This window comes from Spermophilus citellus (assembly GCF_964194105.1).
Source record: "Spermophilus citellus genome assembly, chromosome: 3".
Lineage (NCBI taxonomy): Eukaryota > Metazoa > Chordata > Mammalia > Rodentia > Sciuridae > Spermophilus > Spermophilus citellus.
This window is the reverse complement of record NC_138184.1, coordinates 144,877,729-144,941,719: the sequence shown is the minus strand read 5'-3', so window position 1 is coordinate 144,941,719 and position 63,991 is coordinate 144,877,729. Positions and strand designations below refer to the sequence as shown.

Below are 63,991 nucleotides of genomic sequence, written 5' to 3'. Positions count from 1 at the left end.
GGAGTGTTTCCCATTTCTTGTTAACAATAGTCCTGGATATTTAAATCCAGTTAAATATATAAACCCAGCTCTCCCAAGGGAAAAGCCCTGAGAGTCAGGAAGCGATTTCCTTCTCTAAATGTTTCTACCCACGCCTCTCGCCTCCATTCCCCATCCAGTGAGAGGTCCCTGGCCAGGGCACAGGGAAAGACCCATTCCTGATGCGGGCAAATGAGCTCCGACTGGTGCAGAATCTGGTCTGGGCGAAGAGCGGTTTCGGGATGCAGCTCTTAAGCAGCCGAAAGAGCAAACAGCCTCCCAGCCGCCAGCCGGCCAAGGGCAAGGAGGCTCTGCCCGAGCTGGCCTCAGAGATTCTGGGAGGCCTGCACTTACCTGGTTCCTTTGTGATCAGTTCCTTTGTGAGTGGTGCAACCTATTTGTGACTTCATTTATTTGTAGTTACAGAAATCAAGCTTTCTATCTGCAGTTTTGAATACACAATATACGGCCACGGGTATAAAAACCTTATAAAACCCTTCTTACAATCGGATGTTGTGAAATAGTATGCATTTTATACAGAAATATAATGAAGATGTAACCTCTAATACTAACATGTATATATATACAGGAAAAAAGGAGAAAGAGAAAAAGCGAGTGAGGCAAACCCCCAGGAGAGATGTCAGCCAAAACCTAGTCCCCAGTTTTACAGCATGTTCAGCGAGGAGATGCAGGTCATAAACATTTTGTGGGCTTGGCAGAGACTATTACAATCCCAAATAAATGCACCGCGCGGCATGTTCACAGGGCTCCGGGGTGCTTCGAAGGATTCTGTTTGCTTTTGTGTTTTCCCTCCGAAACCATTCTACACCCGTGGCTGATCCTCCTGTAAGGGCTATGGGTGGCCTTTGCAGAGGCTTCGAAGCATATTCCCCACCTAGCATAGGGATAGACTGAGCATGGATTGGGGTCCCTTCCTTTTGGCCTGCTCAGCAGGGTCGCCAGAGTAATCTCTGCACCTAAAGTCAAGGAAATACCTCAGCCAAAGTAAAGGATGTTTCCACGACGTGCGCGCGCGCCAATTCTGGAGCTTGGATAATATTATAATTGTTATTTTAAACATCACATTTATTTTAGAACAACCAAATAGTTCCTGGTCAGTTCCAAAAGGTTCCTCTTCCCAAGCAACTCCCGGCTAATTCTAGGCATTCACCAATGATGGCTTCACGCCCAATTTTCACCCGCCTAATTTTATTGTCACGTATTCAAACCGGCCGAGTCCGGGGGTCTTGGTTCTCTTCGGCGCTGGCTTTCTGGGTCCTGAACCCGGCCCTGAACCACCGCGCAGGTTTCCGTTGCCTCCGAGGCCGCCAGGGAACCCGTGGTCACGGTGTGCGCCCTCTGCTTTCCCTCTGTGGGTTCATCAGGTCCGAGGGCTGTAGACGTTGGTCCTTGTGTCCATCTGCCGATGAGCCAGGTTCCCCGCGCGTCTCGCTACCCCGAAGCCTGTGCTGGGTTGAGGGCGGTGACCCCTGGAGTCTACCCGCGCCTGGAGCTGCAGCCCCAAAGCGCTGCGCCCTTGGGATGGGGCCTAGGAGGCGCGGGCGGTGAGGGTCAGGCAAGCACCCACCGCATGCATGCTTCCCAGGAAGGCTTCCAGCCTGGCATGAGTAGCACCAATAATATATGACTGTTGTCCACTTAAATCTGGGGCTCCCATTCTAGAAAGGCTCGCGTCAAGTCGACATCTTAGGAGCTTCCCAGGGTCGCGGCAGCCGGAGATGGCGGCTCAAGCATCTCTTTGGTGGAGCCACACTGCCATCTCCTGGCCTTACCTTGGCACTGCAGCCCCCGAAGCCCTGGCCAGCCTGAACTTCGGCAACCGCGGCTGCGGTCCACAAAACGCCTCACTCCCAAGGGCGGGGCGAGGATCCAGTCCCGGGCGGGGGGAGGGGTGGCGCGTGGGGCCTGGAATCTACGCCGCGGAGCGGGTAATGCCCATAAAAGAGAGCTGTTTCCGCAACCGCTTTATCGGCGGCAGACAGAGCAAACAAATGAAAGGGCTTTGGTGGAATATCCTAATTGGGGCTGGACAGTTGTAAACTCATTAAGGACCGAATTCCAGACAGTTCGCAGACCCGGTCTTTATGGCACACCCTCACTGCCCATTCTTTGAAGTTCCTTCTGTCTACAACAACAGAGTGCGTCCCAACTTGGCGGCGGGATGGGGGTGGGGGTGGGGGTGAGGGGACACTCCATCCACTCGCGCCTGGTTCCTCTTTCACGCTTCCGAACACGATCAACTTTGCAGGAGTCACGGGGGGGGGGGGCAGGGCGAGAGAAGAAAAGAGGGGAGCGAGGATGAACCCTCCGGCCACATCTGGAAAGCGCTCGGGCCTCCGAAGTTGTGGCCATTCCCTCCGCAGCCCTTTACACCCCATAAACGGTAACAGCCCTCATTTTATTTTATGGCACTTCGGGGCTCCTCGGTTGCCTGGGCCCTGCCTCTGCCAGGACTTGTGCTCTCGGGAGGGGGTTGTGGGGCAGGATGCAGGTTCTCCCGGGCCCGGCTTCCAGGACGCAGTGGGGAGAGAGCGCAGGCCTTGAATCCCGTGCAAGTCTCCAGCTGCGTGAGCGGGCAGCCACGATGGCGGGTGAGGTTTGCGATTCCCTCCTCAGAGCCTCCTCAGGAGGCGGGTCCTGTGGGTCCTGCGCTTCTCACTCCTCCCACCTTGCTAGGAAAGGCCGCAGGCGGCCGGGGACCCGAGTTTGGGAAATTTGTCGGGGCACCAGGATGAACAAGTGGTCTTTCCACCGGTACTGACCAGTACTGGTCAGAGATACCCAGGCCCCAGCCCATCTTGTCCGAGGTTCCCTGCGGTCCAGTGAATAGACCCAAGGTCGTGAGCCCAGGCCTCGTGTTTTTCCAGTCTTCCTCCGCTGCTTGTGCCGCCTGGCAGTTGGCTACGTTGGGAAAGCTTAGGCCCCGCCGTGACTGGCAGGTCTCAGCTTCCAACGCCGGCTAGACGCAAAATTAGGGATCTCCCTCCCCGACACCCCTAGTCTGGCCTCCAATCAGAGACTCTGCCCAGGCTTCCCGACGGCGGAGAAGGTGCAAAGAGCAGACCCGCAAAAAAAAAAAAAAAAAAAAAAGAATCAATATATTTTATTTGGCAAAAAGTTAAATATCTCAACACAATAATTTGGTCAGTAGGCCTTGAGGTAACTATTGCAAAATATACAGTGTATGTTCAGCCCGATGGAAAACCCAGATTATTCAAGGATACAAATGTTCAGTAGCCCAATGGCGGTTTTGTGGTGTATAATTTATTATCAATAAAATTAATTCCATTACAATAAGCATTTCCCCCAATTAAAATTAAGCATAAACCATAGGTAGTAACCTTCTGCACATATGTATAGCTCCGAATTTCCTCACTGTTCCTCTGGTGCAAAAACAATATTCAAGCTTGTCTGATTATGAACTTTTTCTTTAATATATAGATTATATGTACATGAACAAGATAAGACTATAAAGCATATGTAGAGACTAAAATGCCTGCATTTCTTAAGTAGAGAAACCATCAATCTATGCATCCTGAAGAACCTCCCCCCATTTTAAAATTTTTATTTCACTGGGAAATCCTTACAGCTAGTTTACAATCATAGGTTAACAGCCTAGTTATACAGAAGACGTATTCCACTACAGAGCTATACTCTATGCAATTGTTTTTTCCCCCTCATAAACAACCTGAGTTCAAATTGAATTCTAGCTTCCACAATCACAACGGGTGCATCACCCAGCACAGAAGTTTGAGTCACAAAACATAATTACCACAATAAAACACAGTGTTCAAGTATCTAGGCAGAGCGATCTGCCGCACAAAGAGCAAATTAAATTAACTACACAGACTAAAAACTATACAGCCCGCCGTCAACAGTTGTGCATTATAAAAAGGTAGTTTTTCCTTTTGTTTTAAGTCAGGAACAGGTAGATTTTTTAAATATATACAAGCTAGCACACACAGCCATCAGCGCTAATGCACACCCCCCCCCCCCTTTGTCTTATAGAAAATGGAAAGCTTACAATACCTCCTCCATCAAAGCTGCAGGCCTAGGAGCCAGCCTGAGCAGGGCTTGCCAGGGGGGAGATGAGGCCTGGGGTTTTAGAGCCGCTTTGTGCAGGGTGGTGGAGGCTGGGGTTGGGGGAGAACAGGGACAAGGGGACAAGCAGTCCTGTCTCTTTTTCTCTAGCTCATCTCTTTTCTAAATAACCCAAATGGCATCATTCGTCTTTTGCTCTATCCTTGTTGATTTTCTTCATTTTCATTCTGCGGTTCTGGAACCAGATCTTGACCTGCCTTTCGGTGAGGTTCAGCAGTCGGGCCACCTCGTACCTGCGGTCCCTGGTGAGGTACATGTTGAACAGAAACTCTTTCTCCAGTTCCAGCGTCTGATGTTTGGTATAAGGGCAGCGCTTCTTCCGCGTGGAGCGTGCGTGAAGCCAGTTGGCAGCCGGGTTATCTGCGGAGGAGAGAGACACTGGGTTTAGAAGAAGAAGCACCCTCCCCGGGTGCGAGGGAGCTTCCTGGGTGTCTGGTCGATATGCAGGACGCTGCTGAATTGGTTAGGGAAGGCAGCCCAGCTTCGGACACAATGGAACCCTGGCAGACAGACGCACGGACGGTCACTTACAATTGCCCGCAGTAAAACCTAGGCTCCCCCTCCCCTCCGCCGCCCTCCTTTCTCCTCTATCCTTCTGTCCCTACCTCTTTTTCCCATTCTTTGCACATTCTAAGAGAGTGAAATTTAGAAACAGATCTCCTTTTGGGCCACGCAGAGGGAAACGAGACGCTGTGTTTGTGTAGCAAATTTTAAGAATGCTTCTCTCTCTCTCTCTCTCTCTCTCTCTCTCTCTCTCTCTCTCTCTCTCTCTGACTCTCCGACTCTGTCTTTCCTTCCCCAGATTTCCCTCCACTCTTCCCACTTCTTATTTGACCTTCCTGGAAGGCCGTGAAAACTAGGCTGGCCGGCAGGGCGCCCCAACGCCTTTAATCATGTCTCTGGCTTATTTGAATAATCTGGAAAGGGGACCCTTTCGGCCCGATCTCCCGCAGCCTCATCCTAGGCAGAATTTACGCCGCCACCGGCTGAAGGCAAGAAGTGGATGGAATCGACCGTGTCCCCCTGAGTCCCGGGGTCACGTTGCCCGGCTGCTGCTGCTGCCGCCGCTCGCGAACAATCTAGCTGCACAAAAGACTCTCTCCGCTGCGCTGCTGCTTTCGAAGAACGGCCCAAAGTAGCTCAGTCCTGGGCCTGGGCAGCCTAGTAGAGGGGCGGCGGGTCTTGGCTCGGCTTGTAGCGCCCGCCCCGCCCCCTCTCGCTGCAGCAGCCTCCTCCCCTTTCCCCAGCCCTGCAGGCCTGCTCGTCACAGTTCTGTGGACTTGGGGCCCCGTCTGAGGTGTCCCAAACACCAACTTCTGGTTCGTGGTCCCAGCTCGGGAGGTTCCCAGCAAGGACGAAGGCAGGCTCAAAGAAAGCTGACGGGCCAGCAGATCCGGGTGGCCGGCGTGGAGGCGGCGGCTGATTTGGAGGAGAAGACACTTACTGGGATCGATGGGGGGCTTGTCTCCGCCGCTCTCATTCTCAGCATTGTTTTCCGAGAAGGCGCCTTCGCTGGATTGTTTTTCTCTATCAACTGGAGGAGAACCACAAGTATAGTCAGTCAGGGACAAAGTGTGAGTGTCAAGCGTGGGACAGTCACCCCTTCTGGCCGACAGCGGTTCAGGTTTAATGCCATAAGGCCGACTGGAGGGCAAGCCCGCGAAGGAGAGCGCACCGGGCGTGGGCTCCAGCCAGGAGCGCATGTACCTGCCGTCCGGCGCCGCCGCTGCCACGGGCGCCTGGGTGTGCACGTAGGGGTGGTGGTGATGGTGGTGGTGATACACTGCAGCAGGCACGGCGTTGGCGCCCGCCGCGTGCACCGGGTTCCACGAGGCGCCGAAAACCGCCGCCTTGGACTGGAAGCTGCACGGGCTGAAGTCTGGGTGCTCGGCCAGTGCCGCCGCCTGCCGTGGGGGCTGGCCCAGGGCCCCTGGCGCGTAGCGGCCAGCACTCAGCTCGTCGGCCGCGTCAGTGCCCAACAGGAACGAGTCCACATAGTAGTTGCCCAGAGCCCCGGTGGTGGCCATTGCCATGTCCCGCGCCTGGTCGGCCCGGCCCGACCCGCGGAAATTATGAAACTGCAGATTTCATGTAACAACTTGGTGGCACCAGGGGGGAAGTACAGTCACCTAATAAGTTGCCGGCGCCCGCGCCCCCATTGGCCGCGCGCGTCACGTGTCCACCCGGCAGAACAATAACGCGTAAATCACTCCGCACGCTATTAATGGCTCGGTGTTTTGCAGTCATAATTTTTATAGCAAAAGCCATATGTTTTTATGCAAAGGGATCACGCCGCTCCACGATCGGGTTTGTTTTAATTGTGGCCAACGAAGATTAAAAGATCAAATCTGGCCTTGCCTCTGTTCTCTCCCCTGCCCCCTCCCAACACACACACTTCTTAAGCGGACTATTTTATATCACAATTAATCACGCCATCAGGAAGGCGCGGGTCCCGCATGCGACTGCGGCCAGAGGAACCCCTCACATAAAATTAGACAATAATTGAAGCCATAAAAAAGCAGCTAAATCGCATTCTCGCTCTACTGTATTTAAATCTATATTTATGATATTTCATAAGGAGTTATTGTTTCAGAAGCCACACAGACTGGTTGGGAAGTCGGGAACGACCAACAGATTCGTTTGCCTCGCCGTGGCTCCCAGCTGTAAAAATTTACGAGGACTTGGAAAGGTTAAATTAGACTGTTGTGTTTGGTTGGCGAGCTCCCTGTAAATAATCCCTGCGGTCCTCGGGAGTCTTCCCCTGGCCGGACGCGAAAAGTCAAATCCAACGCAGTATGGGTCCCAAGTAGAGTAGTCACTGGCCCCTGCCAGAGCGCGCCCAGCAGGGACTGACTATCTAAGGGGGAACCATCTGGTCTGCCACCCAAACCCCAGCCTGCGGTAAAAGAAAGCCTAGCACCCGGACAGCCCCCAAGTTCGTACTTGTTTCATCCAGGAGCTGGCAGTGAGGGAGCGGCCAACTGCCACAAGGTGAAGCTTTTGAGAGTCTGGTTGTGCAGCGCTAGGCCCCTGGCCCAGGACCCTGCTGCACACTCCTTCGCCCAGCGCATTCTGCACCTCTTCATCTGGCTGGAGGCGGCTAGCGACCTATGCTCTATTCGCCAAGGCCCTAAGCTGAGGTCTGAAAGATGGTTAAAAACCGCCAGACAGTATCAATAGAAGGGGAGTTCGGCTTGCTAAAAGGCAGTCCCGCCTAAGAGATTCCAAGGCTCCAGTGACTGGGAAGCCCGCACTGGAATAAAAGGTCCTGTACCCAGTATGAATGCCCTTCAAGGATCCTTTCTTCACTCCTTTCTGGCCATCACCCGGTGCCCAACCTCGGTTATCGACCGAACCGAGTAACTTTACAGAGTTACAAGGCCCAAAGCAAGGCGGCCGCAGCTCAAGTCCAGGACTAGAAATTAAAACGGGGCATCGGGCACAGGGCATTGACTTTAATCTCATCCTTTGACCTGATCAAATTGGGGAGATTATTTCTCACCCCTTGGAGTCTTTGGGGGTGAAAGCAAATGAAAAGGCCGCAGCCTCTATTGTTTTTTTGGAAGAAAAGGTAAAAGGAAAACCCGTCACAATTCCAAACAGAAAGTAGCGACTCCTAAAATGGGGTAATTAAATTCACGTGTGAACACTATGCTTGGAAGTGTGTTTCTCATTAGTCCACTTCGCTGGCAGCAAGGCTGGCGACCTCAGGCATTTATTTCTAACTTTTGGCTTTCATTCTCCCCCCCCCAAAAAAAAAAACACATCATGAAAACATATCCCTATCCTTAAAGGCTGAGACCCTCAATTGTTAGTCTGTACTGGGGAGGGAGGCTGGGAAGCCACGCAGATCCCAAACGTGTGCCCTTTCCTCTGCTCCGCGCCGCGCTGAGAAAGGTGGCCTACACAATGAACTCGCGACATGGCCTGTCCCAGCCGCTACAACCCCCTCCCCCCTAATATTTTCCTTTCCGTGTAAATTCCTCTGCGTCATCCCCACCCCTATCACAGCCCAAGGTGTCCTAAATGTCCCACAGTCCACAGGGACTCAGATTTTCCATTTAAAATTTTAACTCTGGAGGAAAACTTCCCTCCTTTTTTGTAATTGTTTGTAAATGGAAGAGCATGCTTGGTTGTCCTTTCCATTGGTACCCAGAGAAGACAGGGATATATTGTTAGTATTTTTTAAATAAATACAAAGCTGTTGCTTTAAATAGCCTTATCCCACAATAGGCGAATTACTAAATAATCACCAAGCATTGAGTGTTAAGCAGCTGATACTGGTGCCTAAAAGGGGGGGGGGGGGTTCACAAAACCAAATATTGGCCCTCTTGAGCCCAGAGGTTTGGAAACAGAATATTCATACTTTTGCTTCTGCTTTTATTAAAGGGATTGCATGTCCATAAAGAAATAATAAATGGGTGTAATTACAAACTGTCCCTTCCTGGCTGAGAATTTTCCAAAAACCTTGAAATAAACCTCTGAAATAAATCCAATACACTGGTCCGGAAAATAGCAGAGAGAAGTTGAAGGGAACCGGGTGTGCCGGTCTTTCAGATAACAGGTTGGCCGGCCGGCGGAGCAATGAAAACAATCCCTGGGCCTCAGCTGAGCTGGGAAGGGAAGTACAGCTCTGTGAGCATTGAGTCTGGAGGCTATGTGAGTGTTTTGGAGGAAAGGGGGATGGATTATTTTCAGTTTTCGGTGGGGAGAATGGTCAAAGCTGGTTTTCATCCATAGCCTCTAGCTTAAGACAAGGATTTAAGTTTGTATCTCGATGACTCTAGAATTTAGGATTCCTTTCACCTATTTGAACCTACTGGCGCTGCAAAGAGCCCTCTTCGCCAGCACCCAGTTGTACAAAGCGGCCAGATCGAACATATTCTTAACCTGGTGCCTGCCCCTGGCAAGCAAACAGTCAAGCTCTGCCCTAAGGAGGCTCCCCCATCACAGTCAAAGCCTGAGTGAGATGGGACCTGCAGGCCCGGCAGAGCCAGCAAGGAACTTCCCGATGGAGCTGATGGAGCCGAGTGGTCTGGCTCCACTACCTCTGGCTGGGCCTCAGCCGGTGTTCCGGGTGAGGGTGGTGAAGGCCTCCTTGCGCTGGATGTGGGCACACAAAGACACCGCGGGTGCCCCCTAATCCGGACTCCCAGACAGCCAGTTAGCGACAGGGAGAAGGAACGCAAGGCCGCCGCCAGCCGGTCGTGATCGTAACCGAGGCCTTGTCTGCACAGAGGCACATCAGGCCAAACCCACGTCCTCGACAGCGGTCCCACGCAAACCCTTCCTCTTCAGACTCCGACCTTTACTTAAGCGCCCAGAGAAAAATAAGACCTCTGGCTTTCTCTCAAACCAGCCCTTTTCTTCTCCAGGATTTTAAAAGGAGAGTAGGCAGCAAGACTGAGAAGCAGATAAGGAAACAGAAGATGAAAGAAAAAATAAAGAGAAGGGAAGAGGGGGAAAAGAGCAAAGAAAATAAAAGGATAAAAGAAGAAGGAGCAAAGGAAGAAGGAAGAAAAAAGACAGAGGTGGCTCCTGGGAGCAGAGGGAGCATTTTCAGAGGGAAGGGTTAAGTGACAAGGCTAGGATACCAGCCCTTGTCCACCCTTATCCCTCCTATCTCGGCCTGGCTCTCTGGCTCTCCCACTGGCAAAGGGATCTTTCCGGAGCTCACATCCCAGATTGGAGTGTGTGTGTATTCAAGCCTTGCAAGGGAATGGCGGGGGTCCCAGGCCAGGCGCGGGCCTGTAGTAGGAGCAGCTCAGGATTGAAGCTAGCGCCCCTGACCTTGAATGGCCCGGGGCCCAGAATTCTTACCACGCCCCCGGCATCCGCGAAGGAGCAACTAACCTGATGGTACCTGCTCTAGGCCAGGTGTTGTTAGGGGAGTGGTGAGGCCTGCTGGCTGCCACAGCGCTAAGGAAGAAGAGAGGCTCCTGCGCTGAGAATGCCGAGGTTGCCACCGCAGGCCTGGCACTACCGGGGCCTTGATGCCCCGCCCGACCCGGCCCCCGCGCGTACAGGTACCTGGAGACGATTTCAACTGAAGTAATGAAGGCAGTGTCGTGCTGTCGAGAGAAAGGTGGATCCCAACAACAGGAAACTACCTAAATCACCGACCAGTTCTGGTGCTGCCCGCGCGGGGCTCCCTCGCCCGCCGCCGCCGCCGCCACCGCCGCCGCCGCCACCGCCGCCGCCAAGGAGAGAACCCTGAGATCATGCCTGGACCAGCCCCTTGGCAACCTGCGCCCACCGCTGCCACCGAATGCCTCGGGCTGCCACAAACCCGTCATGGAGGGAGAAGCCACCGGTCCCCCAAAAAGGTAAGCTTGGGGGAGGGAGGGACAGCGGGAGGGAGCGAGGGAAAGCAAAGGAGAAAGGAAAAAGGAAGGAGGGAAGAAGGCGAGAAGAGAGCTGGGAAAGAGCAGAGCGCGTGCTGGTTTCCCAAATCTTGCAGCTTCGAGAACCGCCGCTGAGCGGCGGCAGCCGTGGGCGACTCAAAGCGCCAGAGGACAGCACAGAGCCGGGTTCTTTGGCGGAGGCCTCCACTCTCGCTCCCCTCGGCCGCTCGCTCTCCCCCTCTCTCTCTCCCCTAGCCGCCCGCCCGCCGAGACGCGCGCTCCCGCGCCCCCTCCCCCTTAACGTCGCCCCCCCCCACCTCCGGCGAGCAGGAAACGCGTGGCCCAGCGGAGGGCATCCAGGTGGGGGAGGCTGTGCTGGGGGAGGGGGCGGCCAGACCTGGGTCCATCTAACCGCGGTCGCATCACTAAGATGCGCAGCGGACCAGGCCTGCTCCCCGGATTTAGGCAAAGGGTCATCTGGAACCTGGGCACCCGCAAAATAACTGGCCTCCGCGAGCCTCTCTGGGGCTCCCGAAAGAAATCCTGTTTAGCTTCCTCTGCCTATGCAGCTCCCCTCTCAACTGAAACCACTGGTCCAAGACAGCCACAATCCAGATATACTAGCAAGTCATAAAACTGAACAAAAGCCGACAAACCTTAAGGCACCAGGGCTATAGGGCCCAGACAAATTACGACCGTCTAGGTAATATTTAAATAGATGCCTAAAGTAATTGCAGGGGGCTCAGGCTAGTACTCCTGTTGTAAAAGTGGTGGATGGAATAAAGTGGAAGGTGAAGATAAGAAGTAAAAAAAAAAAAAAAAGAGGTAAAATTAAAAAGCTTCATTCCACAGCTTTTATTCTATAAGAACATAAACATCGTCTTTTTTCCACGCACAGCAGCAATACAATATTAATTTATTCTGATTTAAGATTAGAAGTAAATAGAGCTAGAACTAACATTTATAATAATGATAGAATGCATTTGCTTAAAACATGATTGGCAATTTTTCATAATAATAGACATTTATACAGATTTGTATTTATAGTTTTTTTTTCTTTTTTCTGCACCTACAGGTTTGACCCTTTTATGCATGTAACTTCACAGTATAAAGGAAATCCAAACAATGTCTCCCTTCTCTAGTTTATTCTGCTTGCCTCAGCCCTCCTAGGCTTCCGTGAATTTCAGAAAGCCATGCACACACAAAAAGATGTAAAAAAAATGTAAAATAATAATAATAATAATAAACCTCCACGAGACAGGGAGAATTGTGGTGTGCTTTTCGGGTGTTACCAGTGGTAACGATTTTAATGACAAAAAATCCACTAATTCCACATGTATAAACAAAACTACATTATTCTCAACAGCCAGAAGAAAATGGAAATTCAGAGGTAAATGAAACATTTTAGTCAGGCAATGCAAGACCTTACACAATCTAGAAGAGAAGTTTCCTTCTCTTGGTCACTTTTTTTTTTCTTTTAAAGCTGGGATATCTTACAGAGGAAGGAAAAAATAATCATTCTCTTTCTGCTTTTTCAATCAGCCAAAGCCAAGCTCTATTGCCAACCTGCATGTCTATGCCTGTATGCCCTTCTCTTGGCCAAGGAAGAAAGGAAGAAGAAAAAAGAAACCCAGGGGCCTGAATCCCCTGATTAAACACAGCCCAGCCCTCCAGGCAAGCGGACCCAGTGGCGGCTCCTTGCACCATTGACCTCAGGCCAGGCACCTTAGGACAGTGGGACCTCGGTCTTCTGGCTAGGTTGTTTGAGGTGGGCAGGAAAATAGCTCTAAGGATGGAAGAAGGAGGATAGGGGTTATTTCAAGCATTGAGACCCCTAGACAGCAAACCAAGCCCAGTAAGGATTTGACACTTAGGACAATATCTATTTCAATAGAATTTAGCGCGATATGGCTTTTTCCCCCTGAAAACAAGTAAACCAGCACCAAGCAAACAAAGAAACAAAAAGTCAGAACAAACCAGCCCTGCACAGATGTAACGGCCCGGGAGATGGCGAGTGTGGAAGGGTAGAATGGGGCTCCGACACAGGTGCGAGTTCTGGGGAAGAGGCTGAAGACAGAGGGAGGGGACGGGCGCTCTGGCAGCGGGAGGGGGGGGGGGAACCCCGGCATCTCCTGGAGCTTCATCAGGAAAAATTAAAGTTGGCTGTGAGCTCCCGGATCCGATTTTCTCGGTTCATTTTCTTCAGTTTCATCCTGCGGTTCTGAAACCAGATTTTCACTTGTCTGTCCGTGAGGTGGACGCTGCGGCTGATCTCTAGGCGCCGCTCTCGAGTAAGGTACATGTTGAACAGAAACTCTTTCTCCAGCTCCAGCGTCTGGTGCTTGGTGTACGGGCAGCGCTTCTTCCGGCCGCTCTTTGCAGTGAGCCAGTTGGCTGCGTTTTCGCCTTTGGAATTGCCTGGCGTTTAAGAGAATACAGAGGGGAAGGTTAAGTCGAGGCCACGCGGGCTGCACGCGGGGGTGAATTCCAGACGTCTTTCCCATAAGAGGGATGCCCCAAGTCACAGAGAGAAGGGTTATGCCCCTGTTTGGCTTGCGGAGAACAAGCAGTTCCTCCAAAAGTCATGGCAAATTGAATGGGCCTTCAATCTACACCCACCCCTCAAATTTACATTTTCTTCCATTTTTCCCCCAAACACCTGTTTCAGCACAAAGCTGCCAGGGTACTTGTAGAATGAAAGGCCTGGGAGGGCAGGCTGCACATCTTGAACTTAACGCCATTCTTTTCATCTCCTCTATGGCAGACAAGTATTTCCTGAAGCCTCCAGGTTGGGGAAAAGGACTGCTTTCTTTGATGGGGGACCGGCAGCGGATTGTTTTACTACAGCCCCCCCCCCCCTGATTGCTCATGATGAAGAGGAGAAGGGCATAGTTGGGCCAATGGGGAAGGCAAGAAAAACTGATTCTGGGGTCAAGGGCCCTCCCTTGCATCTCTGCAAGAGCCAGGGGTATGCAGCTGGGCGATTCCGAGTTCCAGGGGAAATGAAATAGCCCCTCTCTAGTTTTCTGCTCTGGGCCCCGGCGTCCAGGCCGGATTTGTCTTTTCTTCTCTGGCAACAGGGATTCCCGCCCCTCCTTCAACTTTGAAAAAGGCATGGGGGATCGTAAACTCGAACTTCGCCGGTTAATGGGCTTATTTATTGGCGCTGGCGGCTGCTTATTTTGGATGCCTTACAAACATCCGCACTATCTGCGGGCGAGCCACTTTCCCTCCCTCCTCCTCCCCCCGCGTGGGCCGCGCCGTGCAGGCTGGGCCCGGACCAGGGGTTGGGGTGCTCCGGGCCACAGGGAAGATCATGCACAGGAGGGGGGCTGCTCGCTGGTGTCGTCGCCTCCAGTCAGGGTGAGCCGGGGCCAGCACTGAGAATGTCTTGGTGTGGGCCTCTAAGCTGGACATGAATTTTTACTGCATCCCCACGCCCAAATATTAAAAAGCGAGTTCACAAGGTCAGCCTGCTTGCAGCTTGGGCCAAGGCTGGCCGGCTGCTGCGCGGACTCCTGGTTCTCTGCTCCTTCCTTTTCTTGGGTCTGCCTGTCTACCCTCCTGACTGCAGCCCTCTGGCGCGCCCTGCTTACCCAGGGAGTCCTTCTCGGGCGAGGCTTTGCTGCTCTCGGAAGGGGCCGGGGAGAGCTCCTCCGCGGCGGAGGATGACGCGTGCGCCTCCTCGTCGCCCTGAGAGCCCCCACCGCCGCCGCCGCAAACCAGCGTTGGGGGCGGCGGAGAATCGAGGGCTCGCTCCTTCCGGGCGGCATCGGCCGAGCCAGAGGCGAGTGCCGGTGGCGGGTCGAAACCGCGCCCCGGGGGCTGCGCCGGGAATGGACTGGCGCCGAGCTGCTGCACGCCACCGCCGCTGCCGCCGCTGCCGTAGCCCTTGGCCGTGCCGTAGGCCTGAGAGAGGCGGAAGTAGCCGGGCACTGGCACTCCACTGGAGGCTCCTAGGGCGCAGCCGTCGGGCGGCGGGCCCCGCGGGAAGGGGGCCAGATCGGTGGTGGCCGCTGAGCTTTTGGGGCATTTGTCCGCCGAGTCGTAGAGGCAGTAGGAGCTCTCTTCTTTGATGTTCTGGGCGAAAGAGCACGAGGTGGCCTGTGGTGGAGCCTGGGGTGGTTGTGGCGGGGGCGGCGGCTGCTGCTGAGGTGGCTGCTGCTGCTGTTGCGACGGCGGCCCCTCAGGCGGCTCCATCCGGCAGGACCGGGGTGCATCTAGCCACAGGTCTATGGGCGCCGGCGCATAGCCCAGGGCCCCGCTACTGCCACCACCGCCTGGCGAAGCCGGCTCATTGCGCTTGCCGCCCAGTGCGGGGAAGAGCCCGCAGCTCTGCAGCCCGTAGGGCAGGTCGGTGGCAGGCGGCAGGTAGACCCCGCCGTGGGCGTAGTAACCACTGCCGCCGCCGCCCCCAGCGCCACCTCCACCACCTCCCGCTTCGCCTCTGCCCGAGCTGATGAGCGAGTCCACCAAAAAAGAGTTCGCGGCGGGGCTCTCCGAGCATGACATTGTTGTGGGATAATTTGGCGAAGGGAGCAGATAGCCCTTTCTGGCTGACATTTCTTGTGCAAAACATGCTGAATACGATTAGCAATCCCCCCGCACCGCGGCGGGCGTCCGCAGCCAATCCCGAGCCAGAGTTTCCGCGCGACCACTCCCAGTTTGATTTCGTAGGCGCAGGGCCGCTCTCCGAGGGCGCCCTCAGAGCCCGCGATTGATATAAATATGTAATCTGTATTGATGGGCCAGGAGATGCACGCCTGACACCTTGGCCCGAAGGCTGTGAGCTGTGGGGGTTGCCCTAAAGTGGCTGGTGGGGGGCCTGGCCCTAGGATCGCCCCGCCCCTATTCTGATGTGAGCCCTAAGCCGGGGTCTGTTGGAAGTGTTCTTGGGCCCTGCGCAGTTAACAAGTGGGGTGTTTACGGTGCGCACCCCCAGCCTGCCTTGGGTGCTCCCATCCCTGTTGCAGAAGTGGCCACTAGGCCCAGGTGCCCTGTGACTACATATAGGAACCCTGTCGGGGACTCACGTTCTTCCTATTCAGCTCTGGACCTGGAGGTGGCCCCATCTCTGGAATCTGGTTTCCAAAAGTAGCAAACCTGGTCCCAAAGCCACTGGGATCCTCACAGTGTCTGGAGTAAACTGGAAGTTAGCTATTGCCATACTTCTGACATCTCACACCAAATACGCCCCCAAATGCAATAGCTGATCCCTGATCCTTTAGCCTCCAACACTGTCCTACCCTGTGGATTCATCCACAGGATTTACTCCTCTTCAGTGCTCACCTGGCTTGCCTTTTATACATCTCCTGTTGGGGAACCTTGGAGGTCTGGTGTAAGTGAGCATGGGAAGTGACTGGCATCCTTGGCCGGAAGACTTGGCCACCAGACAGGAGGCCAGAGCCAGGTCCAGACACCCTCACCAACACCCTGAGGAAATCCCATACTCAGGTCCTTTAAGAGAATTGGAAGCTTGGCCCTAGGGTTTTTGTTCTTCTAGGATGGGGAGACCTGGAAGGGGAAACTTGGAGGAATGTGCCCAGCAGACACCTCTGCCACTGTTCCCTCTCCTTTGGGCCATGGCATTCCTATGTTCCTGGAGGCTATAACAAAAACTGATATCACTAAGCTTCTGCCTCTCCCCACCTCTCTTACTCCATCCTCTCCAAACCTATGGCTGGGGCAGTTCTTCCTCCTAAGGTGTGCACATTTTAACAAGGCCCAGGGTGAAGAAATCTATTACCTCAGCGACTGAGCTGGGCTTGTGACCCTTTTATAGGAGAGTTCCAAGCCAGACCTTTTGCTCAACAAACATTGACTGGGATCCTACTCAGGGGTGCTTTCTTAGCCAATTGGAAATGGCCAGCCTGGGGCACTAGCCCCCAAGTGTGGGCCTCCATACCAGGCTCAGGAAATGTGACCTTTTCCGGCCGGATCCAGTGGAACTGGGGAGGTCTCTGCCTTGCCCCTGACCTGTGGGCTACAGGTCTCCAGAATGACCCAGGCTGGCTACTCATCCAGCTTCAATTAAAGCTGGAGTTACTGACCCTGGGGATCCCAGGAAGTAGAGCAATCAGACCTCTCTGCCAGTGGCAGGGAAAGACTCTTGCATTCGGGTGGTCTGTTATGCTTCCTTCCAGGATGAACTCAACCGGAGGAGATAAGCATCCTGAGAGAATCCCGAGAGTGCAGGAGAGAGCTAGCTAGGTACAGCCCAGGCTCTGGTTTCTAAGAATCCAACAGCTGCCATTGTGGCTGGTTTATAATTGGTGCCCAAGAGGCCATGCCACTGCTATGGTCATACAGTGTTCCAGCCACTTCTACCTCCATCCCTGTGATGACCGGCTCTACACAGACTAGGTATCAGAATACAAAACAAGGCGATAGTGGAGAGAAAAATAAAGAGGAATGGAGGAGAGACGGACAAAGAGAAAGGAGAGAGGAGGAGAGCTTGAGGGAGCCAATTTTTTTCCAGCTTCAGTCCTCAAACTATAGCAGCTGCTTAGCACAATCAGAATCAAGACTCGGGTCTGTGCTGACACATGGATAACTCTCCACTCTTCTGAGTTGTTCCTGCACCCCAGGCCAAGACAAATTTTCATCCCCCTATTCCTAAGTAGCCAGCAAATCTGAGCACTGAAGAGCTCACAGCGCTGCAGCCTAGGGCCCTACGTTGGGCTTTCGGGATCTGCCTGGTCTCTGCTCTGCTCAATAAGAGGGTAAAACTCACTGGAATTGTGTTTAGCAGTGCCACCTGGGTATGCTACAAAACTGGGGACTACCTAAAAAAGATACTTTGCTCCTCAGCACTGCCTGTGCCTCTCTGGAAAGGTCATGTGGCAAGTATAGGTGGCAAGAGTGAGAAAGGCTCTTTGAGGAGAATGAGCCCCAGCAGGCCAGCATACCGGGGATTAGGGCCCAGCGTCCTGCCTGTCCGGATCCAATGTAAAAAGCAACTTTCCAGGCTCAAATTTGGAAAGGGCTGTTGTCATTGGAGAGTATGTTTGAGATGGTGGAAGCTACAAAAATAAAGTGAAAGACATTGATGTAAACCTGTCTTTCTTAACCTTTTAGAGTGTCAGGGACCCCCCTGAAAAATAAAAGGCAAATCTGATTTACACTGAAAAATGCCTATCTATGCAGTCCCACAATCCAACCATCATTTTCAAGGAATTCACAGACCCCTCAAAGCCTTTTCCTGTAGCTCTCCAGAGCATCTAGGACTTTCCTGGGCCTCGAGAGACCCTGCCAATTTGGCTGGTAAGACACCCTGATGCCCTGCTGCAGGCAGCCCTCAGGCTAGTTTTGGCCAGGGCCCTGTAGGACCGCCAAATGGGTTTCTATGCTGGATGGGATCCAGGAGCCTGCAGTGCCAACAAAGGTTACAAAAGTTAGCTTAGCATACTGCATCTGCTACAAAAGGCCACCCCTGCTAAAGAGTGAAGGAGCGGGAAGGCCTGCCACCAGCATCACAGCCCCTGGGATTGACACTTGGGTCTTCATGGACCTTTGCGGTGGTTGGTATGAGTTCTTCCAGCGTGACTCCCCCAACCCCCTGCAATCGGATGTTGAGTTTGAACTTTATAGATTAAAGGGAGGGAAAAGTATGTAGGCTTGTATGGAAGATCCTCTCTAGCCTAGGACCTTGGGTCCCACCCGCACTGGGACTGTTGAGCTGGGAAAGAAGAGCCCGCGCTGCGCTCCCTTGGTTCCCTTCGCTCCCTTCGCGGACTGGCCTGCTGGGGCTGGTTCGTTCGAGCTAGAGAATCAATGCAGCAGAAACTCAAGTTAAATGCCACTTTGTGCCTCCTCAGCCATTTGAGTTGGTCTGGAGCCCCCAGTATTCCTGACAAGCCCCAAGCCTCCTGGGCCTCTCTAGGTGTTAGCCTCCTCAATAAAATATTCCTTTCCTTTATCGATCGCTTTGGTTTCCGGAGGTTTCCCATTCCGGAGAGATTAAGAAAAGCGATTCAACTACCGCATGGGTCGGCTTCTGTCCACTGTCTCTCCCTCTTGCCCGTCTGCCTTCTTACTTTTCACCCTTCCTTCCTAAATTTCTTTCTCTTCCTCAGGATGCCTTTGACCTAAAACCCCGGCTGCCTGCTTGCCTCCACCAGGTTTGTGCCGCTGCAGTTCCGCCGCCTCTGCAGCGGCAGCCAGAGCCTAAGTTTTATTCAGGAGTAAAAACTGCCCATTTCTACCTGGTGATAACCTTCGGTCCCTCCACGGAGCCTGAGATAAACATCAGGCCCGTGGAACATGCAAGCCTGTTAGCGAAGAATTACTTTGCAGTTCACTAGAAGCCGATTCCTCTTCTTGAGTAGGCCCTTCCAAACAAGGAGAAATAAATTACGAAAAACAAGTTGTGTTCTTTTACAGGAAAAATAATGAGGTCCTTAGCTTGAGATAGCTAGTAAACAATTTATATCTGGAGGCCATTCTCAATACTTTCTGGCTTCTGAATTATCCAGCAGGCTGTGGGATTGGGTTGATGCTCCGCAGAAGGAAAAAAAAAAAAAAAAAGAATGCTATTTTTTCATATTCAGCATTAACAAAAATCTTGTGTTTTCTCTAATTCACGAATTTGTGCATAACTAAAAAATTTCCCAAAACAATGATGTTCTTTTTCTGTTGGCTTTTTTTTTTTTTTTTAAGAATGTCAACAGTTCCAGGGATATTTAATGTGTCTTTTTTGAACCGGTCAGGTGCAATCTATTCTTAAACAAGCTTTAAAATTATTCTAAATCTAACCACCAAGCTAGTTCTTCCCCGAATTGTGGGGGGAGTGTTGAGGCCTCTTCACACACTCCTTAAATTGCAATATTCTTAGTTTTGCCCACAATGAATGACCCCTTGCCTTGAAACGAAAGGCCCATCTGAGGTTGTAGGAATAGCTCCTAGAGCAGAGAGCCACTCACCGTTTGGGTGTTTTTTTGTTTTTTTTTTCATGGCTGCCTTTTTCTAACATAGTTTTTTTTTTTTGGGGGGGGGGATCCCATTCTCAACAAAGACTAGTGATTCTAATAAGCAAAATTTACATACATGTAGAGAGGCAACATCTACTTTTTCTAGGATTCCTTGTAGAATCTCACATATATATTTGGGAAAAGAAAATAATGCTTTCAAAAAACTATTAAAATATTGAAATAAAAATTTAAATACAGGAGGAAAAGGGAATTTTAATTTGGACTCCAAATTGTAAGCATTTTGATAATTTAAAATTCCATTTATGACAGTCCTGAAGGAATGACCCCTTGTTTAGACTTTATCCTCTAGTCCGCTTTGAAAATGGATAGGTATTTACCAATGCGTTTTTGCATATTTGTAAAATCCTCAAAAGATCTCTCTCTCTCTCTCTCTCTCTCTCTCTCTCTCTCTCTCCCCCTCTCTCCTTCTCTCCCTCTCTCCCTTTCTCTCTCTCTCTCCCTCTCTCCTAATAAATTGCTGCAAAATCCCAGCTAGGTTTATAACAGCACATTCCAGATAAGCAATACAAAGATTTTTCCAGCAGTCTTAAGAATCAAACGCAACTTCACCGAATTGGCCTTTTTTGGAAACAAAGGTTTTCCCTTGTCTGCTAGGCAGACCTCAGACCTCACCTAGTAGGAAACCAACAGCCTCTGGCAGTCTGCCCCAGGGAATAAGCCCGCTCCAGCGAGCTGCCGATGAAGACCACCCCATTGTTTTGAGTAGAAACTTTCTGTTTGCCCAGTCCTCCAATTTCTCCCCTGCCCCATAGCTCCCTATCTCAGCGGGGCTGGAACCCTTTAGCTTGGATGCCTCCCACCCTCAGCTCATCCTATTTGGAGTATTTCCACCAAATCAAAAGACCTCCTTGGGTGAAATTCTGGCGCTAAAATCAACAACTTTTCTCACTTAGGCCTCCTTTTGCTTTCCAACCTTAGGGAGCGATGGGAGAAGTGGGGGTGGTGGGACGAACGTCTACTGCGTCACCCCACAAACCCAGTTAGGTTCCCGGCCCCTGCTTAGACAACGGCCACCTTCTCACTCCCACCCATACAATAGTGAAAGTGCTAAACTTGTGTCCTCTTACCTTGACACATTTCCGAAATCACTACCAAGTGGCTTCTTCCGCGCCGCGACGCCGGCGAGGCCTAGGGAAGGCACGTTGCTCTAGATTACACCAACTACTTCTTATGCGTGACCCCACACACACCTTTTAATACGAAGGGGAGCGGCACAAATGAAATAATGTACCGTGCTGCTCTTAGAATCAGAAGCAAACAAAGGCCAAGAATCACGCTGGGGTTCCCGGCTCCCCGGCGGCTTTGACATTGATCGGAAGCGCGCCATCTCGTGGCGGCTGCGGGACTAGTCTCAGACGGAGCTCCAGTCTCCAGCCTCCAGCCAGGAGAGGGAAGCCAGCTCCCGGCAGAGAGGAAGAGAGGACAGAAGGAGAGAATGTGCCCAGCCCGCTGCTATTGAGATCTCATTTTTACATCTAAGAAATTGCTGCAAAACCCCAGCCGGGTTTATAGCGGCGCATTCCAAATATGCAAATTGGCCAGCCCCGGACGGGTTTACGACCACATTGTCACAGCCATCGGAGGATGGGCTTTTATAGGGCTCAGAAATCAAACCCGCACCCGCCCGCCGCCCGCCCGAGAGCTGTTCTCCTGGCTAGACTCTCTCTAGCAACTTGAGAGACTCTGGTTAATCTTTAACCATCCCAAAGGAAGTCTTTCCCTAAATCCGGGCTTCCCTGCCAGCCCCCCTCCCAGCCCCCCAAGGAGGGCCCTTGTTCTTCTCTGTGTGTCTGTCAACCTAGACATTCATCTAGGGGTCTGTTCTGCTCGCCTTTCAGCTTGGCTTCCCCTGTCGCGCCAGTTAGGCAAACAAACAAACAAACAGAGCAGGGTCTGGGGCCTCTCTTCAAATGCGACCCTCTTTGCTGCTTTGGCCCTGTCTGGGTGGCTGGAGAGAGGGTGGGGTGGGCAACAAAAGGCTCTGTCCTTTCGTCCCTGCCCCTCAAGGTTATGGGTGATGTCCAAATTTAAGGCAGAAGTTCAAAGGCAGCAAACAAAGAGGAAACCGGCATCTTTTCTCCCAAAGAAAAGACTGCCTCATCTAGGAGCTGGGGAGAAAGCACACTTAGAGGTTCTTGAGAATTTGCTCTGCTCTGGTACCCAGACTGATTTCCTTCTTGTTGAAGGGGATCAAAAGGGCAACCCAGAGGGGTTCTACTCAGGCCTCCCAATCCTGAAGTAAGCAAGGGCAACTTAGGGTCAGGCCCATGGCCTCTTTAGGCCCCAAGGCTTTCTCTAGGGCTGAGGTTACTCTGAGAAGATGAAGTACCACATTCTAGAGCCTGAGATCCCACCCCTACGAGCCCACTTTCCACAAGGACATGGTTTATCAACCACCTTGGCTTCTTAAGATTGGTTTCTATTGTACCAAAATTCTGATCCAGTCACCTCCTCATTCCCTGAGGGGCTTGATAACCTTGTCCTATTACTAGTAAAAAGGGTGTTGGGGAGGGGAGACATTTGGCAGTAAAAAGCAAGCAGGGAGAGGAATGTCACACCAGGACCCAATACTCAGGTTTTCACTGTCTTTATTTTCCTGGTGCCCTGTTGCCTGTATATGCTGTGACATATTCAGTGGGTAAGAATCCAGGACAGGACAGCCCTTCCATGACACAGAGCCACCGGACACTTCTTAACATAGGGAGGCAGAAAAGATTCAGAGGGAGGCTTTCTCAGATGAGGTCCTCAGGTCCTGGCAGGCTGAACTGCCTCCAAACATCCCTTAACACTTTCCAAATGTTGCAAGAGATTAAAAAGACCATTCTCAATACCCTTCCCCACCCTCTAACACCCCAAAGGGAATCACCTAATGACAAAAAAAGTGTATTCAAACAAATTAGGTTATGGTTTCTTTATTTACAAGTCTTTTGAACACCATCCCTGTATGAAGCGTACATTCAAATATTCTTAGCAGTGAGCATGTTTAACCGTGGAACTCTGTAAACAGTTAGAGCCTTTAAATATTTTCATTTTACCCCTTCTACATTGCATCTTTTAAAATTCGCTTTGGTTCCTTCAGGGAAATATATATATAATATAATATAATATTTATCATTTAAAATAATTCCAAATCATTCTCCAGCTCTTGGAAGGCCGCCGGAAGCTTCCAAGCTCAGTTCTGAGCCAATGAAAGCAGACAGTGGCAAGAAAACCGGGGACTATGGGGGGACTCCAGCCCCTCATAGCCATATCCTAGGACCTGATGGCCAGGCCAGCTGCTCTGCTGCCCCACACTGAGCAAGTCCAAGCTTCATTAAATGTGGTGGAGACTTTGCCAAACTGCTGCACTCCACAGGCATTTCCTGTGGAGATTCAGGGGCCAGCGGCCTGGGTGCAGCCTCTCTGCTTTTTCATGTCTTCCACCTCAGGGAATAGTCCACTCTGCAACCAGGCCTTGGGCCTGAGCAGCAGGCTGGGAAGAAGAACCCTGTTTGGCAGGAAGAAAATCCAGGTGGGCTGCAGGAGGTGACTGCTAGGAGCTTAGGCTTGGAACAGCATGGTGAGTAGCTAGGAGGGATAGAAAGACACCAGCACCACCTGGACAGTAGATTTCTTTTCCCTCAAGGATTTTCAGCCTTCTTCCACCTCATAGCTACTTCTTAGTTCAACTGACTTTCACATTGGTTTTGGAAAGCAGCCTCATTCTGGGCATCTAGGAATCCTCCCCTTTCCTTGCCCTGTCCTCAAGCTGAACTGGGTTTGGAGGGCACACAGCTTCTTGACTTAGGAGTCCTAGGGTCGGGCAGGCTCTGTGTGGAGGGTCCTGGAAGGGGTTGGTCTCCAGGGGCCCTGTCAGGAGGCCTAGTCCCCCAGGGGAGACCACACCCATCCTCAGGCTCTACAGGCTCCAAGAATGAACCACCAGGGGTCCCAAACCATTCATTCTAGTGAATGCACAACTCCCAGAATCCAATTATTATTAGGAAACTTAACCATTGAGATCTTAACCAAGAGAGTCCCAGGCCCCCTCCTGTTGAGCTATCTTGGTGCAGCTTCTTCCCCTCTCTTGTACACCTCCTTTTTTTCAAAAGTCACTGTGTGGCTTGACCTTGTCAAGGGCAAAATCTGCATATGATCTCATATGTATGAAGCCCCCCCACCCATTTCCAGAAGGCTGGAGCCTTAGAGGAGTGGGTTAGCTGAGTAGTATTGTAAACGGTCTCTGTTAATTTTTTTTTCCTTCATTCTTCTGTTTTGAAACCAGATTTTGACTTGACGGTCAGTGAGGTTGAGCATTCGGGACAGTTGCAGGCGCTTCTCTTTGTTGATGTAGACGCTGAAGAAGAACTCTCGCTCCAGCTCTCTTATCTGGTACTTGGTATAGGGGCATCGCTTTTTGCGGGTTCGTTGGCCACCTATGGAGGGAGAAAGGCAGGGGGTGAGTCAGGCACAGTGCCTGCAATCCCCCCTCACTAGAGCCCCAAATTGAGGAAAGGGGCTCACCACAGGATCTGGAGTCTCAGCCTAAGTCCCCTTAAGGTCTCTCCAGGCCCTGGCCTCAAGTTCCTACTGCCGGCAGGGGACTAGCTGCAGTGCGAGGCTCAGCCGCAGATAAAAGCCAGCTCCCTAGATAGGCCCCCGGGGAAGGTGCTCCTGCTGCCCCCTGAGCAGAAAGGAGGGCTCCTCACAGCAACAGGCGAGTTTGCTCTGCTGAAGCCGCTTTGAAAGCAGCCGAGTGGGGGTTGCTGGCTGCTTCTTGCCCCGCCAGACTAAACAAACAGCCGCCTGCGGACATTTCACCTTCAGCACCTGGACCGCCTGTTCCCGAGGTAGTAAAGGCGCCGGGGCCCCAGTCTTTCCCTGTTGCGGCCACGATTCCTCTATCGTTAACATCTGGGGCGGCTGCCGGGTCTTTGTCAGCCTGAGTCCTGGCCACAACCTTCTGCCGCCTCCACCAGTTTCCCGTTCCTTCGAGGTGGGAGGTGGCAGCGGAAGGCCCCCTATCCTTGGTCTTCAGTTAAGCACCACCACCACACACCTAGGGGGCTTTCGGGGGCTGCAGGGATGCTATTTTAGGTAGGGTGGATGCAATAGAGGCTTTCCGAAGCTTCAGGCAGGCTCAATTTGCTCCCCCCCCTTAAAACAACAACAACAACAACAACAACAACAAAAAACCCATGAGACAAAAAAACCAAAATTTCACTTTTGACAGATTTAATAACGATTGTGAATAACATGCTGTTGGACAGAAGACGGCACGTAATTGCCACCGCTCCAGAGGAAAATGGCTTCCTTTGGACAAAAAGGCCAACTTTGGGTTAATTTGTTTCTTTTAATATATTGCTCGAGCTAAGCGGGCCACTTTATCTGTTAAACGCTCTCCTAGCGCCATCATTAAACAGCGATGCCTTTGAATCCCAGCCGGGACCAGAGTCCCGGCGCAACACATGGCTTTTATAAAAATCTCCGGATTACCTCGCTATCAAAGGCTCCTGAAGCCCTTGCAGGGGGAATTTACAGGCGCCCACCTCCGGCTCTCCAGCCTGGAGCTGGCCCCGAGCGGGATCGAGCTGCCGAGTTTGGGAACTGGGAAAGGAAAAAAAGGGAAAAGGGGAGTTGTTTTTCTTTTTCTTTTTTTTTTTTTTTTTTTTTTTGCAGGCATGCTTTGGCCGGTGGGTATTTCACGGCCAATTTCAGCACTCGCCACGTGATCCCGCCTTTTATAACAAAGTTTTGTTGGGGGAAACCTAAAGGCCCTTCATAAACCTTATATGCTTATAAAACAGCATATAAAAATTTAACAGCGGTGCTGCGCTAGATTTCCAACTCCCCTTTCATAAAGCGCGGGGCACACTGCCTTTATACGTACTGGAGCCGCCGGCCTTGTCCTCAGTGTGGCCGGAAGACGACTCGGGGCTGCTGCTGCTCTCGGGGCGCCGCCGCCGTTCCTTCTCCTCCGCCGCCACCGCCGTCTCCCGGCAGCCGCCGCCGCTGTCCGAACTTGAAGTTGCCGGCGCGCCGGTGGCCGCCGCCGCCGCCGCCGCGGAGGTCGCCGTTGCCGCTGGGGGCCCCTTTTCGGCGCTCTTGTCCCCAGGGTAGTCAGAAGCGGCGAGGTTTTCCGGGGTGCCGTAGGCCGTCTCAAAAAACTGGTCGAAAGCCTGTGGCAGGACGCCGTTCCTGCCCACGGTGCTATAGAAATTGGACGAGACGGCGGGGGTGGGGTGGTGGTAGACGTTGGCCGAGCTCTTGGCCAGCACGTCGCCAGGCACGCCGGCCGCGCTGGGCGCCTGCAGGCAGTCTCTGTGCACGAGCTCCTCTGCGGAGTAGCAGTGGGCCAGATTGCCGCGGGGGTGCCATTTAGTGGCGGGCTCAATGGCGTATTCTCTGAAGGTCACTTCGCGCACGGGTTGGACCTGGGGCAGGTTGGAGGAGTAGGAGTATGTCATTGGGCGCGAAGACGGGGTCTGGGGCAGAAAAGAAGGGAGGCTGGAGAAATCTGGACCCGAGACGTAGTAAGTACAACTTGGCAAATACATGTTAGAGGAGCAGGGACCACGCTCATCAAAATCCATCATTGGGCTACCTTGGGCTCTCCGCAGTAGCCGAGCTTAACATGATTCTCCACTGCAGCTGCCTCTTTGAAGCGGATCCGTGAAGTAGAAATTTGGAGACGTAAGCTGACGTGGAAATCTATCCCCATCCTTAGCAGGGAGGTGCTGGTCATGTGACCCGATGTTGAAATTGACAAGCTGCGAGCTAGTCCGGGCCTTTTTCCCCCCTTTCCTTTTTTTCCCCTCCCCTCCCTCCTCGGCTTCCTTTCTTTGTAGCCACCTCAGGGGAAGCAACAGATCGTCACTCGGTGTTCTCACCGAAAGCACGTAATCGCCGGTGTAACTCATGTTGGCTGGGGGGCCTCCCGGCGCGCGGTGAGGCTGGGGTGCGCCCCGGGTGCAGCTCGCTTTTGCTCAGCTGCATGATCCTGGCCCTCGAGTGCGCCCTGGGCGGTGAGAGATCTCAACTCCCGACATCCCCACCCCCACTCCCCGGGTGGGTGAGGGATGCTCTGGGTTGGGGGTGACCAGGTAGAAGCCCGAAGCTGTGTGGCCCGTGGTCTCAGAGTGTGTTCTTCTGGAGACTCACGTTCTCACCCCCCTTCTTCTCAGCCCCCCTCCCACAGGCTTGCTCTGGGAAGCACCTCAGCCTAAGAAGCTAGCCAGACCCCTTTTGGGGCCAGGGTTCGCAGCCGTGGATGTGCCCGCCTCGAGGCTTGTCCGATTTGCACGGTGACTTGATTACACGCTCGCATTCACGGTCACTTCCGAAGCGCTTTAGTGCCTTCCGTCCCTAAACCGCCAAGAACCAAGGCGGCTTCCCCCGCGGTTTGTCAATGATTCGCGGGGTCCGGAAGGTCCTTCGTCTCACCCGGGATCCACCTTTCCCTTAATCTTCCCCGCCTGTCTCTTCACCCCACCCGCTGTCCTTGGAGAAACCCCCTTCTCCTAGCTGCCTGCCTGGGTTCCAGTGACTCGGCAGAGCCAGACGCTCTGGGGCTGCGCTTCTGCTCTCCGGTCCGCATGCCTGCCTGGTCTTCTGGAGCTGAGGAATCGGGAAACCATGCAATTGAGGCAAGCCTTGGGCTGTTTTAGAGGCGCTGACATCCGAGGAGCCTTCCCCTGGGTATGCTGCACCTTTGGGAGATCCTGCCAGGATGCTTGCTGAGCTATGGGGCTGTGAGGGAAAAGGGGGGCCAGCAAGGACGGAGTGATAGTCAAGGAGTCCTGACCAAGAAAGGGGTGACCTGCCTCTTTTTTTCCCCCTTGCAAATCCTAAGAATGAAAGTGAGAGATGTGCAAGGCAGAAACTGAGAAAGCTCTGTGTCTTTCGGCTACTCATTCCAGAGAAGTAATACAATACCAGAGAGAGAGAGAGAGAGAGAGAGAGAGATGCTTTCCAACTCCCTGCACCTTGGGCAATAAGGATGCCTTAAAACGGTTAGGTTTGCTCTAAAGATAAAAGCAGAGGCCATAGTTGCTGGTTTGAACATACCTTTCTTGGGAGAAGGAAATTGGGAAATTAAATAGGCAAAATAATGTTTGTCATTCTGCAGGATTAAAGGAATAATATTTGGGGGGAAATGAAAGAAGGGAGAGGGCACAGAGCAGACAGGTAGGGCCAGGAACAGGAAGGGGACCCAGACCTGAGGCCTCCCCACAACTCTAGGAAGGAGTGGGGGTGTCAGAGAAAGAAGTCCAAAAATCAAAAATGAAAACCTTTTCCCTTCCCGCATTTATGAAATAGCCAAAGATCTTTATATATGTAGAGAGATTTAGAGTATAAACTCTAAGGTCTTTGGTATTTAAGTGTCAACATCGATTAATGTATTTATTGCTGAGCTGACTGTAACCAACTCAATAACAAATTTATTCATGTATTGCACTGGAAAAAAATATTCTCATTATGTCTTTTCTCCAAATAATGACCCACCATTGCATTTGAATACCCTGTAAATATCAATAATATCAAGTAATTACTCTGTAGTGGAGTAAACTAATTTATTAGCATTAATGTTTATGTGCCCCCCCCCCCACACACAAGGGTTGCTTATTACAAATCAAGCTACTTGGACACAATGGTTTAATGAACTCTTTATTCAGGATTTGCTGCAAGAACTTTCATGCCCCTTGAATCCCTGAGAGCTAAACTTGAAATTATTCATGTATCTTCAGCTTGACATATTTGTCCACTGTGGCTTGCGTAGAGGGCAGCAGCAGTGTGAATAAGAAGGTCCAGTGGGAGGGAAGGTTATTGAGGAAGGGTAGCTTGAGACCTCCTAAAGCTGGGAATCACAATTATGGGATTGTCCTGCAGTGAAAAAACTTCTATTTCCAGCAGTGATTAACAAGGCAAAATATTTATTTCTCTATACAGTATCTGCTTCTTGGAGACAGAATATGAAAGAGAGAGACAGAGGTTTCATACAGCAGTATTTGAGTAGTTTCTTGTCTTTCTGTCTTGATTTTGACTCTTCCAAACTCTCTCCCAGAAGCCCACCCAGTCCTCACCACCCCAACCTTTGAACAAAAGGAATGCATGAAGGGTTTCAGTGACTTTGCCATAACAAAGGCGCCACCATTGCAGGGCTCGCCCCGCCCCTGGGTGAAGGCAAACAAATTCTTGCACTTGTATTAGGGCTTTTAAGACCATAATTGAACCCGGGGGCGTCTAGGAGAACCGAAAACAGTTCTAGACAGACCTGCGGTTTTATAGCAGTTTTGGCAGTCAACTTCAGCTTGTGTCTGAGCAGTGGGGCCACGGTGGCCCACCAGCTGGGGGACGCCAAGCTACCTCCCCAGGCAGAATACAGCCCCTCTCTTAATTAGATCGGTTTCCCTGGTGCCAGGGGGAAGGAGTTCTCACAGAAAGGTGGGTATGGGTCTGTGCGTGCTCTGCATAACCGTTGCCTTCCATGTCCTCCAGGGCTAAGCTGAGTGGGTGCCTGCTTGTCTGGATCCTAAGGGTGTCTGCAGGAGACAAGGAGAATTCCCGAGGAAAGCATGGGGACAGAGGAAGGAGCTCCAGGAATGGTTGGCAGGGCAATTGGGCAAGCTGTACCAAAGCCGGGTGCCCAGAGGGACTTGCAACCTGGAAGGGGGCGTGTGGGGGCGCTGCCGTGAAGATGAATGAGGGAAGAGGCTTTTGATGCCAGCAGAAGGGAAAACGCCCCGGAGCTGCCGAATGCTTTTAGTTCCCCAGCAGGAACAAGAAGCGGGTGCTCACATCCCAAGGCTGCGCAACGTTCCCAGCTTTGACCGCTTCCGCCCCACTTGAGCGGAATACGCACAGGTAGTGTGAATGTTCTTCTATGCAGGCGGCAGGGGTAAGGGGTCTGCGCCGCTCTGAGGTTCCGACCAAATCTTGGGGAAGAACGGGAGGGAGAACTGCAGAACCTTGGTTTTGACTTTCCTATGAGCCTAATTGAATCTTCGGCTTTGCAGGAGGCCCAGCAGCCAAGCCGAGCTGGGCTCTGGGGAAGAACCGAATGGGAATAAGGCCACCCCGGAAAGCCAAGTCCGAGTTCCAATTCTTGAAGAGACCGCGGCGGGCAAGGTTGTGACATTGGCCCTGGCGACTGTTTTCCCATAAGCTGCTGTTTCTCAAGAGCTCCACAGCATGGGGCCATCTTCAGAAAACACTCTTCGGCGTGTATTTCCTTTAATCGTCCATCCGGAGCTCCATGGCGGCTAATGCGCGAGGCCAAAAATGTTTGGAGGAAGAAAAACAAAGGCAGGAAGTGGCGGCGGCCTGACGGTGCGTGTGTGTCTGTAAAGAAGGGAGGGAGCCGGTTCAATCTCTCCTTGTTTTTCCGAACTTCAAGTTCTAGGCAGATCTCCGCCGGGCTGGCCCTGTCTCTCCCGGCGCAGCTTTTGGAGGTGGCCACCCGGAGAGAAGGCCGGCGCCCGCGCCAGCCTTGTCAGGCGGAAATGGCTAACAAAATTTGGTCAACAAAACTGGCCAAGCCTTTCTGAGGCTTCTTCTGGTTTGTTCTAAAGTTGCGGGGGTGGGGGCGGTGCTGCGCATCGCTTCCCGGACCCTCTTTGGAGGGCTGACTGCCACCGTCTGAGGATGGTGGTTAGTGCAACCCGCGCTCCACCCGCCTTCCCAGGCGGGATATCAGAATAAAGTCTGTCCAGGCGCCTCTGCCGCATCCGCTTGCTTCTTCTTGTAGTAGGGGAGGTCTGGGCAGCGGCGAGCCTCTCCACAAAGCCTGGGCGGGGTGGCCTGGGGCAGTCATTGTGCAGTTGGGCAATTGGAAGCCCGTTACCCCGGTTGTTGTGCCTGGGGCATTTCCAACACATTCAAGGGACAGGTGCTGCAAGAACCATCACTTGACAGTCAGCTTAACACCTTCTCACTCCAAGGGAGGATAGAGCTGTGGGGCAGAGAGCACCTCTGGACTCCAAGCTTCCTAACCCCAACTGGCAAGGCTGTCCTCGCTATCCTTGGGGTTGGCTTGGGATGCTCCCTGTCCCCTGACTCTGAAAATCTGAAGTCTCCAAGTGCCTATGCTTGCAGCCCTTTGAATGCAAGAGAGTGGTCCATAGGATCCACAGTGTGAATGTCAAACCAAGCTGCCCCCACTCAACACATTCCTTCTCAGTCCGGTCCTGTTCTCTTGCAGTTCCTGCTAGCTCTTCTCCTATCCTGCCTCTTTCCAGCCAGTCTTCCCTTCTCAGTTCTGCTTTTTTCTGATGTGTTTTCTAGGCTGTGCAAGAGCTAAGATGCCACTGGAGGGCACTTAGTATGCAGGCATAGAGAGAGGGGTCTATTAGATTTCCCACCTCCCCTTTCCAGATCTGTACTGGGTCTCTCACCTCCTTCTTTGGACTACTCCATCCCAAATCCCTACTATGTCTGCTTTTTTTTTTTTTTTCTCGCTCCCTCCTTCACCAACACTTTTCTTCTGGGAACCCAGCTCCTGCTTTTCTGGCCTCAGCAATCTCCAATGGTAGCTGACCTGGGAAGGGTTGGACACCTTTGTCAGACCAAATCTCATTCCTAATTGTCTACAGTTGTTTCTCAATGGATTTCTTAGGGCACCTTTAATATTTTGCCTCTTCTTGCTGACATAAGCTCTTACTTTCTTTTGTCCCAAATGTTGACTGTTTTGAAAAAGCTGAAGAGAAGATTATTGCTACCCTGGTGACCATATTGCACACAGGTGCAAGAACCAGCCAGGAGGATGAAGGTGGAAATGGCCACAGAGCTCTAGACAGGACTGAAGGCCAGGCCTCTATTTGGAGAATCTTTCCTTCCAAGTAGGAGGTGTCCTTGGGGTTACTGTCCTTGGTAGTGGGCTAGGGAGATGGATTGAATGGAATGGCCCAAGAGATCTCTAAGTATTTGTTCTGAGGGAATGGTTTATTGGAAGATCATGGTCAATCTACCATTTTTGCTTCAATAAAAAATCATGGGAACACTTCTGTTACTACAAGGTGAAGGCAGGGATTAATTTGTCCCTTTGTCAAGGCACCAACCCTCCCCTTAAATTCTCTTACTCTTCCCTAAAGCACAGGAACAGATAGTGCCTTGAACTTGACCTCATAGTTGGTTTTTGGTCTGACCAACAGGTAGAATCATCCTCCAGTGCCCCTCAATACCTGAAGAAGTCCATATTCTTCCTCTGGCCACTGGGGGGTAGGGCACAGGATTCAGCTGAGTGTCTCAAATGCCCAAGCAATCTGGTTATCATTTAGTTTAGTGGGTCTCAAACTGATGGGAGAAGGGAGGGTTACTACCTTTGAGAACTATTTTTATTTTTAGAAGATTTTATTTATTTTTTCCTACAGAGCAGGAACAAGTAGATGGGGAAAATTAAAGCACAAAGCCCTGGTTCTCAGTGTCTGCCGTCTATTTTCCCTGCAGTTTCGGCCCAAACGGGTTTCTCCTGCTGAATGTACCTGCAATAGAATGACAAAAGAGGGCAGTCCAACCAGAAGGTTGGCTCTATGTCCTGGTCTTAGTTCCCAAGGCCATGGCTCACAGGATCCCAACTTACCCCAAGCTCCATTTACACTCAGTGCTGTTGGTGGCTCATACTCCATGCTTGAAAAGAGCCTCTGCTCCTATCTACCCCTGCCCAAGGAGCCTTCGTTACCCACACTGCCAGGCAGTTCTGCCATGGAATCCCTTCTGTTATATAGCTCCACCCTTTCCCCACCCCAGACCCAACCCTGCCTTTGCAGCCCTGGGGTAAAGCCCAGCTTTTCAGTCTTAAAAAAAAAAAAATCATTTGTAGGTCCTCTTTGGTTCATCTGGAGTGATAGCCACAGAAGCAGAATAGGCTCAAGATGTTTGCTGCTGAGCCAGAAGCACTGACCTACAGCAGGAAGGCTATGGGCAGGGCATTAAAGGGCTCCCCTCCTTGCATAGCATAGTGAAAGCTTCTTGGGGTCCAGGAATCTGAAATCTTTACATCGGCAGAGTCCTCCTCGGTGCAGATTTCTGGCAAAAGAGCATAGAGGGTCCCCAAAGGTCTGCCATACCGTGATGAAGGGCCTGGACTCCCGGACCTTAGCAGGGTCTTTGCTTTCCTATCCTGCACTAGGCCGCTGGTCTTGTAGGCCACTTGTTCCTACCGGACCCAGAATTCCATCCCAGTCACATGTGCTCCTTCGGCTTGCAGGTGCTCCCTCTTGCCCTGGGTAGCCCTCTGCCGGTTCCGAAGTCTTCTGGGCTGGGGAAGATCCCGCTCTTCCGGGACGAGGACATAGCCTGGGTCATCCCTGTTCCCGGGACTCCTTTCCAATAGGGCTGGGAGTAAGGGCGTTGGAAATCAAGAAAGAATACTGCTCCAGTGCTGGAACCCAAGGTACCAGAACCCACTTGCAGCAGGAATGATGACCTCGCCAATTGTACATCTGTGCCTTCCTGAAATTGCGGCTGCGGTCGGGAGCTACCGCCACCGGCCCTGACCATGGAGGCGGCAGTGGCGCCGAGGACTTGACCTTTATGGAGAGAGGAGAGAGCTCTCTGTGCCGCCGGGAGGGGGACGCGGCTGTCTCCAGCCTCTTTCACCCAATAGCAGCCCAGACAACCCACGCATGCTGCGCAGCTCACCCCCTTACCCCCCTCCATTTTGTGCAGTGTTCCCAGGCCTTCGGCGGAGAAACAAAGCCCACAGCGCTGCTCTCACCACCTCCCCTGGGAGCTCTAGTCCCAATCCCCCCAGGTCAGAAGGCGCAGAGCTAAAGCTACACTCTCTCCAGGGCCCTCTTCTCTCGCCTGATCCCAGGTACCCTCAGCCAGCGCTTGGGTACTACGCTGGATGCCAACCCCGGCCCCCGCCTGTGCTAAGGCCCTGTGCGCCGGGTCCTGGCGTCAGGCTGCGGGCGGCGCCGGGGCCCACAGAGCCCGACCTGGCAGATGCGCTGGGCGCAGCGAGGCCCCAGGCGCTTCCACGCCCAGGTGGAGAAAGCGACTGTCTGGAGCGCCGGGATTCGGCAGCTCGCGTCCAAAACATGGCCTAAGTGCCCAGCTGGCGCTTGGCTCCCTCGGATCTCCTCGCACCGCTCAACTCCGGGCTCAGAAAGCGGAAGTATTTGGTAGAGAAAAACACGGTTTCTTTTCAGCCCGCCTGAAAACCCCTTTTAGAGAAAATGCTCCTGTCAAGTTTTATTTCCCGTTGCAAACCACCTTCCACGCTGCCAAGAATTAAGACCAGGAGAGATTAAATACCCGATTATTCTCTTGGGGAGGGAGGGGCGGGGCGGAGAAGGGGGCACCCGCACAAAACATTCATTTGAATCGGCTTGTCCTCATCAAATAGCTAAATACAGAGCTCCGCTGGCCCAGCTTGGCCTGCAGTGACGTCAGCGAGCAGCTTTGGGGAGACTCACCGAGCGAGCGGGTCCCCGGCCCTCCAAAGTCCAGCGGGCCTCGGGTTCCACTGTCCAGACCTCTGCCTCGGTTCCTGCCGCGCGTCTCTGGCTCGCCCTAGAGCCGTCGGAGTACAGGAGGTTCAGTAAGGGTTGGAGCCTCCATTTTGAGTAGGGGGTTCCATGTGGAAGCGTGGAGAACTTGGGGCCTCTGTCCCGACGGGTACAACAACACCAGGCCACTCTCTTGAGTCCACAGCGGGGCTTCTCCCACTTATCCACACCCCTGCACTGGAGGAGGCCTCGCGCGGCCACACAACCTCTACCAAAGGTTTGAAGACCTGACACCCGTTGTAATGATTTCTGCCGGGTGGATCCAGCTCTTTAGCCGCGCCATAGAGCCCTTCAGAAATAAAATCAACTGTGGCAAGGCCCTGGCGGCTTTCACCGAGGAATTTTTCTGTACCAGCGTCTTTTTTCTTTAAAATAAAATTTAAAATATCAAGCATCTCTCAGGCATTCGTCGGTGCTGGCTAGATGCGTGAGGATTGAGTGGATATTTTCATAAAGAAGGCAACTGGCTCTTATTTACCGCGCGACTGAGCAGATAAAAACTGAATTAGCATGCCTGTCTTAAAACCTAGGAATAAATCTCCCCAAGCCTTTCGGATAAGGCTATATCTTTGCTTATGAAAAATGGGACGCGAGCAATTCGCTGCACATTTCTCTGATTCTGCAGGTCTTGGGCTGTTGACACGCATTCGATCAAGTTTAAAGGAATGCCCATAAATCAGAATCCGCTAGCGTCTCCAGCGTCTCCTTCATAGAGGTCCGGGAGTCCAGAAGGGCGCCTCTGAACCAAAAGGGTCTAGGGATTAGTAGTCCTGGGCAACCTCTGTCTCCATTCCTGAACTGGGGAATTCGCAGAGGAAGAGAGATGCCGCATCCTCACCCAACCGTCCAAACACACACAACAGAGTAATCTGCACATATCTGTTATATGGTGAAATTTGGTCGTTAAGTACTCGCACACAAATGTATCACTGTCAGCTAAATTTCACTGCCTTATGGTGAATTTCTATGAAACTATTTCAATTAAATTGAATTTTTAAAAAGAATAATTTTCCTTTACTCCTTAATTTTTTTCTTTCCTTTTCTATTACAAGAACAATTTAATTGGATGGCTTCAGTTCTGCATCAGACATAAATTGTGGTGAAACACCCAGGGACATTTTATAATCATCCACTTAGAATAACTTAATAAATAAATTTGATATGAAGAGCATATCGGAAAACTAAGGTTTTTTTTTTAAAAAAGTCTCATATTTGTAATTTTTTAATTCAGTAAGAATTTTCTTTTTAGAAACAAATACTCAGATCAGGTTTTAATTAATACCATCTATGGGTTAGTGTCTGACATTATTATTCCTATGATGCAAAAGGAGGCTGGTGTCCTCCTGGTTGTCTTTGTTCTAAAGGTCTTAGGCTGAGTGCTATTTAGGCATTAAGGAGCCATCAAAATCCATGCCCACCTAAGCTTATCTGGTAGATTCATGAATATTTTAAATAAGAAGGAAGTTAGGTAAGATTAACACTATAAATAACCATTTTAGAAGGGGGACCCACTCTGACATATCTTCTGTCATTACAGTTTCAAAAAATGGACGAAGAAAAAGAAGGGTACTACTTTACCCAGGGTTCCTGCAGTGGTGGTGGTGGCTTTTGAAAGGGGCAGTATTCCGGCTGAGGAGATGTTGTTGGCCTCTTTCCTAGGCCTGAGGCTCAAAATATTCCTTACATCTAAGGAAAAATATCCTCCATCAACAGGAGAGCCCCCTTTGGAGCTGTTCATAAGAACACTGTTTGATCCAGCTTTGAGGGGATTTTCCACCACTTTAAACATTTTGGGAGAAAGTCATTACTTTGTCTTGATTGTAGCTCATTTAGAAATGGAATTGTGGAATAAGATGTGAGGAGGTGGATCTGCAGCAGCATTTTCATTTGTTTCCACAAGTGGAGTGAAAATCCTCCAGGCAGCCAAATACGATTGCACTTCATGAGACCATTCAATATATGTTTCAGAACCATCCTTTTTTTTTCTTTAAAGCTTTCAGATTCTTTCCATAACTCCTCATTTCTGAAGCTTTCAGTCTTCAGGAAAGGTAATAGAGGTTTACAGCAGCCATGTTTGTAATCAACCAATATAATTTTCCATCATTATGAATCTGGTTCTTCCACTCACTATTACTCTCCTCTAACATAAAGGTAAAATTAATCAGCATCTGAAAATTTTGCATCCCAAGGCTACTGGTTCCACCAACGTTTCAATATATGTGTAGATTTGACAGAAAAATTAACTTATGTGTATATTAAATATATAAACATACATATGTATTATTTATGACTCTGAACACAGCACTTGATGTGTAATTAGAGGTCAATAAACAGTAGATATAATGCTATAATAATATTATTATTATAGTTTTGATGGTGGTTGTTAATATTAAACATATTTATTTCTCCCACAAATCAAATGGAAGATTTGTAAGCATCAATATAAGATTGCACACCACCCTGGAGCAGCACTCAGCTCTGAGCTATTCAGGATAACTCTTCTTCTGCCTCCATATTATGGTCATTTTGTAGATATGAGATATTTATAAGATCTCCTTAATGACCTCTTGAGAGGTGGATTTCTTTGAATTTCTGAAATGTAACTCTAGAACTCTAGAGTTAGCAAGGCATTCGAAACTTTTTATTTGCCGTAAAGATTCCCCAATAGCTCTAATTAGGGTGGGAGACCACCTTGGAGGGCGAGGGCCAGGAAAGAAAATGGTTATTTAAGAACACCTCTTGAACTGTAACAAAAATGTACAGCTTTAAAATGGATTTTCAGATATCTGATTGAGCTGCTGTGAAGACAAATCAAACTTGGCCATTAAAAAAATGAACAAAACTTCATCATGTAACAAACATTTTGTACCTGAACTCTAGAAATCACTTTTAAGTTACATTGTCTTGGGTCATCAGCAATTAATGTTATTATATCTGTACAGATTCTACAATTATATATACAAGCACACACAAGCACTGATATGCAAATGTATACATGTATACACATATGATATATTCACATATATACAGGCACATATATAATTTACATATATTCAAATCTACTCCACCTGGAGCCAAATGAATGAGTGTTAAATCTCTAAAACAACAAGTCAAGGAGGTAAGAGGTTTTGATTTCCTTAAAGTTGAAGAATTACAAGAAGGCTTGTCAACACGAGGTGGCGCCCTTGATCTACTAATCCAACCTAGGCCAATTCATGAGCTGTCAAAAGTCAAGGTCACAAATTGTCTTTTTTTGTCAAGGTCAAGGTTTAAGGCCTTACCTAGTCCTGTCATTTCAACAAATATCAAAACCTGCCCTTTCAGACACATTCAAATCCAAGAGCAGATTTTAAAATACGATAGCCTAGGCACTGCTGGTACAAAACAACTGGTTTTCATTTTTCACAGGGAACTTGGGAATTTGTACTATCTCTTCCTCCTTTCTCTTCTATCCTTTTCAGAATAAGCAACACTTTCATCTCCTTGAACACTTAGGATTTTGGCTAAGAGGAATTTTCCTCTTTTCTTAAAAAATTTGTAGCAAAAAAAAAAAAAAGCTGAATTAATAGACATGAATGGTCCTTGGCTTGTATGATACAAACCATTCCCTTTTCTTTCGGTGAAGTGCGCATTTAGCACAGGAAAGTAATGAGTTTTTCCTTCAGATTTTAATGGCAGTGACTATTTTATTAACAGAATCAATACCACTATATTACTATGTACAAGTCTAATTTTTTAGTAGAAATATTTAAAAAGCAGGTGCACAAATACATTTTTTTCACAGTGTGCTGAATGTCTTTATTTACAAGATAGCATTTTATAGTGAATATGAACAAAACGAATGTGCTGGTTGAAATAACTGCTTGGTTTAAAATGTGCAGTGAAGATGAATCCCTAAACTTTCTAATGAAGTCTCATAACACAATAAACAAGGAAAATACTAACACCTTAATAGATCAAAATACAGAATGTAGACATCTAAATATTTCAGGGGAATGGGATTTCCATTTAGAGTTTTCTAAAAATAAAAAAATGATTTATCCAGCAAAACGTTTAGAAAATATTGGAAAATGCCAATTAATTTTTTTAAAAAAATAGGAATTGCATTCAAACTGAAATCCTTCATGTTTGGGTAGGACTTTCTGGGAGATCTAACATAATGTCAACCCTGCGGATCATCTGGTAATTTAAACATTTAAAAAATACTCAATTCTTTGGAAAATCTCTGATATTGTGGTAGTCCAATCACAAATATGCTTGCTATTATTAGAAGGACATTACCAATCTGGTGTTTCCTTCTAGCCTCAAAGAATTAAAGGCTGTATTTACTATCAAGACAAATGATCCTCGGAAGAGTTTTCTCTCCTTTCTCCCTTCATAGTAAATAGTTAAAGACCATTATTTCAGTACCTTCTCTTTTTTGCTTTAAACCTATATATGAAACATTTTTCAGAACATACAATGGTAGGAATTTCACTAAGATTTACCTGAGCAGGCACTTAACATGCAAAGGGAATGGCGACCTAAGAAGAACAAGCAGATGTTTACAACAGACTCTTGCTTTTGCAACCAACTTTCAAATCATTACCATCTAACATAGTGTCCTAAAATATAACGGTCACATAAATACTTACAAGATTTTAGTAAGTGCGTAACTTATCTGAAATTTCGTATTTAGGGGTTGACGTTTGACTCTAGAATTTGTCATTTAACAGTCTGTTGGCGGGAGAACTGTCAGTCTTTACCGTCTTAAAAAGTTTTTAAAAAGTTGTAGATTCCATTAAAAAGAAATTCCCACTTAAGACAGCAAAATGCCAGTGTCTCTCTTTCCAATTCTTCAATTATTATTAAGCATTATTACCATTAGCTGGGCAAAAACAATCAGTTCTGAAGCATTTCTTCAAGTTGCCCTGTGCTCCACTTTTTAATCCATTAACTAGTGGTCTTCAATTTATTGATAACTTTTTTCTCTTTGACCCTCCTGTTCTGGAACCAGATTGTAACCTGCCGCTCGGAGAGGTTCGTCGTGGCTGATATCCTCCTCCGTTTGTCCTTGGTTATGAATTTGTTCGTGGCGTATTCCCGTTCGAGTTCTTTTAATTGCACCTTAGTATAAGGCACGCGCTTCTTTCTCCCCCTCCTATAGGAGCTGGCATCCGAGGGATGGGAGACCACGTCTGGAATACAGGGGAGAAGGCAAGTTACACAGGGATCAGACCTGGCCAGACACAGAAGACACCTCGATCTGAGCCACCCGCCTTGCAGTGCCCGGCTGCGCTTTGCCACGAGCTGTACAATCCGGCCTTACGCCAAAGCCTGGGGGTTAGCCGGGAGGATGGTTAGTTTTGCACTTTAAAGAAATCTCCCAAAGCTCCAGTGACCACCCCAACGGGGTTATCCTGCACACGCAGAGCGTGTTTTCCCTCAATCGCTTAGCACAGCGGCCCACACCTTAGCGCCCGACTCAGAGTAACAACACTCATGTGCCTGATTCCTCTGAGTTTGCTCTGAGTCCCAGCACTCAGTGCTTCTACAAGTAAGGTTACTCCTCCGATAAGAAACAGTGGCAATTTGATGAACCGAATATCAGATCAATTTCTCATCCTTAAGTTCTTATCAAGGGCTGGAGAGGGCGGGGCGCAGAGGGAGAAAGAAGGTAGCCAGGGTCCCCACAAGCTCCCTCCCAGCACCCCTTACCCAAGCAGGGCCAGTTCAACTTAGGGCGGTGCGGACAGCGCCAGTCAGCCGGGGTCAGTCTCCCAGGGGGTGCAGCGCCGCTAGGGCAGGCCAAGGAAAGATCAGAGGGACACCCGGGTGACCCCGGGCATGAGCTGAGGAGAATCTAGAGCAGAGCCGGAAGACCGGGGTTGCAAAGGGGGCGCCATTTACCGGGCAGTGTGGATTTCCAGAGGTGGGGAGGCTGCGCCTGCTCTTTGGGGCAGTACATTTGGCCGTTCCAGCCGTTGGGCAGCGCCCAGGGCTGGTAGCTTTCCATGGGAAGACCCAGGGGCTCGTGGCGCGATTCGCCGGGGCCCCCGAGACCCGGCACCACCGGCATATCCAGGTAGCCAGGCACGGGCTGATGGTGGTGGTAAGGCCCGGCTGCGTAGCCCTGGTGGTAGAAGGCGAACTCCTTAGCGCGGGAGCTGAACTCCTCGGCCGCGGGGCCGGCAGTATCCATGTACTTGTCCGCGAAGGCAGCGGCGGCGGCCGAGGCGGGCTGCGCACACGACTTGATGGCGTTGGGGTGCGGGCCCATGCGGGCGCACGGGTAGTAGCCGCTGCCGAAATAGCCATAGGGCAGCGCCGCTGGCCCGGACGAGCTCTGCGCCGCCGCCGAGCAGGGGCTGCATTGCTTGGCGGCCTCGGCACCCGCCGGGCCCGCCGGGCCCGGCCCTCCCGAGGACGACGCGGCGGCTGCGGCTGCAGCGGCCGCGGCGGCGGCGGCAGCGGCAGCGGCGGCCGACGGGGGCGCCTCCCCCGGCGCGCTGCTATAGGCGGCCGCGGCGCCCGGCGCCAGGGGCGCGGGGTGCGCCATCAGGTTGCGGCATTGGTTGGCCGCGGCCGCCGCGGCTGCCGCGGCCGCCGCCGCCACCGAAAAGTTGCCCCCCGCGGCCGCAGCCGCAGGGTGGGGGAAGCCCCCGCCCCCGGCCCCGGCCGCCGCTGCAGCTGCCGCCGCCGCTGCCGCCGCCGCCGCCCCTTCCATGTTCTTGTTGAGCTCGTCGGCCACCAGGCCGCCGCCGTTGTCGTAGAGAAACATGACGGTGGGCTCGATCCAGCGGGGGTGGAGGAGCACGGAGGCTGTCATAGCCCGAGCCGCATGGAGAAGACCCCAGTGGCGCTGTTTTAAAAAGCCCCCAAGAAGTGAAGAGCGCGCGGCGCGGGACCGGGGCCCGAGCGAGGGGGGCGGATCGCGCCCCGCGGGGTCGCGCCAGGCGGCCGCCCATTGGCCCGGCCCCCCCCCCGCTCCGCCCACGGCGTATGCAAAGCGGGCGGCTCCAGCCCCAGCTCCGCTCTGGGCACCCGCGGTCCCCGCCGCCGCCCGCGCCGTCACCAGCGCCAGCACTAGCACTAGCCGCGCGGCCGCGCCGCGCACACCCAGGGGAGAGGAGGGGGACGCAGGCGGGTGGGGTATAGAAAACCCGGCGGGTGGGACAGGAAGGGAAGGGCGTGACTTTCGCATCCCCCCTTCCCTTCCCTTATCCCAGTGAGGACCAGCTCAGCGCAAGAGTCGGGGAGGGGACGTGGGCAAGCAGTTGGGTTGCGACCTGAGGCCGTGGGGACTGGTCAGGTAAATCCAGCAATGTCCAGGGATGAGAGACTGGGGAGGATGGGATCAGCCCAGCTCAGGCTGGGTATTTCTTGGGGCCTTTGGGAGGTTCTCTTTCTAGGTATCTTTAAGCAGGGAGACCCTAGGTCTACTGTGCGAATTTTGGCTTCGACAATGTCACATTCTCAATTTGGCTCTCTTTCCAGGGGAACAGGGACAGGGCGTTTGCTGCTTGTTGGTTGTTTCGGAAAGGCCTGGCTCATGGATCCCAGGACATTCCACTGGAAAACTTGGACTGCATTTAGGAGCTCCCTTCCCTTCCTTGTACCTATGTCAGTGGGCAATTTTATACACTTACATTTAGGCCCACAGACTCTGAACAAACATTTAGGCCCACAGACTCTGAACAACTTATGATACCCTACAGTCACACACACACACGTGCACACAGTTGCCTTCACACACTTAGGAATATAGTCTGTTTCTCACTCTGACCCAGTAAAATTCTTCCTCCTTCTTCAGAGACAGAGATGGAAAGAGCACCATTCACCGTGCTCCTGTCCCACCAGTTCTGCTGGCTTCTCCTGGAAGGGGCTTTGGAGGAACAGGCTCCAGCTGGGCTGTTGACTGGAACTCCAGCCTCAGATCTGGGGCCTCAGCAATCTGCTGCATAGAGCCTGGGGTGGACCTGACTTTTGGCATCTGGGATCCCACAATTTCATTCTGTTTGGGAAGAGAAAGGGGTTGCTTCAATGCCTTCCCCACCAAGTTGGTGCTCCAACCTGCAGAGGGTGCCCAGTGCCCAAGAACTAACCTAGAAGTCTTTCCTTTGTGCCTAGGAAATGCAACCCTTTCCTGGGAGCATGGTGGATGTTGGTATTGGCAGAGCAAAGCAACTACCCCTCTTGGAGTCATCATGTTTTAGTGAGGGATTTTGAAGATCCTGCCACTTTGGGGCCAAATACTTCCACTTCTGATTTTGTGACTGTGAGCTGGTCAGTTGTCCATAAAGGGAACAGGCATTCAAAATGAAAGTGGGCACATTCGGGACCATGCAAGCTGTGGAGAGTACTGGACTCCCTTACTTCTCAGGCTACTGGTGAGCAGCCAGGCTTGGACCTGCTCTTTGGTCCCAGCTTGCAGACTCATCCCTAAACTCAGGGCACTGCATGTACCACCCCACTGCTTTGCTCTTCAAGCACCCTGGGCTTCCTGCATGGCCGAGACTGATGAAGCTGGTTTAGGATTTTATCTGCCCAGATTCCAAGCTTGCCCTGACCAATGTAAGTGTCGCCCAATAAAACCTTCTCTTACACCCCCCAGCCCTCCCCTCCCCCCCACCCAGTGCTTCCTTTCCCTCTTGACTTTTTAGCAGTTCTGGGTAAATATTGATTTGCCCCCAGTTTACCTTCTCCCTGACTGGTCATTTGCAAACTAAGGAACCAGACTCTGTAAAGATTTGATTTTTGTGTTACTTTCCGGCCCTTTCCTCATCCCCCACCCCCTTCCTCTCTCCAAGTGGCATTGTAAAACTCACGGTGACAAAGAAAAAGAGTAAGGTTCGAGGCCCCAGTTCCTAGGGACTTGAGGGCGGTTTTACATACGGGTCAGACACGGCTGGAGGCCAAGGTCAAGTTGAAAGTTGCAGTCTAGTCAGCGTGAGAAAACTGCCTCGCAAACTTGGAGACTAAGGCGGCTGCAAAAGGCTCACCGCTCATCTCCCCTCATTCTTAATTCCCTTTTACTCCGGAATTCTAGTTTTTGGCTCTGTTTGGCTACCCAGCATTTTTTTTCCTGCCTTCGTAGAGTTTTTGGGGCGGTGTTTACGGACTCTTCTTCTCTGCCTCCGCCCTGCTCTTGGCTGGGGTTTCGTAGTCTATTCTGTTTTCCAGCCAGACCCAGAAAAAACGAAAACACAGCTTGGGAAGCCCCCCTCAGTCGGCGCCTGTGCCAGCTCACCTCTGGCGGTGGCGCGGTTGCTGGTGCACGCGTCGGCCAAGGCCAGCTCTACATTCTTCCCTCCCCCGCCCACTTCACCGGAGCCGGGAGACCAGCGAACAGAGGAAGGGCCTCAGCTCCAGACTGCCAAAGTCGACTGGGTCCCTCCACACCAAAAATGGTGAGACAAGATTTCATCTTGTCCTCTGAGGAGCCACAAGCAGGTTTGTCTGGGAGCGATAGCGCCTGGTGGGGCAGGGAGGAAGGCTTTGGGTCGCTTCTCAAATTCATTCTGCTTTGCTTTCCACATGTGGCACCCCCTCCAAGCAAGGGCCTGGGGCTAGAATTATTGAGATTTATGTCTCCCTATCAATTTTTTTAAAAAAATTCTCCAGATATGGTTACTTAGAGGGAGGCAGCCTGCTTGTCCCTTCTTGTCTTGGATCTCGATATATATGATGTCATTTTTCTACCAGGCGTCTTGGCATGCCTTCACTATTTTTAAATGTCTGTATGTCCTTCTAGATATTGAGTTATAGCCATCAATCTGCAGGAATGGTTTATAGAACTTGAATGAGCTCTGTGGATAATTTTGGATCTGAGTTTCTAGAATTTCTACACACTTTGAAGTAAGAATAATCACTGTTCTTCCATCTTTCACTGAAGAATATGAGATTCATTAATGGTTCTCAATATGGTTTCTTAATCCACCAGGCAGCCACAAAAATGGCTTGCTGTGGAAAAAGAAAGGTCAGAGGACAATGAAGACCAGACTATGTTTTGGGAAGGGATTGTGGACCTTCTCAGCATTCTTTGTCTTTTCTCAAAAGTAAGGTGAAAATTTGGTTGTCTGCCCAGCTAGTGGGGTCTGACCTTTCTGAGCCACACTCCTCCTTTTTTTTTTTTTTTTTTTTTTGGTTCCCCAGGCTCAGGAATTCCTATAAGATTGCAGAGAAGTACCATCAATTTAACAATTTAATCCTCAGACACCCCATGGGTTAGGCTGTGGAAGCCAAGGCACCCACTGGGATTTTTCAGGCAGCAGTGGCCAGTTGAGCAACAGAGTCAAGCAGAGGACTGCAGGAGTGGAGGCTGGAGAGACTAGGGTCATTTTCCAACCTCTGCCTGATGTGCCCAGATTTCTCTGGAAGAGCCCTGAAAGGGCAATGCTGGCAGAACCTGAGGGTGCAGCTGCAGCAAAACCTTTGTTCAAGGCATTTCCACAGCCTTTCTCCTGCTCCAAAATGCCTTGGCTTCTTACCTCCCGGGTCCGGCCAGGGCATCCTGTCGGGCCTTGGCTTCCCTGGAGCCTCCCCCTGAAGACAAAGACTTGGCTGGGTTTTTCTGGGTGGGGGATTCCATGACAGCCTGGGACAAGGTACCCTCTTCTCCCAGGGTTGGAAGAAAAAAAGGACAAAGGGTAACCAAGGTTTAATTGAATTTGATTTTCATTTGCAAATGAAATTTACCTGCTCTCACTTTAACTTGGAGGACGCTGTCAGCACTGCTTCCTGGCACTACTTCTTTGCATCTATCCAGCATTAGGATAAACATTCCTTGGTTGGTTTTAAAGACACTTTGTATTTCAGGATATTCATGTGTTTCTAATGTATCCAAGCAGCTTTACGAGCTGCCTTTGCAGAATATCTTAACCCTCTCCCTTCCACCCCAGGGGGACTGGGAGAGCAGAGATAATGGCAAAGGAAGAAAAAAAGATCCAGAAGGAAAGAAAAAAATGACTGAGGGACTGAGGCTCGCCAGGAAGGACTGAGAAGGGGAAAATTCTCAAACAGGGTAGCACCTCTGAATCCTCGCTAGAGCACACCATTTGGGAAGCGAGCAAGTAGAGGACCGCTGTGTTCATGCTGGCTTTTTGAGTATCCTCAGCCCTATCTCCGCTGGGGTGGAAGCTGTACCCTCTTTTCTTAAAGGGAAGGGGCATATAGGTTCTGAAACCTGGGCTAAAGCTGGCCATTGGGTAGGGAAATGGTGCATTGTGAGTCATTCAAGCCTTTGTTCTAGATTTTTGAGCATTTGAAGCAATAATAAGGCCCTGAAATTTCAAGGCTGTGGGGCTAGGTTTGGACTATGGGAAGTCATTTTCCATCCTGGTGACCAAATGCTAACATTTGAAAATGGAAATGTGTGGTTGAGGAAGACCCACACTGACCCCACCTTGCCTTTAAGATCCCCTTGTAGGGTGGATTTTGAGGAAAGCAAGTTTTTGAAGGAGCAGTTCTCCTGTGCATGGGAGGTTTCATCCAGGACCACAAAGCCACTAGGAAAGACCACTTCAGGAAGGACACCACTTTCAGCACTGCCCTGTCCTGTCCAGGGAGCCTTTGAGAAAGGAGACAGGCAGCACCTCTTCACTTAAAACAAACAGCCCTGAGTCCCAGACTCCCAGTGCATAGTTGCCACTGCATAGTAGCAGCCAGCAGCACCCGGACTCCTCAGGGTTGGCGCAAACTTGACAAATTTGGAGTGAGGGGAGAGTGCTCGGGTCCCTGAGATCTGGCTCTGGGTGATTCCGAAGCCGGCGGTTCAGGTGGTGGTGGAGGGAGGGCTCCTTGCCCCCTACATTATCATGCTCCTCGTTGAACTTGGAAACAGCCTCCGCCTAAAGACCTGAAGGTGCGTTCATACAGGGAACTGAACTCCCCGGGTATTAATAGAACCTCCAGGAGGAGGACCCGCCTTCCCAAAGTGCCTGGCTGGCCAGCGGGTGAGGGCACCAGCCTGCTGGGACCCAATCCACCCAGGGAGTGAAATCGCCATTTATTGGGTCAGAGCTGGGAAAAAGCGGAATGGCCCCGAGAATCCCCTTGCGACTCTGACATGAGAAGGACGAGGAGTCTCTGCACCCGACGACAATGACGACGTAGTCAATCCCTCCACTGAACGAAAGGAATCCTACCGCCGGCCCCCACCCCCACCCAAGCTTGATGCTCACACCCGCAACAAAACAGGAAACCAGCGCTGGGCTGTGGATACTTTATGTCAACAAATACACTGAAGACATTTCAGCGTTTGAAGGAAGTAGAGGGTTTGTACGTAAGTCTGGCCCCATCAGGCTGCGTCTTTCTCCCCGAGAAACCAGTGCAGGCAGCCAGGCAGCCTGGGCCCGCGGGAGTCCATCCCTCCCTAAGGGCTCCCATGCCCCAGACATAGGCTGTGAATTCTTAAAGCACAAAGCGACCGAAGGAAGAAAATTCACCAGTACAGCCAGGAGGAAGGGGAATTCAGGACTCTTTCCAATGCACACTGAGTTGTAATCAGACTTTTACGGGCACATGATACATTGTAATCATGATGTGTGCGCCTTGGTAAGCACGCACAGATTCACACATCCAACGAATATGCACAAGCAGTGACTGTGCACATCCAATGTCGTGTGGGTGGAATACAGGCATCATACCAACCCCTAAGAAAAAACTTTCACCTTGTCAGACCAGCCTGATGAAATACTTTGAGGTGGCTGGTGCATCCCCTTTACCCATTCTGATTTTTCCAACTACTCTTCATTCCCTCTCCCGTGGTTTTGTAAATACACCTGTTCTCAGTGAAAGAACAGGTCCCCACTGGCATTTACCTGGTTCGAATATCCTTCTCAGAACCTCTGGCTGGCTCTGGGGACCCTCACTGAGCTGGTCTGCAGTGTCTGGTGCTGCTCATGAAGCAGCCGCCGTCCCTTTGTCCCCGGAGCTGGAGCCCGGCTTGGCCCAATGCTAGGAGAAACGAAGCAACTCAATAAAAACTTTTGATATTAGTTTTTATGGGTCTTTACACTCTGGTGAGGGGAGCCCAGTACGGAAGCTCCATTAATCAGCCCTCAACCTTGGGTTTGGATACTGAGTTTATGGGTTGGGAAAGGGAGCTTGCCGGAAAGAAACCATTGGGGATGGTCGGCTGATTCCGGAGAAATGAAAAAACCAACAAGGTCATTTTCTGGTCCTGGAAACTAAAGATTAAATAGGCAACACCAGATGATATTCAATAGATCACTATTTTTTTAGACCCTTTTGCAGGGATAATTCTCCACCTTTGTTTAACACAGTTTAAAAAGAAAACTTTTTGTTATGAAAATTCCTGAATACATAAAAATTGTTCTGAACCCCTATATGCCCAAATTCTAGTTCAACACCTATTATCATCTTGTCTTACATGTTTCATCATCCAGCTCCATTCCTTTTTCATATTTAAAATTAAATTCCAGACATGAAATCATTGCACTCTCAACATAAGATTTTGAAGGTATATTTCAGGATTGAGAAAAAGACATGAACTTGAGTTGTTCTGATCACAATCTAAAATGAACTTGAGGTTCCACCCAGGAAAATTTTTGATGAAAAAGTTTGGGTGGTGATCATACCTTGCCTAAAATTTTGTATGCCTCATCTTTATAAAAATGTATATGCACGAGGGAAATTTATATCACCCTTTTTATCTACATAATTGTCCTTTAGTTGAAGATTCTATGGCTGCATCCAGATTTTTGTGGGGAGATGAAAAACTCTGCCTTGGTTCTTTCCATGTCCTAAATTTGATATATATTCACTTATTAGTAGGCAAATGACTATTTCTCATTTCAACACATGTCCTTCCCTTGTAGAAATTCTAGAGAGATTTCTCATAATTAAACTAGGAAGAGAAAATTTTTATTGGACTGACATTGGTAAAACTGTGTCACAGGGGGCATAGTTTTCAAGAAGAAATGTAATTCTATATATTTTTTTAAAATATCCCTCTGAGATAAAGAGATTTTTAAAAAGGATTAATAAAGACATTGAGGTTTCCTTTAATTCAGTGGTCTAATTGACTAGGAGCATGATCTTCTCCAGAGAATGCTAAAGGTAATTTAACTAAAAGCTTTAGCAATTTTAGAAACCAAAAAGGCAAAACCAAAAAATTGCAAATTATTGAATTTGACAAGTCCTGTACCAGTCAGCTACTTAATAAGTTCTAACCTCAAGTCCTTTTTCTATAGCAAAGTGTTGGGTTGTTTATGGTTTCTTAATTACCCCTCTCCCCCTTTTTCCTTTGAGTTGTTAAATATCTGGGATGATTTTATACTAAGCATATGTAACTGCTTTATAGCATAAGAGCTAGTTGACCAAACTCATAAGGGATGTGTAAATTAAACAAAAGGAGATATTTATGTATATTCTATCAATCTAACAATTTCAATTGTATGCAGCAGAAAGCCTTGGAAATACTACCCATGTGTCCCCTGACTGCAGCCTGTGGGGCACTAGGAAGATTGATCTCTTCCCAGGCTTAAGGATCAGTGTCTTGGGGGAGGGGCATCCATGGTCCCCTGGTCCTAGTATGGAGTTTTCATGGGGGTGACAGCTTAGGTCAGGGTCAGGGTGGAAACTGCACAAGTGAGAATATTCAGAGGAAGCGAGAGAAGGAAAAGGACGAATTAGAGACAAGCTGGGAGAGTACGAGGAATGGAGGTAGGGGGGAGAAGAATAAAAAATAATGAAACCATAATTCTCAACAAAAATTTAAGCCATGGTAGCTCAAGGAAGGCTTGTGTTTTTGAAGCTCAGAAGAAGCCCACATTGTGTGGAAACTTATTTTTATGCTGAAGTCTGGTTGCCTTGCCCCCTACCCCACCACCCCTGACTGCTGAGTCCTACTTACAGCTTAGGCTGCAAGCCTTCTGTGATTTCTGTAACTACATGAAAATAATCTGGACTTTGAGAACGTGATTAGGGTACAGAGTTAAATGCAATTGAACTTCTGTCTATAGAGAGTCAGAGCATGTGAATTCCAGCTGGTATAGGCTTTGGAAGCATAGGTCAGAAGCTGAGTTGGGGACAACCTTCAAGCCTGCTAGCAATTATGTGCTCTCAGCCACTTTTAAAAAGGCCATATTTCTTTACATTTTTAGGATCTAATGTGAGGTTATGTCGGGTCACGGGACCCTGGGCTGGTGCAAAGTAATTTGATGTCACTGAGAGCAAGCAGACTCGTTTGTCACCCTGAAGAATAGATGTCCCCACAGCCTGTACTGGGAATGGGGCAGAGTGGGGTTGGCTGGGAATGGGGGTGGAGGTTGCTGGATGTAGCTAGGAGTTCAGTGCCAGCCTAGCCAGGTGGGCTAGAAGGGGGTTTTCTAGGTCCTGTGTCAGGTTGGAAGGGAAGAGGGGATCAGCTAGGCTCCAAGCTCAGACATCAGTTCATCTGAGCTCAGCCTGGGCTGGACACTGCAGGCCCCATTTGCAATCCACACATCATATTTTTCATTCCCTGAAGTTAAATCTGGTTAATCCAACTGCACACCTTCCTCCCATCCCATCCGCGAATCCTGCTTCAACAGTCTGTAGCTGATTCAGTAAAATCTAAGGGAGTCTCCCTATCTGAATGGCTAAATTTTATCCCACCAATAAGTGATGGGGGTTGGAAGTGGGGGGACAAAAGGAGCACAGACTTTTGGGGAATGCACTTCTGTGTGTGAAGACAGTTGGTAATATCTATAAAAGACTCCAAGGCATTTTGCTGAGAATGGACTCCCCACCATTTTCAATTACTTTCATTTGGGAAGGTGGGATAGCACAAAACAGAGAACAGGGTTACTTGAGCCCTCCTTTGAGAAACAAGAAGAGTCTAAACCCTGGGGAGGCATATGGGTAGGAGTGGTGAACAATACTTGATGGGCAAAATGAAGAGGAGGTTACAGTCCTGGCTAGCCATGGTCTCTAGCACTAAAGGGTGTAGGAACCCTATAGAGGGCAACTCCCTATAGCAGTTACTGTCCCCTGTAGTCCCATCCAGAGGACCTGAAAAGTCTATGAGCAGAGATGCAGACCCCCTGCTTCAAGGCCCAGTTGTGGCTACAAAATGTCCTGAGATTCATATATTGAAATGTGAAGCAGTGTGTCTGGGCCTTCTGTATTATCCAAAAAAGGGCCATCATGGTGATATTTTTTCTTCCTGACAATTCTAGGATGATATGATGTTACAATAAGTGGAGTAAGAAGGGGAAACTCAGACCCAGCCAAAGGAGTCAGCCAGGAGGCCTCCTAGAAAGGGGACCCCCACTCAAAGCAGGTGAAACTGCAATTGGCATCTCTATCTCTGTGGCACGTAGGGATGACTGTACAGAGTGCTGTTTCAGCCTTAAGGTTTGTAACAGCTGCTAGAGCTGTGAGAACAAAGACGAGACAGCACTCTATATGTGAGGCTTATTTTTGCAGGAGCAACCGGACAGCCCAGTCTTCTACAGAAATTACACTGACTGGGAGGTGCCAGCCGGTATAAGATTTGACACTCTACGAAAGAGATGGAGGCGAAAATACTGCCTGCGCATCTTGGAAAGCGGAGCTCCTGCACTCTGCTAACGTGCTTAGAGGAATCCGCAGTTGGCAGAAACTCACCTGGCTTCTGGGGAAATCTGTTGATTCCCAGAGCCACTCAGGATGCTCCAAGAGAACCCACATATGCGCGCTCCAGAGCTCTGCCCGCTCCGGGTTCAGGAACCTTTCGTGATGTCATTTGGCTACCAGGACCCCAACATGGAGAAGAGGAAAGTGACAAAAGTCGGATCTTTCCTTTAAAGGTGGAAATGGCGCCTCTCCCCTGAGTTGAAGCGCGGTCTGGGACCTGGGGATCTTTAAGATAGCCGAACAAGCACTCGACTGTCTAAGGGGCGACTAGGAAGAGAGGGGCTTCTCTTTGCACCGTCCCACCCGCGCCCAGTCAGCCCAGATGGAGGTCGCGGTGGGCAGAAGCTGGGGATGATCGCTGAACGCCGCTGCAGTTGCGATCTCTTCCCACTAGATGTCTTCCCAGTTAATCGGAATTGCAGGGTGCTGTTTCTGTCCCAATGTCTGAGACTCGGTTTCCCCGGCCTCTTTTGGAAGTCTGGCGTTTCGTTGAGAAAGCAAAACTTTCCCTTTATTTCTAATGACCCCCTCCTCGTCCCGTGCTCCACATCCTGGCTCTGGAAATCAACCAGAATCAAATGTTGGCTCCCTGCGGGCCCTTGTCCGACCGGCTCATGCCATTGGAATCTTTTTATGACCTTTGATGTGTTTAAATAACATGGCAAGGCTGAACACACACCTCGGATTAAACTTTAATCGGTTGCAGTCAAGGTCGCCCAGGTGGTAAACGCATTTCCTCCGATGTCTCCTGGCAGACACTGTGGGGTCCAAGGTCTCAGGGCACAGTGCTGGGTCCCTACCATGCCCCCCTGCCTCTGCCTAGGCCTGGGTGGGGAATCAAAGCCTTGGTCACCCCACTGAACTCCAAAGTGGACTGAAAAATGGGATTGGGGATGGAAACACAGGGTGGACCAACGACCAGAGAACAGTTTTTATAGCTATTAAGACAGAATAGTTAAAAATTCCAAGAGGCACTTCCAATTTCCTCAGAATCCAAGAGAATGGTTGAAGTTCCAAAGTCATGGTTAGTGCTTTGATTGATTCATTGTCTCCCAGCTTGGCTCATCACCCAGGAAAGGAGGGGGATCTAGTATTCATGGAGAAGCCAACATAGCCAATTGTTTTGAAGGTTGCCAAGTTCATTAGCATTAAGTTACTATCTAGAACCCAGGTTGTAGCAGCCCTTCCTGTGTGTTGGGCCACACAAGGTTAGCTTCAGTTTCACTCTCTGAGTCACTGGGTCTGAACATAACTTTTTTGAGCCAGTACACCTGTCATGGAGAATTGTCTTAGGCAATATTTAGGAAAACACCCAAGGTCAGGACAGCACGTATTTGAAGCCTCTCACTGTGTGTGTGTGTGTGTGTGTGTGTGTTAGTTGTAGTTGGACACAATAACTTTATTTTATTTATTTTTATGTGGTGCTGAGGATCAAACCCAAGGCCTTACATGTGCTAGGCGAGTGCGCTACACTAAGCCACAACCCCAGCCCCCACTGTTCTTTTAAAATGTATTTTTTGGGGGTATTATTTGTGAAGTGAACCAGTTTTAGGTGTTAGCTACACTCTCAGAAAGTCCTCTTCTCTCAAACACACATGGTCAAGTGTCCCTCTGGGGGAAATTTTCTCCATACATACATCAAACCAGATTTGAATTCAGGGGAGAATGCTGAAAGGAGGTATCCCAAGGCTTGGACCTCAGTTTTATGGGCATCAACATAGACTCCTTTCTCCTGGGAGAGGTTCTTAGATTCCTTTGGGGCTCACCCCCTAGCCTGGAGATGAAGATGCCTGCCAAAGACTTAAAGCCCCAGCTAGGCACAGCAACAGAAGTTCATTGACTCAAAAATGAATCATCTTTGGGGCTGGGATTGTGGCTCAGTGGTCGAATACACGCCTAGCATGCACAAGGCACTGGGTTTGATCCTCAGCATCACATAAATGTAAAATAAAAATTTTAACTATTCTGTCTTAAGTAACTATCTAGAACCCAGGTTATAGATTCTACAACCCACCTAAAACTAAAAAATAAATATTTTAAAAAATGAATCATCTTCAATTTTCCCCAAACCCCTAGTGCCTGAGGCTCTGTAGATAAGACCCCTGCATGCTCCTCCAGACTTGAGATTTCCACAGCTCCTAACTATGGGAGAATAGTGTATATTTGGTTTATTGATTTTTGTAGTTGCTGTGGTGGTGGTGGTTGTGGTGGTGATGGAGATTAAACACTGAGCTACATCTCCAGCCCATGGTTTATCAATTTTCACCCCCAAGTGTCAAGAAGCTTCATATACTAGACTAGGAAGCTGACCTCTCTAGTTAGAGACGATATTATCACTGGTTAAAGTTAGTTTTAAAACTTCATGGAGCCTCCTGGGGGCTGGAAATACCCTATATCTTGATCTTTGTGGTAGTTTCACAAGTGTATACATATATAAAAATTCAGTGAGCTGGGTGCTTAAGATTTGTATGCTTAGCTATATGTAAGTTATATGGCAATAAAAATTTTTTTAAGTGCTTTGTCATAACGACCTGTGAAGTAGGTCCCAAGGATATTATAATCATCTCCATTTTACAGACCAGTCAGCTAAGACTCATGGGGAAGCTAGAGTCCCAGACCGCATGGATGAAAACAACTACCTGAGCTTCTTCCTCTCAGTCTTGCTTCAGTAGCCAGCTCTTTCTTTTTTTAGCAGATTTCTCAGGTGGCTGAAGTCAATTCAGTCTAGAGGTGCATTTAAAAAATTTTTTGTTTTAGTTGTAGATGGACATAATACCTTTGTTTTGTTTATTTTTACGTGGTGCTGAGGGTGGAACTCAGTGCCTCACACATGCAAGGCAAGCGCTCTACCCCTAAGCCACAACCCCAGCCCCTAGAGGTGCGTTTTGAAGTAAGGTTGTGAGTCAGGAACATGACAATCTCCTCCTTCAAATGCTTTAGTCTTTGCCTATAGGGAGATGGTGGAGAGGGCTTGGTGTTCAGAGGCTATGAGGCCTAGTGGGCCCCACTTGTGGGACTGGAATGAGGAAGTAGATCCCCAGGACTCAAAACACATTTTCTTCTTTGTATTCTAGTCATCTCTGCTCATACCATCCCACTGCATAGCCTGAGGCCAGGCAGACCTCTCCCACTGATTCCTGCCACCTACCCCAAGTTTCTCAAAAGCACTAGTGAAGTGGGGTGGGGGTGTACTGAAATAATGGTGACTGCAGTTAGATGGCTGAGGATATAGAAAGCAGTTGTTATTTATTCCAGGCACAGTCACAAAAGGCTTCCAAAAATATCTAGCCGAGATATTTTATTGTCCAGCCTGTCTGCAGCCTGTAATTATGCGTTCAAGATGTTTAATGTGTGCAAATGCATTAGCCGCTTTCGCTGGTGAAAACCCTAGCTGGGGGCGGGCGAGAGGCAGGTCTGGAGATAATTATGTCGTACAGTCGCAAACATTATTCTGCTCTTACTGTAAATGGCCCCGGCCACCTTTACGAGAAGCCAGGAAAACTTTGAGAATGAGTAGCAGCGTTTATGCGGCCAACTGGGTTCTTCTTTTTCTTCTCTCCCCCCCCCCCAACCCGCCCCATCCCGGATTGTTCGAAGGGTCTATCAGGCGTCCTCTTTTCCAGGTTCAAGGGCTCTGAGTAAGGGAGGGAGGGAGGGAGGGAGGAAGGAGGCGTGAGGAGAGAGAGAACGAGCGAGTCCAGCAGAGGAGCGGCCCATGCGGGTCCTTAGTGCCTACGCCCGGGCCAGGCTTTGATTGGCGGTTGGCACTGCAGCTGGCCCACCTTGGGCAGGGGCAGATACTCCAGCTGCACAGGGTTGTTCTGGGCTCTTCCGCACCTTCCCTTGATCGCCCTCTCCGAATCGGTTTCCGAGGCTGCTTGGGATTGAAATAAGACCGCTAGGCCAAGGTCCCGGACCGGGAGCAGTTCTCAAAGACGCGGACTTAGTTTTGCTGGGGTGAGGTGCCGGGTCAGCCCTGACAAGGCTGACCCTGGCTGAACTTGCTATTTCGGGTCCCAGGTCCCGCGGGGCCAGGAGAACAGCTGGGATGAGGAACCCCCGCCTCCATCCCGGGCCTGCACGTCCTCTGGACTAGTCAATTCCCCACCCTCCCAGTGGCCAAGACGTGAGCCTGGGCTCTCCGGAAACCTTGTAAGGTATTGTACTGGCACCTTTCCCCACCCTGTGACATACACTGGGTCCCCGGGTGCAAACTGCGGCCCCGCCCGCCTAGTGAAAGTGACTACTGCAGGAACAGCAGGCCTTGCGGATAGCCCAGCCCCTGAGCAACAAAGGTGTGCATTTGCAAGCCAATACTATCTCCCCCACCCCACTCCCCGTCCCAAATTTCCATTTTGATTTTTAGGACAAAAACAAATAGGGCCGCGGTGTCCTGCTGGGGCCTCCCTTAGTCCAGGTGCCAGGCCGGCGAGCCTCTGGTTTGGCGAGCCGCAAGGCACAAGTTCTGCCCCAGCGAAGTGGCTGCCGCCGATGCCCGCCTAAGGGCTTCTTTGCTGGAGGCGGGCAGAGATAACGTCGGGAGCCATTGGGTCCCGGCTCCCTTTAACCCGCCTTTGAGCCTAAGTCCTTAGAAAAAAAAATTCGGATTTTGAAACTCGTTTTAGGTCGCTGATTTTAAATAAAACAAAACAAAACAAAACCATTGGAAGCTCGATTTGTGTCGTGGGCCATGTAAGAAAATCTGTTTGGGATCCAGGGCGCATTTTCTGAGGCCTGGCAGCGCTGTTGCCGCCCCAGGGCATGGAGAATAGGCGGGCGTGGATGGATCTGGGAGGACGACGAAATCCCAGGGAGGGAAACGCTCACACAGAGAAGAAAAACAAAATCTAGCAGACGTGATTTGTTCCTGCTCCAAATACACCATCCAAAGAGAATCCCTCTCCTCTACAGTTACTGGTGCTTGGGATCTGGGGCCCTAAGATTCACCAATGGTGGGAGGAGGACGCCAAGACCACCAATCTCTCTCTTGAGGGTACAGGCTCTAGCCACAGATGGGAAAAGCTAGTGGGGGTCCTGGGTGGCTGCATCCGCAAAGAGAACCACCCTATGCTTTGAGTGACTCTGCAGAATGAGCTTTCCAAGGCTTCCTCAGACCTCAAAGGGCAAGTTAATTATGCATCAGCTAGATATTTAGGGACAGCAAGACCTTGGCAGGAGGTGTGGACTAAAGCTTTCAGGCTCTCTTCTTGTTCTTTCTTACTCCCTATATTCTCTACTGTCTCCCACCTTTCTTCCACCCAAGGAAGTCAGACCTGTAAGTGCACCGGCTTTGCTCCCAGGTCCTATCTGGGTAAAAAGAAGGTTGAGGAAAGATCTCACTGGTGGTCTCATTTATTTCAGAGACCTTAGAGGTGGCTATGTTCTAAAGGCTGAAAAATTAAAATTTAACCACATTCATTGTCCCACAAGCATGTGGCCTGAAGGTCCCAAACATGCCATCTTCTAACCCAAGGGTGCCTGGTTGCCTCAGAGGCTGAGGAGATTTTCCCAAGCAGAAGGAGACAAAGGGAGAAAAGCCATTGTTTCTGTACATTTCCTGACTCCGGATCAAAATCTGCGTTCATAGTGGAAGGAGGGAGGACCTGTGTCCTGTGACTGCTGTCCTGATGTAAATTTTTTGGCCTCTTTCTCCCTCTTTCTCTCATGTAGAATTCTGAGTTTCTACATACCCTCCCAGCAATACAATATTTGATCCTCTCTATGGGAAGAGAACCAGATCAGGTTCTTCCTTGCTGTCCTCCTCCTCTGTTCTTCAGCTGCCTCAAAAGAGCCCAAAGAGACACAGAAAAACCCAGAGGAGTCTCTTGCTGTTGGAAATGACTCTGCATGAGACCCAGAATCCAAAAAACGGTGAGTAGTTTCCCTCCAAAGGCTGCTTATGTCCTGAGGCTGGGAAGAGGTTTGGCTGGGTTGTCTGAGCAGCAAGGGGATCTCTCTTGCAATTGTAACCAACTAGGGAAAGAGGTGGAACGACTTTTGAAGGACTCTGGGAAATGGGTGAATAGGGCCACCTGGAAGACCTACATTTCTCAGTTTTCTAGGTCCCTGGAGGAGGGATTCCTTGGTTGGAAGTGCTTGTTGCCAATTCATTTCCAGATTTGATTTTCCTGCCCAAGAAAATTGGATCCTTGTTTAAATCTTTTCCTAGAAGCTATATGCTCATTCTTTGGCTTTCTGTTTTCTATTAGCCAGGGACTTCATGTAAGATAATCTGAGTTTCTCCCTCTGACCTCTGAAACATGTAATTTGGGGGAGATACTGTATTTAAAATGCCAGTCCCAGTAATGAGCCCAGCTTAGCAGTGTGAGCTCCCACCCTCCCCTTAATGAACAGAGCTGTCGAGAAATAATTTCACTTTGATCTAGTTTGTGACCTGAGTTTTTGGCTTAAAGAAGACTGGGCAGCTAATTGGATTCTTCAGTTGCCTTTAATCTCCACCTCAACACTTGGAACCTGACCAAGCTGAATTAAAACAAGTCTGATAAACAAGATGTAGCAGGCTCCCAGGTTAACAGCAATCAGAAAAGCCACCCCACCACCGCCATTGTGGGGTTTAATGATCACAGCATGGTTGGCACCTCACAAAAAAACATGAGGCTGTAGGCCCCTCGAACCTGCAGCACAGAAGCCTTCAGAACCCTCCCCCACCCCCAACACCAGGGAAGTGGCTTAATTAGAAAGAGAAAGAGGGTAGAGGGAAATGGGGGAAGAAAAACTTACAGTTGGTGCAAGAAGCAGGGTTGGGGGTTCATCTCAAAGGGAGGCAGGAAGGCCAGAAGACTTTGTCCCTGGGAGAGGAAGCAAGCTAGGCCAAGCCTTTGAGGGCTGGACAGTAAAGATTCCAATTTGAATTTCCAACTGTGCTCCAAGAGTGAGGGGTGCGGGAGGGAAATAGGATATGAGGGGGCAGGGTTATGTAGCCCGAGGAGCTGGGAATCATGGATTTTATTTAATCTTTTCAGATGCCAGGCTTTTGTGTTCTGGAGGCAAAGCAGGAGGAGGAAGGGGTCTGCTGTACCTCCCCATTCTTAGTTGGGGCCTGAGAAGGGCTTCCCTTCTGAGGCTCCAGGCTGCTTCTTTCTTTAGTAGCTGGAGGAGTCCTGAGGGAACCCTCTTTTCAAGGTGGTGGGATTTACCCTAGGCCAGGATTTCTCAACCAGGAAACTACTGACATTTTGGGTTGAATAATCCTTTGCTGTGGAGTTGTCCTGTGTGCTAGATGATGGTGCAGCATCTCTGGCCTCTATTATAGGCCAGTAGCCCCTACTCCAATGACAATCAGACATTGCCACATATCCCCTGGGAGGCAAAAAAAACACCCCACCTCCAATTAAGAGCAGCAGTTTGAGCCTCTATGAGGCAGGCATTTCTAGGGTAAAAGTGGACATCTTTGGTTAATATGATCTTTAGTATTTTGGAGAGGGAGCCTGGTGGATACTTTGTTTTTTAGTTTGGGCCTCTACAGCCAGGTGGATCATGAATATCTTCTCAGGGGTATCTTGAATCCCCCATTGTAACACCCTCATCAAGAAGATGTAGCTTCAAATCCAAACCTTTAAACACACTGAATCCAAGAAAAACGTGTGTGTGTGTGTGTGTGTGTGTGTGTGTCAGTGTGCCCATGTGTTCAGGATAAACGCTAGGGGAGGGGGATCTAGGCCTCACCTTGTTCTGCATTTTTGAATAAAATAAGGTTGTTTTCTTTGGTGTGTTTGGCCTTGAAGTGGGAAACAGTCAGGATTTTGTGCAATTTATACCAGTAAATGATGTTGTCAGTGAGTGGAGAGCCTGTGGCACATGTTGGGGTGAAAGACTGTCTATAGAATGATGTTAGGCAGAGTCTTATTCAATAAGTGGCTCTATAGCTGTGCACCTGTCTCATTCCTCCAGCTCTGAGACCCAACCAACTTGATTCTGAATCAATGCCTCTCACCTAGGCTTTCTGGAATCTGCTAAGGACCAAGAGAAAGTGAATTTGGCATAATTTATTGAATGCTTGGCACTACTATCATAATGCAGATGAAAATCAACTTAAAAATAAGGATTTTATTATAATCCAACTATTTTAATCATATTATTTCCCTCCTTCTTTTTGAATTTCCTTTTAGAATGTGTCCACATTGAACACAAATGAAGAAACTTAAAAATAAGAGGAGTTGGTTAATTCACAAGGATAGTTCCATTAGGTTTGAATGTCAATAATAACATGAAGGTTAAGTTGTGTGATCTTTGTATGTATATTTCAGTACTAGAAGGGGTTATAGACATTTAGGGATAGCAAGGTCCATTTGAAAATCATGGTCTTTAGGTATTTGACAAAAAGCACTTGTTGGGTTCTTAGAAAGTGCTGACCACTTTACAAAAATTAACTCATTTAATCTACCTAACACAATTCTAGAAATTTATTATAATCATCTCCACTTCACAAATGGGGAAACAGAGGCCCAGACAGATTAACTTCTCCAGGGTTATTCAGCTAGTAAGGGTTATCTTGCTAGGATTGCATCCAGGAATTGGATCCAGGCCCATATTTTCAATTTTTGTTGCTGGGAATGGAACCTAGGGCCTTGCATATGCTAAGCCTGGGGCTCTACCACTAAGCTATATCCCCAGCCCAGGGCTCATATTTTTTTTTTTTTAAAGAAAGAGTGAGTGAGTGAGTGAGAGAGAGAGAGAGAGAGAATATTTTTTAATATTTATTTTTAGTTCTCGGCGGACACAACATCTTTGTTGGTATGTGGTGCTGAGGATCGAACCCGGGCCGCACGCAGCCAAGCGAGCGCGCTACCACTTGAGCCACATCCCCAGCCCCAGGGCTCATATTTTAACCACTAATTTCTGTTGTCTTTTATTAGCTTTTTGGGTAGGGACAGTGGCCCAGAGTTCAGCTTTTGGAGAGGTAGGCACTTCTGTGCTAAGCAGGTAGCCACTGCCCTAGAAGCCTTATTTTGAGCTTCAGGGCCAGATTCCTTGTCAACAGTGGGTCTATTAATAGAAGCTTTTCTGATAATTGAAAGTAAGTTATGGGAAATGTAATGCATATCCCTGGTATTTACTACTCCAGGAACATGGGAGACATAATGAAGGAGGGAAGGTTGTAATTGTAGAAAAACATCCATTCTACTAACAGAAATCAGTGGCAGCCAGAGACGGTCTCCCCAGGTTTCCGGCCCTGCTGGTGGCCCCTCCACCAGGCTCTGTAAAGGCAGGAACCCCCCCAGAAGAGGAAAGGGGCCTGTTATAGGAGTCGTCAACCTGTCACCACGGCTAGGGTGAATATGGCCTCTGAATTGGTGGAGGGGGGAGGCTTACCTTTTAGCACCACAGCTGCAGGGCTGGGGGAGGGGCTGCAAAGGTTGGGTGGGGAGGCTGGAGGTGGGGCCAGCCTTCTCTATCCACAGCCCAGAGTTTCCTAGGAGCAGACATTTATGGAGTCAGCAAAACTGGCGCTGGGCACCACTAGGCATTTAACATGAGCTTAGTGGACCTTACCCTCAAGTAGCCCTAACAATCTGTAAGTGCGTGCATGTGTGGGTTGTGGATGAGACAAAGATGAGGTGACATCACCTTATAAATTAACACTGAAAAACTGAGATAAGACCCCAGGGATGAAGCTTTATGAATAGTGTGCTAAGAGGGCTCTAGGAGATTGGTTGAAGGTGGGAAGCAAGGAGGTTGGGGTGTTGTTCTGGGTCTAGAGGGTATCTCTGGCCTGGGCAGGCAGAGAGAGTGAGTTGTCTGGGGATGGGGGAGATGCAAGGGAGATGTTAGGTACAGCAATGTTTGGCTAGAGCTGGGTGGTAAAGGAAGTATATCCAGCACCTGCTGTGTGTCAAATGCAGTATTTTGTAGGGATTATTTTACCAGGTCCCCCACAACACTTCTATGAGCTGAGTACTGATGTTATCCCCATTTCACAGGTATGCAAATAGAGGCAGAGGGTTAGTGACTGGTGTAAGATCTTTCTGCTCAGTGGCAGACAGTTCCTCTTTCTACTACTCTGAGCAGGGTCCACAAGGGGAAACCCAGGGCTTGGCATTTGCCATTAATCAGGTCAAAGGGAACCCTGTGGGATGTTTCCGTTTGTGGCTTTGCTTGTTTTTGTTTAAAAAAAAAAATGAATACTAAAGAGTGTGCTGTTGTTATATTTCTGTATTTTCCCCTCTGTCGCCGTCAGTCCCATCGTAGGAACATAGCTAATAGTGATGAGAAAAACAACAACAACAACAACATTATTTTTAGGGACAGGTCAGAGGGCACTGTGGCTCCTAGTGGGGGTCCCAGGGCGTGGGTGGACTGGCGGGCGGGCGACGCCTGGCAAGCGACCGCGAGAAACCGAAGCCCCACGGAGCCAGGCTACAGGTCGGCAAAAGTCCTGCGGGCCGGGCTCAGACTCAGTGAGGCGTCCTCCTGGCGGGGCCGGGCCACGTCCTCGGAGCTCGATCCAGGCTGCGGATTGGCACAGGCGCCTCCCGCGCGCCCTCCCCTCCGCCGGGTTCGCGGAGGGAAGCGCCCTCCCAACCCCATGTGGCCGCAGTCTCGAGATGGAAGTCGGGATGCACCCTCTTCCCTCTAGGTGGGGAGGAACCCAAGGTTTCTTGCCAGCGCCCCGGGCTCCGCGCTGCGTGATCCTGGGCAAAATCACGGAACTTCTAACCAGTGAAGAAAACGTCATAATGACCACATGGATAATACTGTGGGCTTGCCTGCCCGGTACCTTAGGCTCAAATGAGATCATACAGTCAACGAATACATTTTTAATATTCACCCACGGCTTGGTAAGAGTTGTGCTAGGCACTTTACATTCTGAAATATTTATTTTTGTGTCTATTTGGAGAAGTTTTATTGAAATCCTACATACAAACAAAAAGTGCATGTCATAAGATCAACAAAATATCACAAAATGAAACCACTTGTGTAACCAGCAACCTATCAAGAGAACAGAACATAACCAGCACCTTACTGTCATCAAAGAGAGCCTCTATTCTAACATCTACCATCAATATTTATTTTAAAAAAATTCTGGGAAATTTATTGGCAATGTGTGAGGGCATTGCATTCTGTCAATAAAGTGCTGTCAATACCATGTTCCCTTATTTACTTACCAACTGTTGAGCTGCTGTGAAATTTGTCTGATTACTTGCTTCTAGGTCTTGTCAAGGGACTGGAGCTTGGCTTCTCACTTCCAGCCTGTTACAGAGCACCTAGGCTACCTGGCAATCCCTGTGGCCCTCCTCAGTGGAGTGAAAGGGTGGCCTTCACTCTGGAGACCCTTTCTCCTGTGACTGATGAAGGTAGATGGGGTGTATCTCAGAAGCACAGCTTCAGAATGCAGCTTATTGCTCTCTGATTACTAATACAAATATTAATACATTCATAATAACATATGTTTGAAGATGTCTCCAGCAGACTTGTTGGAACAAATGTGGGGCCTGAGTCTCACCATGAAATCCCAGAAAAGTTACTACTTTAAATAACTGAAGAGTCCTCCTAGATTGGCTTTAGAAAAGGATGTTGCTGCTTGTGTGAGCAGAATCTTCCTTCGGGATAGTCCCCTAAAGAACCACAGGGTGTTTGGTGGTGGTGGGAAGGGTTCAGCCCCTTTGTGCTAAGGCCATGCTTTGAATTCTAACCTAAAAGTAAATAGTAGGAGGCCTAACTCCCTGGGGAGCACCCAAGTCTTCCTTCTCAGACTGCCTGGCCTGGAGGTACACCAGAAAACTCCCTAGGACCAACTCTTCAGAGATGAAAATCATGATCCAGCAGAGATGAGTCCTCAGGCCATCAGCTTAAACCAAGGGAGCTAGAAGATCTCAGAACAGGGTAGCATGAGTGTGGAGAAAATGATAGAGTAAGAATTCCTTACATACCAGTGGTCATTTCTCCATTATAGGCTAATATGAATGCTTCCCTGGGTTTTGTTCTGTTTTTGTGAAGAAGAAAGGTATGTAATTCAAAGACCACTTACTCATTTTAAAATGCAAGATGAGTGATTCTAGCTTTAGTTCTGGAACCAGAGACTTAGATTTGAACCCCCAGTCTGCCACCTACTAGCTTCATAACATAATATAGTTTATATTTCTAACTTTACTTTCCTCAACTTGAATATGGATATAATAGTGTCATCTAATTAGCCCATAAGGTTGTTGCAAAGTTTAAGTTCAATGATGAAAATAAAGCATTTAACTCAGGACCTGGAGTGCCTAGATGCAGTAAGAGCTGACTTTAATTATGAATTCTCAATCTTGTCATATAATGTAATTTTCATAGAGATGGCAGAAAAATTATTCTGATCAGAACAGACAGAATTATTGACTCATGTTGTGTCATGGGTAAACCTCAAAATATTAAGATAAGCACAGAAAGCTGGATATGAGATCACTTATTGTATGATCCATCTACTGAAAATGTCCAGAAAATGTGATTTATAGAAACAGAAAGTAGTAGTTGTCTCAAGCTGGAGATGGGAAGGGCAGTTAATTATAAAAGATTATGAAGAAATGAAGGATCTTACTGGGAGTGGTGGTGCAGATGTTCTAAAATAAATTGTGATGATAGCACCACTTGGTAGTCACTAAAAACCACTAAGCTGTACAATGTGGAGGTGACAGTGTCTTAAAGAGGGCAGAGTGGGGAAGAATAAGCTTTTTTGGGGGGGATAAAAGAGTAAATATTAATTGTAGCTAACTTTTATGAAACTATTAGTATGTGTGAGGTACTGTTCTACAAGCCTTATATCCATTGACTTTTATTTTTTTTATGTGGTGTTAGGAATTAAACCCAGGGCCTTGGGCATGCAAGCCAAACACTCTACCAACTGAGCTATATCCCCAGCCCTAGCCACTGGCTTTTAAAAACTACTTGGCATATTGCAAATTGGGTAGTGTTATTAGCTCCATTTTAGAGATGATAAACTTGAAGCACAGAGGAGTAAAATACCTTGACCACAGTCATAAGCTAATATATTGAAGGATCAGGATTTGAATGCAGAGCACCTGTAGTTTACCCTGATGATATTAATGTCTATTAAAAGCCTGGGGGGTGGGGAGAGAAGAAGCTGGGCACAGTGTTCCAGGACTGTAATCCCAGCAACTTGAAAGGATGAGCCAGGAGGCCAGCCTTGGCAATTCAGCCAGACCCTGTCTCAAAATAAAAACTAAAAAGGAGAGGGTATGTGGCTCAGTGGTAAAGCACCCGTGGGTTTGATCCTCACTTTAAGAAAAAAGGAGAGATGTCAGAGTCTGGGCAAAAATCTTGAGTTACATTGTATGAGTTTGAGCCTGAAATATCCAAAGATTTTTGCTTAAGGAAATGTGATGTTGTTTCATGTGTAAATAAGAACCACATCAGATCCTGGTGGGGGGTGGATTCTCCCTGCTTATTGCTGCAGAGTGCCATTTTTCTG

The 63,991-nt window shown here is 49.6% G+C and overlaps 3 protein-coding genes and 2 long non-coding RNA genes across 11 annotated transcripts; 2 read left to right on the top strand and 3 right to left on the bottom strand.

Annotated features, from left to right (window-relative positions):
* Positions 1 to 3,259: 3,259 nt before the first annotated feature.
* On the bottom strand, positions 3,260 to 20,816 carry LOC308645416 (homeobox protein Hox-A9). 6 transcript variants are annotated; one of them, XM_081287536.1, is made up of 4 exons: positions 20,706 to 20,816; positions 20,542 to 20,602; positions 5,585 to 5,674; positions 3,260 to 4,500 (listed from the first exon to the last, which is right to left on the bottom strand). In XM_081287536.1, the coding sequence occupies exons 1-4, from the start codon at positions 20,799 to 20,801 to the stop codon at positions 4,262 to 4,264; spliced, it is 486 nt and encodes a 161-aa protein (XP_081143662.1). In that variant the 5' UTR covers positions 20,802 to 20,816; the 3' UTR covers positions 3,260 to 4,261. The 6 variants fall into 6 exon arrangements, 5 of the variants coding, with proteins under 5 accessions (XP_081143662.1, XP_081143661.1, XP_081143663.1 ...); XM_081287537.1 differs by lacking the exons at positions 3,260 to 4,500; positions 5,585 to 5,674 and adding exons at positions 11,299 to 12,902; positions 18,773 to 18,814; XR_014021212.1 differs by lacking the exons at positions 5,585 to 5,674; positions 20,542 to 20,602; positions 20,706 to 20,816 and adding exons at positions 12,462 to 12,902; positions 14,081 to 15,624 and having other exon boundaries at positions 4,362 to 4,500.
* A 2,210-nt stretch (positions 20,817 to 23,026) lies between these two features.
* Positions 23,027 to 26,198, bottom strand: HOXA11 (homeobox A11; the record flags this gene model as incomplete). Of its 2 annotated transcripts, XM_081287542.1 has the most annotated exons (3): positions 23,027 to 23,889; positions 25,344 to 25,887; positions 26,058 to 26,198. In XM_081287542.1, 3 exons carry the CDS (start codon positions 26,196 to 26,198, stop codon positions 23,657 to 23,659), a joined length of 918 nt encoding a protein of 305 aa, XP_081143668.1. In that variant the 3' UTR covers positions 23,027 to 23,656. The 2 variants fall into 2 exon arrangements, with proteins under 2 accessions (XP_081143668.1, XP_081143667.1); XM_081287541.1 differs by lacking the exon at positions 26,058 to 26,198 and having other exon boundaries at positions 25,344 to 26,049.
* An 826-nt stretch (positions 26,199 to 27,024) lies between these two features.
* Positions 27,025 to 29,607, top strand: LOC308645420. Its single transcript, XR_014021213.1, has 3 exons — positions 27,025 to 27,151; positions 28,952 to 29,317; positions 29,470 to 29,607. It is a non-coding gene; the product is annotated as an uncharacterized lncRNA (long non-coding RNA).
* A 4,480-nt stretch (positions 29,608 to 34,087) lies between these two features.
* Positions 34,088 to 40,870, bottom strand: HOXA13 (homeobox A13). The gene is made up of 2 exons (XM_081287540.1): positions 39,853 to 40,870; positions 34,088 to 39,140 (listed from the first exon to the last, which is right to left on the bottom strand). The coding sequence occupies exons 1-2, from the start codon at positions 40,769 to 40,771 to the stop codon at positions 38,896 to 38,898; spliced, it is 1,164 nt and encodes a 387-aa protein (XP_081143666.1). The 5' UTR covers positions 40,772 to 40,870; the 3' UTR covers positions 34,088 to 38,895.
* A 1,209-nt stretch (positions 40,871 to 42,079) lies between these two features.
* On the top strand, positions 42,080 to 44,510 carry LOC308645206. The gene is made up of 5 exons (XR_014021168.1): positions 42,080 to 42,516; positions 43,126 to 43,352; positions 43,697 to 43,800; positions 43,886 to 44,000; positions 44,098 to 44,510. It is a non-coding gene; the product is annotated as an uncharacterized lncRNA (long non-coding RNA).
* Positions 44,511 to 63,991: the final 19,481 nt, after the last annotated feature.

Excerpts from the sequence above, each read along its gene's own strand:
- LOC308645416 (XM_081287534.1), bottom strand. The coding sequence starts at position 15,047 with ATGTCAGCCAGAAAGGGCTATCTGCTCCCTTCGCCAAATTATCCCACA. Across the intron at positions 12,903-14,080 it reads GCCCGAGAAGGACTCCCTGG|GCAATTCCAAAGGCGAAAAC; the intron begins GTAAGCAGGGCG and ends CTTAAACGCCAG.
- HOXA13 (XM_081287540.1), bottom strand. The coding sequence starts at position 40,771 with ATGACAGCCTCCGTGCTCCTCCACCCCCGCTGGATCGAGCCCACCGTC. Across the intron at positions 39,141-39,852 it reads CTGGAAATCCACACTGCCCG|ACGTGGTCTCCCATCCCTCG; the intron begins GTAAATGGCGCC and ends CCTGTATTCCAG.